Here is a 72089-nt window from a genome sequence, read left to right on the forward strand (position 1 = left end):
TTCCTTTTTGTGGTTGTAGGGGCTTTTGATTGGAGTACACTAAAACAAACCTAACCTCTCTTGGACATTCAGAAGCCAAGTTATAAGCCCACAAATGTGTAACTGGACTACTTCTTTAAAGTGACACCAGGCCCGGTGACCTTTGGGACATGGTTTTACCCCCTATAGGAATGTGCGATCATCTTGAAACGTTCAGATCACTTACAACTCAATAGATTCTACCTTCTTGTAGCGTTTCAGCCTGATTGGACCTTGTTTTCACACAAATGGACCCAGAATGATGTGAAATTGTGCTTCGTGCAACATAATTCTGGGTGCCATTTACAAACCATAAGTGCTAATGACTCCATTCCTTTTTGTGGTTGTAGGGGCCTTTGATTGGAGTACATTAAAACAAACCTGATCTCTCTAGGACATTCAGAAGCCAAGTTATAAGCCCACAAATGTGTAACTGGACTACTTCTTTAAATTGACACCAGATCCGGTGACCTTTGGGACATGGTTTGTCCCCCTTAGGAAAGTGCTATCATCATGAAACGTTCAGATCACTTACAACTCAATAGATTCTACCTTCCTGTAACGTTTCAGCCTGATTGGACCTTGTTTTCACACAAATGAACCCAGAATGATGTGAAATTGTGCTTCGTGCAACATAATTCTGGGTGCCATTTACAAACCATAAGTGCTAATGACTCCATTCCTTTTTGTGGTTGTAGGGGCTGTTGATTGGAGTACACTAAAACAAACCTAACCTCTCTAGGACATTCAGAAGCCAAGTTATAAGCCCACAAAGGTGTAACTGGACTACTTCTTTAAAGTGACACTAGGCCCGGTGACCTTTGGGACATGGCTTTACCCCCTATAGGAATGTGCGATCATCTTGAAACGTTCAGATCACTTACAACTCAATAGATTCTACCTTCTTGTAGCGTTTCAGCCGGATTGGACCTTGTTTTCACACAAATGGACCCAGAATGATGTGAAATTGTGCTTCGTGCAACATAATTCTGGGTGCCATTTACAAACCTTAAGTGCTAATGACTCCATTCCTTTTTGTGGTTGTAGGGGCTGTTGATTGGAGTACATTAAAACAAACCTGATCCCTCTAGGACATTCAGAAGCCAAGTTATAAGCCCACAAATGTGTAACTGGACTACTTCTTTAAATTGACACCAGATCCGGTGACATTTGGGACATGGTTTGACCCCCTTAGGAAAGTGCTATCATCATGAAACGTTCAGATGCCTTACAACTCAATAGATTCTACCTTCCTGTAACGTTTCAGCCTGATTGGACCTTGTTTTCACACAAATGAACCCAGAATTATGTGAAATTGTGCTTCGTGCAACATAATTCTGGGTGCCATTTACAAACCATAAGTGCTAATGACTCCATTCCTTTTTTTGGTTGTAGGGGCTGTTGATTGGAGTACACTAAAACAAACCTAACCTCTCTAGGACATTCAGAAGCCAAGTTATAAGCCCACAAAGGTGTTACTGGACTACTTCTTTAAAGTGACACCAGGCCCGGTGACCTTCGGGACATGGTATTACCCCCTATAGGAATGAGCGATCATCTTGAAATGTTCAGATCACTTACAACTCAATAGATTCTACCTTCTTGTAGCGGTCCAGCCTGATTGGACCTTGTTTTCACACAAATGGACCCAGAATGATGTGAAATTGTGCTTCATGCAACATAATTCTGGGTGCCATTTACAAACCATAAGTGCTAATGACTCCATTACTTTTTGTGGTTGTAGGGGCTGTTGATTGGAGTACACTAAAACAAACCTGACCTCTCTAGGACATTCAGAAGCCAAGTTATAAGCCCACAAATGTGTAACTGGACTACCTCTTTAACGTCACACCAGATCCGGTGACCTTTGGGACATGGTTTGACCCCCTTAGGAAAGCGCTATCATCATGAAACGTTCAGATCACTTACAACTCAATAGATTCTACCTTCCTCTAACGTTTCAGCCTGATTGGACCTTGTTTTCACACAAATGAACCCAGAATGATGTGAAATTGTGCTTCGTGCAACATAATTCTGGGTGCCATTTACAAACCATAAGTGCTAATGACTCCATTCATTTTTGTGGTTTTAGGGGCTGTTGATTGGAGTACACTAAAACAAACATAACCTCTCTAGGACATTCAGAAGCCAAGTTATAAGCCCAAAAAGGTGTAACTGGACTACTACTTTAAAGTGACACCAGGCCCGGTGACCTTTGGGACATGGTTTTACCCCCTATAGGAATGTGCGATCATCTTGAAACGTTCAGATCACTTACAACTCAATAGATTCTACCTTCTTGTAGCGTTTCAGCCTGATTGGACCTTGTTTTCACACAAATGGACCCAGAATGATGTGAAATTGTGCTTCGTGCAACATATTTCTGGGTGCCATTTACAAACCATAAGTGCTAATGACTCCATTCCTTTTTGTGGTTGTAGGGGCTGTTGATTGGAGTACACTAAAACAAACCTGATCTCTCTAGGACATTCAGAAGCCAAGTTATAAGCCCACAAATGTGTAACTGGACTACTTCTTTAAATTGACACCAGATCCGGTGACCTTTGGGACATGGTTTGACCCCCTTAGGAAATGGCTATCATCATGAAACGTTCAGATCACTTACAACTCAATAGATTATACCTTCCTGTAACGTTTCAGCCTGATTGGACCTTGTTTTCACACAAATGAACCCAGAATGATGTGAAATTGTGCTTCGTGCAACATATTTCTGGGTGCCATTTAAAAACCATAAGTGCTAATGACTCCATTCCTTTTTGGGGTAATGGGGGCTGTTAATTGGAGTACGCTAAAACAAACCTGATCTCTCTAGGACATTCAGAAGCCAAGTTATAAGCCCACAAATGTGTAACTGGACTACTTCTTTAAATTGACACCAGATCCGGTGACCTTTGGGACATGGTTTGACCCCCTTAGGAAAATGCTATCATCATGAAACGTTCAGATCTCTTACAACTCAGTAGATTCTACCTTCCTGTAACGTTTCAGCCTGATTGGACCTTGTTTTCACACAAATGAACCCAGAATGATATGAAATTGTGCTTCGTGCAACATAATTCTGGGTGCCATTTACAAACCATAAGTGCTAATGACTCCATTCCTTTTTGTGGTTGTAGGGGCTGTTGATTGGAGTACATTAAAACAAACCTGATCTCTCTAGGACATTCAGAAGCCAAGTTATAAGCCCACAAATGTGTAACTGTACTACTTCTTTAAATTGACACCAGATCCGGTGACCTTTGGGACATGTTTTGACCCCCTTAGGAAAGTGCTATCATCATGAAACGTTCAGATCACTTACAACTCAATAGATTCTACCTTCCTGTAACGTTTCAGCCTGATTTGACCTTGTTTTCACACAAATGGACCCAGAATGATGTGAAATTGTGCTTCGTGCAACATAATTCTGGGTGCCATTTACAAACCATAAGTGCTAATGACTCCATTCCATTTTGTGGTTGTAGGGGCTGTTGATTGGAGTACATTAAAACAAACCTGATCTCTCTAGGACATTCAGAAGCCAAGTTATAAGCCCACAAATGTGTAACTGGACTACTTCTTTATATTGACACCAGATCCGGGACCTTTGGGACATGGTTTGACCCCCTTAGGAAAGTGCTATCATCATGAAACGTTCAGATCACTTACAACTCAATAGATTCTACCTTCCTGTAACGTTTCAGCCTGATTTGACCTTGTTTTCACACAAATGGACCCAGAATGATGTGAAATTGTGCTTCGTGCAACATAATTCTGGGTGCCATTTACAAACCATAAGTGCTAATGACTCCATTCCTTTTTGTGGTTGTAGGGGCTGTTGATTGGAGTACATTAAGACAAACCTGATCTCTCTAGGACATTCAGAAGCCAAGTTATAAGCCCACAAATGTGTAACTGGACTACTTCTTTAAATTGACACCAGATCCGGTGACCTTTGGGACAAGGTTTGACCCCCTTAGGAAAGTGCTATCATCATGAAACATTCAGATCACTTACAACTCAATAGATTCTACCTTCCTGTAAAGTTTCAGCCTGATTGGACCTTGTTTTCACACAAATGGACCCAGAATGATGTGAAATTGTGCTTCATGCAACATAATTCTGGGTGCCATTTACAAACCATAAGTGCTAATGACTCCATTACTTTTTGTGGTTGTAGGGGCTGTTGATTGGAGTACACTAAAACAAACCTGACCTCTCTAGGACATTCAGAAGCCAAGTTATAAGCCCACAAATGTGTAACTGGACTACCTCTTTAACGTCACACCAGATCCGGTGACCTTTGGGACATGGTTTGACCCCCTTAGGAAAGCGCTATCATCATGAAACGTTCAGATCACTTACAACTCAATAGATTCTACCTTCCTCTAACATTTCAGCCTGATTGGACCTTGTTTTCACACAAATGAACCCAGAATGATGTGAAATTGTGCTTCGTGCAACATAATTCTGGGTGCCATTTACAAACCATAAGTGCTAATGACTCCATTCATTTTTGTGGTTTTAGGGGCTGTTGATTGGAGTACACTAAAACAAACGTAACCTCTCTAGGACATTCAGAAGCCAAGTTATAAGCCCAAAAAGGTGTAACTGGACTACTACTTTAAAGTGACACCAGGCCCGGTGACCTTTGGGACATGGTTTTACCCCCTATAGGAATGTGCGATCATCTTGAAACGTTCAGATCACTTACAACTCAATAGATTCTACCTTCTTGTAGCGTTTCAGCCTGATTGGACCTTGTTTTCACACAAATGGACCCAGAATGATGTGAAATTGTGCTTCGTGCAACATATTTCTGGGTGCCATTTACAAACCATAAGTGCTAATGACTCCATTCCTTTCTGTGGTTGTAGGGGCTGTTGATTGGAGTACACTAAAACAAACCTGATCTCTCTAGGACATTCAGAAGCCAAGTTATAAGCCCACAAATGTGTAACTGGACTACTTCTTTAAATTGACACCAGATCCGGTGACCTTTGGGACATGGTTTGACCCCCTTAGGAAATGGCTATCATCATGAAACGTTCAGATCACTTACAACTCAATAGATTATACCTTCCTGTAACGTTTCAGCCTGATTGGACCTTGTTTTCACACAAATGAACCCAGAATGATGTGAAATTGTGCTTCGTGCAACATATTTCTGGGTGCCATTTAAAAACCATAAGTGCTAATGACTCCATTCCTTTTTGGGGTAATGGGGGCTGTTAATTGGAGTACGCTAAAACAAACCTGATCTCTCTAGGACATTCAGAAGCCAAGTTATAAGCCCACAAATGTGTAACTGGACTACTTCTTTAAATTGACACCAGATCCGGTGACCTTTGGGACATGGTTTGACCCCCTTAGGAAAATGCTATCATCATGAAACGTTCAGATCTCTTACAACTCAGTAGATTCTACCTTCCTGTAACGTTTCAGCCTGATTGGACCTTGTTTTCACACAAATGAACCCAGAATGATATGAAATTGTGCTTCGTGCAACATAATTCTGGGTGCCATTTACAAACCATAAGTGCTAATGACTCCATTCCTTTTTGTGGTTGTAGGGGCTGTTGATTGGAGTACATTAAAACAAACCTGATCTCTCTAGGACATTCAGAAGCCAAGTTATAAGCCCACAAATGTGTAACTGTACTACTTCTTTAAATTGACACCAGATCCGGTGACCTTTGGGACATGTTTTGACCCCCTTAGGAAAGTGCTATCATCATGAAACGTTCAGATCACTTACAACTCAATAGATTCTACCTTCCTGTAACGTTTCAGCCTGATTTGACCTTGTTTTCACACAAATGGACCCAGAATGATGTGAAATTGTGCTTCGTGCAACATAATTCTGGGTGCCATTTACAAACCATAAGTGCTAATGACTCCATTCCATTTTGTGGTTGTAGGGGCTGTTGATTGGAGTACATTAAAACAAACCTGATCTCTCTAGGACATTCAGAAGCCAAGTTATAAGCCCACAAATGTGTAACTGGACTACTTCTTTATATTGACACCAGATCCGGGACCTTTGGGACATGGTTTGACCCCCTTAGGAAAGTGCTATCATCATGAAACGTTCAGATCACTTACAACTCAATAGATTCTACCTTCCTGTAACGTTTCAGCCTGATTTGACCTTGTTTTCACACAAATGGACCCAGAATGATGTGAAATTGTGCTTCGTGCAACATAATTCTGGGTGCCATTTACAAACCATAAGTGCTAATGACTCCATTCCTTTTTGTGGTTGTAGGGGCTGTTGATTGGAGTACATTAAGACAAACCTGATCTCTCTAGGACATTCAGAAGCCAAGTTATAAGCCCACAAATGTGTAACTGGACTACTTCTTTAAATTGACACCAGATCCGGTGACCTTTGGGACATGGTTTGACCCCCTTAGGAAAGTGCTATCATCATGAAACATTCAGATCACTTACAACTCAATAGATTCTACCTTCCTGTAACGTTTCAGCCTGATTGGACCTTGTTTTCACACAAGTGAACCCAGAATGATGTGAAATTGTGCTTCGTGCAACATAATTCTGGGTGCCATTTACAAACCATAAGTGCTAATGACTCCATTCCTTTTTGAGTTTGTAGGGGCTTTTGATTGGAGTACACTAAAACAAACCTGATCTCTCTTGGACATTCAGAAGCCAAGTTATAAGCCCACAAAGGTGTAACTGGACTACTACTTTAAAGTGACACCAGGCCCGGTGACCTTTGGGAAATGGTTTTACCCCCTATAGGAATGTGTGATCATCTTGAAACGTTCAGATCACTTACAACTCAATAGATTCTACCTTCTTGTAGCGTTTCAGCCTGATTGGACCTTGTTTTCACACAAATGAACCCACGATGATGTGAAATTGTGCTTCGTGCAACATAATTCTGGGTGCCATTTACAAACCATAAGTGCTAATGGCTCCATTCCTTTTTGTGGTTGTAGGGGCTGTTGATTGGAGTACATTAAAACAAACCTGATCTCTCTAGGACATTCAGAAGCCAAGTTATAAGCCCACAAATGTGTAACTGGACTACTTCTTTAAATTGACACCAGATCCGGTGACCTTTGGGACATGTTTTGACCCCCTTAAGAAAGTGCTATCATCATGAAACGTTCAGATCACTTACAACTCAATAGATTCTACCTTCCTGTAACGTTTCAGCCTGATTTGACCTTGTTTTCACACAAATGGACCCAGAATGATGTGAAATTGTGCTTCGTGCAACATAATTCTGGGTGCCATTTACAAACCATAAGTGCTAATGACTCCATTCCTTTTTGTGGTTGTAGGGGCTGTTGATTGGAGTACATTAAGACAAACCTGATCTCTCTAGGACATTCAGAAGCCAAGTTATAAGCCCACAAATGTGTAACTGGACTACTTTAAATTGACACCAGATCCGGTGACCTTTGGGACATGGTTTGACCCCCTTAGGAAAGTGCTATCATCATGAAACATTCAGATCACTTACAACTCAATAGATTCTACCTTCCTGTAACGTTTCAGCCTGATTGGACCTTGTTTTCACACAAGTGAACCCAGAATGATGTGAAATTGTGCTTCGTGCAACATAATTCTGGGTGCCATTTACAAACCATAAGTGCTAATGACTCCATTCCTTTTTGAGTTTGTAGGGGCTTTTGATTGGAGTACACTAAAACAAACCTGATCTCTCTTGGACATTCAGAAGCCAAGTTATAAGCCCACAAAGGTGTAACTGGACTACTACTTTAAAGTGACACCAGGCCCGGTGACCTTTGGGAAATGGTTTTACCCCCTATAGGAATGTGTGATCATCTTGAAACGTTCAGATCACTTACAACTCAATAGATTCTACCTTCTTGTAGCGTTTCAGCCTGATTGGACCTTGTTTTCACACAAATGAACCCACGATGATGTGAAATTGTGCTTCGTGCAACATAATTCTGGGTGCCATTTACAAACCATAAGTGCTAATGACTCCATTCCTTTTTGTGGTTGTAGGGGCTGTTGATTGGAGTACATTAAAACAAACCTGATCTCTCTAGGACATTCAGAAGCCAAGTTATAAGCCCACAAATCTGTAACTGGACTACTTCTTTAAATTGACACCAAATCCGGTGACCTTTGGGACATGGTTTGACCCCCTTAGGAAAGTGCTATCATCATGAAACGTTCAGATCACTTACAACTCAATAGATTCTACCTTCCTGTAACATTTCAGCCTGATTGGACCTTGTTTTCACACAAATGAACCCAGAATGATGTGAAATTGTGCTTCGTGCAACATAATTCTGGGTGACATTTACAAACCATAAGTGCTAATGACTCCATTCCTTTTTGTGGTTGTAGGGGCTGTTGATTGGAGTACACTAAAACAAACCTAACCTCTCTAGGACATTCAGAAGCCAAGTTATAAGCCCACAAAGTTGTAACTGGACTACTTCTTTAAAGTGACACTAGGCCCAGTGACCTTTGGGACATGGCTTTACCCCCTATAGGAATGTGCGATCATCTTGAAACATTCAGATCACTTACAACTCAATAGATTCTACCTTCTTGTAGCGTTTCAGCCTGATTGGACCTTGTTTTCACACAAAAGGACCCAGAATGATGTGAAATTGTGCTTTGTGCAACATAATTCTGGGTGCCATTTACAAACCTTAAGTGCTAATGACTCCATTCCTTTTTGTGGTTGTAGGGGCTGTTGATTGGAGTACATTAAAACAAACCTGATCTCTCTAGGACATTCAGACGCCAAGTTATAAGCCCACAAATGTGTAACTGGACTACTTCTTTAAATTGACACCAGATCCGGTGACATTGGGACATGGTTTGACCCCCTTAGGAAAGTGCTATCATCATGAAACGTTCAGATACTTTACAACTCAATAGATTCTACCTTCCTGTAACGTTTCAGCCTGATTGGACCTTGTTTTCACACAAATGAACCCAGAATGATGTGAAATTGTGCTTCGTGCAACATAATTCTGGGTGCCATTTACAAACCATAAGTGCTAATGACTCCATTCCTTTTTGTGGTTGTAGGGGCTGTTGATTGGAGTACACTAAAACAAACCTAACCTCTCTAGGACATTCAGAAGCCAAGTTATAAGCCCACAAAGGTGTTACTGGACTACTTCTTTAAAGTGACACCAGGCCCGGTGACCTTTGGGAAATGGTTTTACCCCCTATAGGAATGTGTGATCATCTTGAAACGTTCAGATCACTTACAACTCAATAGATTCTACCTTCTTGTAGCGTTTCAGCCTGATTGGACCTTGTTTTCACACAAATGAACCCAGAATGATGTGAAATTGTGCTTCGTGCAACATAATTCTGGGTGCCATTTACAAACCATAAGTGCTAATGTCTCCATTCCTTTTTGTGGTTGTAGGGGCTGTTGATTGGAGTACATTAAAACAAACCTGATCTCTCTAGGACATTCAGAAGCCAAGTTATAAGCCCACAAATGTGTAACTGGACTACTTCTTTAAATTGACACCAGATCCGGTGACCTTTGGGACATTGTTTGACCCCCTTAGGAAAGTGCTATCATCATGAAACGTTCAGATCACTTACAACTCAATAGATTCTACCTTCCTGTAACGTTTCAGCCTGATTGGACCTTGTTTTCACACAAATGAACCCAGAATGATGTGAAATTGTGCATCGTGCAACATAATTCTGGGTGACATTTAAAAACCATAAGTTTTAATGACTCCATTCCTTTTTGGGGTAATGGGGGCTGTTAATTGGAGTACGCTAAAACAAACCTGATCTCTCTAGGACATTCAGAAGCCAAGTTATAAGCCCACAAATGTGTAACTGGACTACTTCTTTAAATTGACACCAGATCCGGTGACCTTTGGGACATGGTTTGTCCCCCTTAGGAAAGTGCTATCATCATGAAACGTTCAGATCACTTACAACTCAATAGATTCTACCTTCATGTAACGTTTCAGCCTGATTGGACCTTGTTTTCACACAAATGAACCCAGAATGATGTGAAATTGTGCTTCGTGCAACATAATTCTGGGTGCCATTTACAAACCATAAGTGCTAATGACTCCATTCCTTTTTGTGGTTGTAGGGGCTGTTGATTGGAGTACACTAAAACAAACCTAACCTCTCTAGGACATTCAGAAGCCAAGTTATAAGCCCACAAAGGTGTAACTGGACTACTTCTTTAAAGTGACACTAGGCCCAGTGACCTTTGGGACATGGCTTTACCCCCTATAGGAATGTGCGATCATCTTGAAACATTCAGATCACTTACAACTCAATAGATTCTACCTTCTTGTAGCGTTTCAGCCTGATTGGACCTTGTTTTCACACAAAAGGACCCAGAATGATGTGAAATTGTGCTTCGTGCAACATAATTCTGGGTGCCATTTACAAACCATAAGTGCTAATGACTCCATTCCTTTTTGTGGTTGTAGGGGCTGTTGATTGGAGTACATTAAAACAAACCTGATCTCTCTAGGACATTCAGAAGCCAAGTTATAAGCCCACAAATGTGTAACTGGACTACTTCTTAAAATTGACACCAGATCCGGTGACCTTTGGGACATGGTTTGACCCCCTTAGGAAAGTGCTATCATCATGAAACGTTCAGATCACTTACAACTCAATAGATTCTACCTTCCTGTAACGTTTCAGCCTGATTTGACCTTGTTTTCACACAAATGGACCCAGAATGATGTGAAATTGTGCTTCGTGCAACATAATTCTGGGTGCCATTTACAAACCATAAGTGCTAATGACTCCATTCCTTTTTGTGGTTGTAGGGGCTGTTGATTGGAGTACATTAAGACAAACCTGATCTCTCTAGGACATTCAGAAGCCAAGTTATAAGCCCACAAATGTGTAACTGGACTACTTCTTTAAATTGACACCAGATCCGGTGACCTTTGGGACATGGTTTGACCCCCTTAGGAAAGTGCTATCATCATGAAACATTCAGATCACTTACAACTCAATAGATTCTACCTTCCTGTAACGTTTCAGCCTGATTGGACCTTGTTTTCACACAAATGAACCCAGAATGATGTGAAATTGTGCTTCGTGCAACATAATTCTGGGTGCCATTTAAAAACCATAAGTGCTAATGACTCCATTCCTTTTTGTGGTTGTACGGGCTGTTGATTGGAGTACACTAAAACAAACCTGATCTCTCTAGGACATTCAGAAGCCAAGTTATAAGCCCACAAATGTGTAACTGGACTACTTCTTTAAATTGACACCAGATCCGGTGACCTTTGGGACATGGTTTGACCCCCTTAGGAAAGTGCTATCATCATGAAACATTCAGATCACTTACAACTCAATAGATTCTACCTTCCTGTAAAGTTTCAGCCTGATTGGACCTTGTTTTCACACAAATGAACCCAGAATGATGTGAAATTGTGCTTCGTGCAACATAATTCTGGGTGCCATTTACAAACCATAAGTGCTAATGACTCCATTCCTTTTTGTGGTTGTAGGGGCTGTTGATTGGAGTACACTAAAACAAACCTAACCTCTCTAGGACATTCAGAAGCCAAGTTATAAGCCCACAAAGGTGTAACTGGACTACTTCTTTAAAGTGACACTAGGCCCGGTGACCTTTGGGACATGGTTTGACCCCCTTAGGAAAGTGCTATCATCATGAAACGTTCAGATACCTTACAACTCAATAGATTCTACCTTCTTGTAGCGTTTCAGCCTGATTGGACCTTGTTTTCACACAAATGGACCCAGAATGATGTGAAATTATGCTTCGTGCAACATAATTCTGGGTGCCATTTACAAACCTTAAGTGCTAATGACTCCATTCCTTTTTGTGGTTGTAGGGGCTGTTGATTGGAGTACATTAAAACAAACCTGATCTCTCTAGGACATTCAGAAGCCAAGTTATAAGCCCACAAATGTGTAACTGGACTACTTTAAATTGACACCAGATCCGGTGACATTTGGGACATGGTTTGACCCCCTTAGGAAAGTGCTATCATCATGAAACGTTCAGATACCTTACAACTCAATAGATTCTACCTTCCAGTAACGTTTCAGCCTGATTGGACCTTGTTTTCACACAAATGAACCCAGAATGATATGAAATTGTGCTTCGTGCAACATAATTCTGGGTGCCATTTACAAACCATAAGTGCTAATGACTCCATTCCTTTTTGTGGTTGTAGGGGCTGTTGATTGGAGTACATTAAAACAAACCTGATCTCTCTAGGACATTCAGAAGCCAAGTTATAAGCCCAAAAATGTGTAACTGGACTACATCTTTAAATTGACACCAGATCCGGTGACCTTTGGGACATTTTTTGACGCCCTTAGGAAAGTGCTATCATCATGAAACGTTCAGATCACTTACAACTCAATAGATTCTACATTCCTGTAACGTTTCAGCCTGATTTGACCTTGTTTTCACACAAATGGACCCAGAATGATGTGAAATTGTGCTTCGTGCAACATAATTCTGGGTGCCATTTACAAACCATGAGTGCTAATGACTCCATTCCTTTTTGTGGTTGTAGGGGCTGTTGATTGGAGTACATTAAAACAAACCTGATCTCTCTAGGACATTCAGAAGCCAAGTTATAAGCCCACAAATGTGTAACTGGACTACTTCTTTAAATTGACACCAGATCTGGTGACCTTTGGGACATGGTTTGACCCCCTTAGGAAAGTGCTATCATCATGAAACGTTCAGATCACTTACAACTCAATAGATTCTACCTTCCTGTAACGTTTCAGCCTGATTTGACCTTGTTTTCACACAAATGGACCCAGAATGATGTGAAATTGTGCTTCGTGCAACATAATTCTGGGTGCCATTTACAAACCATAAGTGCTAATGACTCCATTCCTTTTTGTGGTTGTAGGGGCTGTTGATTGGAGTACATTAAGACAAACCTGATCTCTCTAGGACATTCAGAAGCCAAGTTATAAGCCCACAAATGTGTAACTGGACTACTTCTTTAAATTGACACCAGATCCGGTGACCTTTGGGACATGGTTTGACCCCCTTAGGAAAGTGCTATCATCATGAAACATTCAGATCACTTACAACTCAATAGATTCTACCTTCCTGTAACGTTTCAGCCTGATTGGACCTTGTTTTCACACAAATGAACCCAGAATGATGTGAAATTGTGCTTCGTGCAACATAATTCTGGGTGCCATTTAAAAACCATAAGTGCTAATGACTCCATTCCTTTTTGAGGTTGTACGGGCTGTTGATTGGAGTACACTAAAACAAACCTGATCTCTCTAGGACATTCAGAAGCCAAGTTATAAGCCCACAAATGTGTAACTGGACTACTTCTTTAAATTGACACCAGATCCAGTGACCTTTGGGACATGGTTTGACCCCCTTAGGAAAGTGCTATCATCATGAAACGTTCAGATCACTTACAACTCAATAGATTCTACCTTCCTGTAACGTTTCAGCCTGATTGGACCTTGTTTTCACACAAATGAACCCAGAATGATGTGAAATTGTGCTTCATGCAACATAATTCTGGGTGCCATTTACAAACCATAAGTGCTAATGACTCCATTCCTTTTTGTGTTTGTAGGGGCTTTTGATTGGAGTACACTAAAACAAACCTGATCTCTCTAGGACATTCAGAAGCCAAGTTATAAGCCCACAAAGGTGTAACTGGACTACTTCTTTAAAGTGACACCAGGCCCGGTGACCTTTGGGAAATGGTTTTACCCCCTATAGGAATGTGTGATCATCTTGAAACGTTCAGATCACTTACAACTCAATAGATTCTACCTTCTTGTAGCGTTTCAGCCTGATTGGACCTTGTTTTCACACAAATGAACCCAGAATGATGTGAAATTGTGCTTCGTGCAACATAATTCTGGGTGCCATTTACAAACCATAAGTGCTAATGACTCCATTCCTTTTTGTGGTTGTAGGGGCTGTTGATTGGAGTAAACTAAAACAAACCTGATCTCTCTAGGACATTCAGAAGCCAAGTTATAAGCCCACAAATGCGTAACTGGACTACTTCTTTAAATTGACACCAGATCCGGTGACCTTTGGGACATTGTTTGACCCCCTTAGGAAAGTGCTATCATCATGAAACGTTCAGATCACTTACAACTCAATAGATTCTACCTTCCTGTAACGTTTCAGCCTGATTGGACCTTGTTTTCACACAAATGAACCCAGAATGATGTGAAATTGTGCATCGTGCAACATAATTCTGGGTGCCATTTAAAAACCATAAGTGCTAATGACTCCATTACTTTTTGGGGTAATGGGGGCTGTTAATTGGAGTACGCTAAAACAAACCTGATCTCTCTAGGACATTCAGAAGCCAAGTTATAAGCCCACAAATGTGTAACTGGACTACTTCTTTAAATTGACACCAGATCCGGTGACCTTTGGGACATGGTTTGACCCCCTTAGGAAAGTGCTATCATCATGAAACGTTCAGATCACTTACAACTCAATAGATTCTACCTTTCTGTAACATTTCAGCCTGATTGGACCTTGTTTTCACACAAATGAACCCAGAATGATGTGAAATTGTGCTTCGTGCAACATAATTCTGGGTGCTATTTACAAACCATAAGTGCTAATGACTCCATTCCTTTTTGTGGTTGTAGGGGCTTTTGATTGGAGTACACTAAAACAAACCTAACCTCTCTAGGACATTCAGAAGCCAAGTTATAAGCCCACAAATGTGTAACTGGACTACTTCTTTAAAGTGACACCAGGCCCGGTGACCTTTGGGACATGGTTTTACCCCCTATAGGAATGTGCGATCATCTTGAAACGTTCAGATCACTTACAACTCAATAGATTCTACCTTCTTGTAGCGTTTCAGCCTGATTGGACCTTGTTTTCACACAAATGGACCCAGAATGATGTGAAATTGTGCTTCGTGCAACATAATTCTGGGTGCCATTTACAAACCATAAGTGCTAATGACTCCATTCCTTTTTGTGGTTGTAGGGGCCTTTGATTGGAGTACATTAAAACAAACCTGATCTCTCTAGGACATTCAGAAGCCAAGTTATAAGCCCACAAATGTGTAACTGGACTACTTCTTTAAATTGACACCAGATCCGGTGACCTTTGGGACATGGTTTGTCCCCCTTAGGAAAGTGCTATCATCATGAAACGTTCAGATCACTTACAACTCAATAGATTCTACCTTCCTGTAACGTTTCAGCCTGATTGGACCTTGTTTTCACACAAATGAACCCAGAATGATGTGAAATTGTGCTTCGTGCAACATAATTCTGGGTGCCATTTACAAACCATAAGTGCTAATGACTCCATTCCTTTTTGTGGTTGTAGGGGCTGTTGATTGGAGTACACTAAAACAAACCTAACCTCTCTAGGACATTCAGAAGCCAAGTTATAAGCCCACAAAGGTGTAACTGGACTACTTCTTTAAAGTGACACTAGGCCCGGTGACCTTTGGGACATGGCTTTACCCCCTATAGGAATGTGCGATCATCTTGAAACGTTCAGATCACTTACAACTCAATAGATTCTACCTTCTTGTAGCGTTTCAGCCGGATTGGACCTTGTTTTCACACAAATGGACCCAGAATGATGTGAAATTGTGCTTCGTGCAACATAATTCTGGGTGCCATTTACAAACCTTAAGTGCTAATGACTCCATTCCTTTTTGTGGTTGTAGGGGCTGTTGATTGGAGTACATTAAAACAAACCTGATCCCTCTAGGACATTCAGAAGCCAAGTTATAAGCCCACAAATGTGTAACTGGACTACTTCTTTAAATTGACACCAGATCCGGTGACATTTGGGACATGGTTTGACCCCCTTAGGAAAGTGCTATCATCATGAAACGTTCAGATGCCTTACAACTCAATAGATTCTACCTTCCTGTAACGTTTCAGCCTGATTGGACCTTGTTTTCACACAAATGAACCCAGAATTATGTGAAATTGTGCTTCGTGCAACATAATTCTGGGTGCCATTTACAAACCATAAGTGCTAATGACTCCATTCCTTTTTTTGGTTGTAGGGGCTGTTGATTGGAGTACACTAAAACAAACCTAACCTCTCTAGGACATTCAGAAGCCAAGTTATAAGCCCACAAAGGTGTTACTGGACTACTTCTTTAAAGTGACACCAGGCCCGGTGACCTTCGGGACATGGTATTACCCCCTATAGGAATGAGCGATCATCTTGAAACCTTCAGATCACTTACAACTCAATAGATTCTACCTTCTTGTAGCGGTCCAGCCTGATTGGACCTTGTTTTCACACAAATGGACCCAGAATGATGTGAAATTGTGCTTCATGCAACATAATTCTGGGTGCCATTTACAAACCATAAGTGCTAATGACTCCATTACTTTTTGTGGTTGTAGGGGCTGTTGATTGGAGTACACTAAAACAAACCTGACCTCTCTAGGACATTCAGAAGCCAAGTTATAAGCCCACAAATGTGTAACTGGACTACCTCTTTAACGTCACACCAGATCCGGTGACCTTTGGGACATGGTTTGACCCCCTTAGGAAAGCGCTATCATCATGAAACGTTCAGATCACTTACAACTCAATAGATTCTACCTTCCTCTAACGTTTCAGCCTGATTGGACCTTGTTTTCACACAAATGAACCCAGAATGATGTGAAATTGTGCTTCGTGCAACATAATTCTGGGTGCCATTTACAAACCATAAGTGCTAATGACTCCATTCATTTTTGTGGTTTTAGGGGCTGTTGATTGGAGTACACTAAAACAAACATAACCTCTCTAGGACATTCAGAAGCCAAGTTATAAGCCCAAAAAGGTGTAACTGGACTACTACTTTAAAGTGACACCAGGCCCGGTGACCTTTGGGACATGGTTTTACCCCCTATAGGAATGTGCGATCATCTTGAAACGTTCAGATCACTTACAACTCAATAGATTCTACCTTCTTGTAGCATTTCAGCCTGATTGGACCTTGTTTTCACACAAATGGACCCAGAATGATGTGAAATTGTGCTTCGTGCAACATATTTCTGGGTGCCATTTACAAACCATAAGTGCTAATGACTCCATTCCTTTTTGTGGTTGTAGGGGCTGTTGATTGGAGTACACTAAAACAAACCTGATCTCTCTAGGACATTCAGAAGCCAAGTTATAAGCCCACAAATGTGTAACTGGACTACTTCTTTAAATTGACACCAGATCCGGTGACCTTTGGGACATGGTTTGACCCCCTTAGGAAATGGCTATCATCATGAAACGTTCAGATCACTTACAACTCAATAGATTATACCTTCCTGTAACGTTTCAGCCTGATTGGACCTTGTTTTCACACAAATGAACCCAGAATGATGTGAAATTGTGCTTCGTGCAACATATTTCTGGGTGCCATTTAAAAACCATAAGTGCTAATGACTCCATTCCTTTTTGGGGTAATGGGGGCTGTTAATTGGAGTACGCTAAAACAAACCTGATCTCTCTAGGACATTCAGAAGCCAAGTTATAAGCCCACAAATGTGTAACTGGACTACTTCTTTAAATTGACACCAGATCCGGTGACCTTTGGGACATGGTTTGACCCCCTTAGGAAAATGCTATCATCATGAAACGTTCAGATCTCTTACAACTCAGTAGATTCTACCTTCCTGTAACGTTTCAGCCTGATTGGACCTTGTTTTCACACAAATGAACCCAGAATGATATGAAATTGTGCTTCGTGCAACATAATTCTGGGTGCCATTTACAAACCATAAGTGCTAATGACTCCATTCCTTTTTGTGGTTGTAGGGGCTGTTGATTGGAGTACATTAAAACAAACCTGATCTCTCTAGGACATTCAGAAGCCAAGTTATAAGCCCACAAATGTGTAACTGTACTACTTCTTTAAATTGACACCAGATCCGGTGACCTTTGGGACATGTTTTGACCCCCTTAGGAAAGTGCTATCATCATGAAACGTTCAGATCACTTACAACTCAATAGATTCTACCTTCCTGTAACGTTTCAGCCTGATTTGACCTTGTTTTCACACAAATGGACCCAGAATGATGTGAAATTGTGCTTCGTGCAACATAATTCTGGGTGCCATTTACAAACCATAAGTGCTAATGACTCCATTCCATTTTGTGGTTGTAGGGGCTGTTGATTGGAGTACATTAAAACAAACCTGATCTCTCTAGGACATTCAGAAGCCAAGTTATAAGCCCACAAATGTGTAACTGGACTACTTCTTTATATTGACACCAGATCCGGGACCTTTGGGACATGGTTTGACCCCCTTAGGAAAGTGCTATCATCATGAAACGTTCAGATCACTTACAACTCAATAGATTCTACCTTCCTGTAACGTTTCAGCCTGATTTGACCTTGTTTTCACACAAATGGACCCAGAATGATGTGAAATTGTGCTTCGTGCAACATAATTCTGGGTGCCATTTACAAACCATAAGTGCCAATGACTCCATTCCTTTTTGTGGTTGTAGGGGCTGTTGATTGGAGTACATTAAGACAAACCTGATCTCTCTAGGACATTCAGAAGCCAAGTTATAAGCCCACAAATGTGTAACTGGACTACTTCTTTAAATTGACACCAGATCCGGTGACCTTTGGGACAAGGTTTGACCCCCTTAGGAAAGTGCTATCATCATGAAACATTCAGATCACTTACAACTCAATAGATTCTACCTTCCTGTAAAGTTTCAGCCTGATTGGACCTTGTTTTCACACAAATGGACCCAGAATGATGTGAAATTGTGCTTCATGCAACATAATTCTGGGTGCCATTTACAAACCATAAGTGCTAATGACTCCATTACTTTTTGTGGTTGTAGGGGCTGTTGATTGGAGTACACTAAAACAAACCTGACCTCTCTAGGACATTCAGAAGCCAAGTTATAAGCCCACAAATGTGTAACTGGACTACCTCTTTAACGTCACACCAGATCCGGTGACCTTTGGGACATGGTTTGACCCCCTTAGGAAAGCGCTATCATCATGAAACGTTCAGATCACTTACAACTCAATAGATTCTACCTTCCTCTAACGTTTCAGCCTGATTGGACCTTGTTTTCACACAAATGAACCCAGAATGATGTGAAATTGTGCTTCGTGCAACATAATTCTGGGTGCCATTTACAAACCATAAGTGCTAATGACTCCATTCATTTTTGTGGTTTTAGGGGCTGTTGATTGGAGTACACTAAAACAAACGTAACCTCTCTAGGACATTCAGAAGCCAAGTTATAAGCCCAAAAAGGTGTAACTGGACTACTACTTTAAAGTGACACCAGGCCCGGTGACCTTTGGGACATGGTTTTACCCCCTATAGGAATGTGCGATCATCTTGAAACGTTCAGATCACTTACAACTCAATAGATTCTACCTTCTTGTAGCGTTTCAGCCTGATTGGACCTTGTTTTCACACAAATGGACCCAGAATGATGTGAAATTGTGCTTCGTGCAACATATTTCTGGGTGCCATTTACAAACCATAAGTGCTAATGACTCCATTCCTTTCTGTGGTTGTAGGGGCTGTTGATTGGAGTACACTAAAACAAACCTGATCTCTCTAGGACATTCAGAAGCCAAGTTATAAGCCCACAAATGTGTAACTGGACTACTTCTTTAAATTGACACCAGATCCGGTGACCTTTGGGACATGGTTTGACCCCCTTAGGAAATGGCTATCATCATGAAACGTTCAGATCACTTACAACTCAATAGATTATACCTTCCTGTAACGTTTCAGCCTGATTGGACCTTGTTTTCACACAAATGAACCCAGAATGATGTGAAATTGTGCTTCGTGCAACATATTTCTGGGTGCCATTTAAAAACCATAAGTGCTAATGACTCCATTCCTTTTTGGGGTAATGGGGGCTGTTAATTGGAGTACGCTAAAACAAACCTGATCTCTCTAGGACATTCAGAAGCCAAGTTATAAGCCCACAAATGTGTAACTGGACTACTTCTTTAAATTGACACCAGATCCGGTGACCTTTGGGACATGGTTTGACCCCCTTAGGAAAATGCTATCATCATGAAACGTTCAGATCTCTTACAACTCAGTAGATTCTACCTTCCTGTAACGTTTCAGCCTGATTGGACCTTGTTTTCACACAAATGAACCCAGAATGATATGAAATTGTGCTTCGTGCAACATAATTCTGGGTGCCATTTACAAACCATAAGTGCTAATGACTCCATTCCTTTTTGTGGTTGTAGGGGCTGTTGAATGGAGTACATTAAAACAAACCTGATCTCTCTAGGACATTCAGAAGCCAAGTTATAAGCCCACAAATGTGTAACTGTACTACTTCTTTAAATTGACACCAGATCCGGTGACCTTTGGGACATGTTTTGACCCCCTTAGGAAAGTGCTATCATCATGAAACGTTCAGATCACTTACAACTCAATAGATTCTACCTTCCTGTAACGTTTCAGCCTGATTTGACCTTGTTTTCACACAAATGGACCCAGAATGATGTGAAATTGTGCTTCGTGCAACATAATTCTGGGTGCCATTTACAAACCATAAGTGCTAATGACTCCATTCCATTTTGTGGTTGTAGGGGCTGTTGATTGGAGTACATTAAAACAAACCTGATCTCTCTAGGACATTCAGAAGCCAAGTTATAAGCCCACAAATGTGTAACTGGACTACTTCTTTATATTGACACCAGATCCGGGACCTTTGGGACATGGTTTGACCCCCTTAGGAAAGTGCTATCATCATGAAACGTTCAGATCACTTACAACTCAATAGATTCTACCTTCCTGTAACGTTTCAGCCTGATTTGACCTTGTTTTCACACAAATGGACCCAGAATGATGTGAAATTGTGCTTCGTGCAACATAATTCTGGGTGCCATTTACAAACCATAAGTGCTAATGACTCCATTCCTTTTTGTGGTTGTAGGGGCTGTTGATTGGAGTACATTAAGACAAACCTGATCTCTCTAGGACATTCAGAAGCCAAGTTATAAGCCCACAAATGTGTAACTGGACTACTTCTTTAAATTGACACCAGATCCGGTGACCTTTGGGACATGGTTTGACCCCCTTAGGAAAGTGCTATCATCATGAAACATTCAGATCACTTACAACTCAATAGATTCTACCTTCCTGTAACGTTTCAGCCTGATTGGACCTTGTTTTCACACAAGTGAACCCAGAATGATGTGAAATTGTGCTTCGTGCAACATAATTCTGGGTGCCATTTACAAACCATAAGTGCTAATGACTCCATTCCTTTTTGAGTTTGTAGGGGCTTTTGATTGGAGTACACTAAAACAAACCTGATCTCTCTTGGACATTCAGAAGCCAAGTTATAAGCCCACAAAGGTGTAACTGGACTACTACTTTAAAGTGACACCAGGCCCGGTGACCTTTGGGAAATGGTTTTACCCCCTATAGGAATGTGTGATCATCTTGAAACGTTCAGATCACTTACAACTCAATAGATTCTACCTTCTTGTAGCGTTTCAGCCTGATTGGACCTTGTTTTCACACAAATGAACCCACGATGATGTGAAATTGTGCTTCGTGCAACATAATTCTGGGTGCCATTTACAAACCATAAGTGCTAATGACTCCATTCCTTTTTGTGGTTGTAGGGGCTGTTGATTGGAGTACATTAAAACAAACCTGATCTCTCTAGGACATTCAGAAGCCAAGTTATAAGCCCACAAATGTGTAACTGGACTACTTCTTTAAATTGACACCAGATCCGGTGACCTTTGGGACATGTTTTGACCCCCTTAGGAAAGTGCTATCATCATGAAACGTTCAGATCACTTACAACTCAATAGATTCTACCTTCCTGTAACGTTTCAGCCTGATTTGACCTTGTTTTCACACAAATGGACCCAGAATGATGTGAAATTGTGCTTCGTGCAACATAATTCTGGGTGCCATTTACAAACCATAAGTGCTAATGACTCCATTCCTTTTTGTGGTTGTAGGGGCTGTTGATTGGAGTACATTAAGACAAACCTGATCTCTCTAGGACATTCAGAAGCCAAGTTATAAGCCCACAAATGTGTAACTGGACTACTTTAAATTGACACCAGATCCGGTGACCTTTGGGACATGGTTTGACCCCCTTAGGAAAGTGCTATCATCATGAAACATTCAGATCACTTACAACTCAATAGATTCTACCTTCCTGTAACGTTTCAGCCTGATTGGACCTTGTTTTCACACAAGTGAACCCAGAATGATGTGAAATTGTGCTTCGTGCAACATAATTCTGGGTGCCATTTACAAACCATAAGTGCTAATGACTCCATTCCTTTTTGAGTTTGTAGGGGCTTTTGATTGGAGTACACTAAAACAAACCTGATCTCTCTTGGACATTCAGAAGCCAAGTTATAAGCCCACAAAGGTGTAACTGGACTACTACTTTAAAGTGACACCAGGCCCGGTGACCTTTGGGAAATGGTTTTACCCCCTATAGGAATGTGTGATCATCTTGAAACGTTCAGATCACTTACAACTCAATAGATTCTACCTTCTTGTAGCGTTTCAGCCTGATTGGACCTTGTTTTCACACAAATGAACCCACGATGATGTGAAATTGTGCTTCGTGCAACATAATTCTGGGTGCCATTTACAAACCATAAGTGCTAATGACTCCATTCCTTTTTGTGGTTGTAGGGGCTGTTGATTGGAGTACATTAAAACAAACCTGATCTCTCTAGGACATTCAGAAGCCAAGTTATAAGCCCACAAATGTGTAACTGGACTACTTCTTTAAATTGACACCAGATCCGGTGACCTTTGGGACATTGTTTGACCCCCTTAGGAAAGTGCTATCATCATGAAACGTTCAGATCACTTACAACTCAATAGATTCTACCTTCCTGTAACGTTTCAGCCTGATTGGACCTTGTTTTCACACAAATGAACCCAGGATGATGTGAAATTGTGCATCGTGCAACATAATTCTGGGTGACATTTAAAAACCATAAGTTTTAATGACTCCATTCCTTTTTGGGGTAATGGGGGCTGTTAATTGGAGTACGCTAAAACAAACCTGATCTCTCTAGGACATTCAGAAGCCAAGTTATAAGCCCACAAATCTGTAACTGGACTACTTCTTTAAATTGACACCAAATCCGGTGACCTTTGGGACATGGTTTGACCCCCTTAGGAAAGTGCTATCATCATGAAACGTTCAGATCACTTACAACTCAATAGATTCTACCTTCCTGTAACATTTCAGCCTGATTGGACCTTGTTTTCACACAAATGAACCCAGAATGATGTGAAATTGTGCTTCGTGCAACATAATTCTGGGTGACATTTACAAACCATAAGTGCTAATGACTCCATTCCTTTTTGTGGTTGTAGGGGCTGTTGATTGGAGTACACTAAAACAAACCTAACCTCTCTAGGACATTCAGAAGCCAAGTTATAAGCCCAGAAAGTTGTAACTGGACTACTTCTTTAAAGTGACACTAGGCCCAGTGACCTTTGGGACATGGCTTTACCCCCTATAGGAATGTGCGATCATCTTGAAACATTCAGATCACTTACAACTCAATAGATTCTACCTTCTTGTAGCGTTTCAGCCTGATTGGACCTTGTTTTCACACAAAAGGACCCAGAATGATGTGAAATTGTGCTTTGTGCAACATAATTCTGGGTGCCATTTACAAACCTTAAGTGCTAATGACTCCATTCCTTTTTGTGGTTGTAGGGGCTGTTGATTGGAGTACATTAAAACAAACCTGATCTCTCTAGGACATTCAGACGCCAAGTTATAAGCCCACAAATGTGTAACTGGACTACTTCTTTAAATTGACACCAGATCCGGTGACATTGGGACATGGTTTGACCCCCTTAGGAAAGTGCTATCATCATGAAACGTTCAGATACTTTACAACTCAATAGATTCTACCTTCCTGTAACGTTTCAGCCTGATTGGACCTTGTTTTCACACAAATGAACCCAGAATGATGTGAAATTGTGCTTCGTGCAACATAATTCTGGGTGCCATTTACAAACCATAAGTGCTAATGACTCCATTCCTTTTTGTGGTTGTAGGGGCTGTTGATTGGAGTACACTAAAACAAACCTAACCTCTCTAGGACATTCAGAAGCCAAGTTATAAGCCCACAAAGGTGTTACTGGACTACTTCTTTAAAGTGACACCAGGCCCGGTGACCTTTGGGAAATGGTTTTACCCCCTATAGGAATGTGTGATCATCTTGAAACGTTCAGATCACTTACAACTCAATAGATTCTACCTTCTTGTAGCGTTTCAGCCTGATTGGACCTTGTTTTCACACAAATGAACCCAGAATGATGTGAAATTGTGCTTCGTGCAACATAATTCTGGGTGCCATTTACAAACCATAAGTGCTAATGTCTCCATTCCTTTTTGTGGTTGTAGGGGCTGTTGATTGGAGTACATTAAAACAAACCTGATCTCTCTAGGACATTCAGAAGCCAAGTTATAAGCCCACAAATGTGTAACTGGACTACTTCTTTAAATTGACACCAGATCCGGTGACCTTTGGGACATTGTTTGACCCCCTTAGGAAAGTGCTATCATCATGAAACGTTCAGATCACTTACAACTCAATAGATTCTACCTTCCTGTAACGTTTCAGCCTGATTGGACCTTGTTTTCACACAAATGAACCCAGAATGATGTGAAATTGTGCATCGTGCAACATAATTCTGGGTGACATTTAAAAACCATAAGTTTTAATGACTCCATTCCTTTTTGGGGTAATGGGGGCTGTTAATTGGAGTACGCTAAAACAAACCTGATCTCTCTAGGACATTCAGAAGCCAAGTTATAAGCCCACAAATGTGTAACTGGACTACTTCTTTAAATTGACACCAGATCCGGTGACCTTTGGGACATGGTTTGTCCCCCTTAGGAAAGTGCTATCATCATGAAACGTTCAGATCACTTACAACTCAATAGATTCTACCTTCCTGTAACGTTTCAGCCTGATTGGACCTTGTTTTCACACAAATGAACCCAGAATGATGTGAAATTGTGCTTCGTGCAACATAATTCTGGGTGCCATTTACAAACCATAAGTGCTAATGACTCCATTCCTTTTTGTGGTTGTAGGGGCTGTTGATTGGAGTACACTAAAACAAACCTAACCTCTCTAGGACATTCAGAAGCCAAGTTATAAGCCCACAAAGGTGTAACTGGACTACTTCTTTAAAGTGACACTAGGCCCAGTGACCTTTGGGACATGGCTTTACCCCCTATAGGAATGTGCGATCATCTTGAAACATTCAGATCACTTACAACTCAATAGATTCTACCTTCTTGTAGCGTTTCAGCCTGATTGGACCTTGTTTTCACACAAAAGGACCCAGAATGATGTGAAATTGTGCTTCGTGCAACATAATTCTGGGTGCCATTTACAAACCTTAAGTGCTAATGACTCCATTCCTTTTTGTGGTTGTAGGGGCTGTTGATTGGAGTACATTAAAACAAACCTGATCTCTCTAGGACATTCAGACGCCAAGTTATAAGCCCACAAATGTGTAACTGGACTACTTCTTTAAATTGACACCAGATCCGGTGACATTTGGGACATGGTTTGACCCCCTTAGGAAAGTGCTATCATCATGAAACGTTCAGATACCTTACAACTCAATAGATTCTACCTTCCTGTAACGTTTCAGCCTGATTGGACCTTGTTTTCACACAAATGAACCCAGAATGATGTGAAATTGTGCTTCGTGCAACATAATTCTGGGTGCCATTTACAAACCATAAGTGCTAATGACTCCATTCCTTTTTGTGGTTGTAGGGGCTGTTGATTGGAGTACACTAAAACAAACCTAACCTCTCTAGGACATTCAGAAGCCAAGTTATAAGCCCACAAAGGTGTTACTGGACTACTTCTTTAAAGTGACACCAGGCCCGGTGACCTTCGGGACAAGGGATTACCTCCTATAGGAATGAGCGATCATCTTGAAACGTTCAGATCACTTACAACTCAATAGATTCTACCTTCTGTTACGACCTCAGCCTGGTCTAGGTTCAGGGAGGCCTAACACAGGAACGTGAGAAAAGAAAAGAAACAATCTGACACCAAGTCACAATAAAAAGAAAGTCCTTTTATTAACTAAAGGTGTCCCTAAGGGAGAAAAAAAACCTGTTTAATGAAAATAGGAGTTTAATTTAGGCTGCAGGAACAAATGCTTGAGGGCTTAAAGTAACTAAAGGAGCAAATAACAATGGGAACGGAAACTCACTGGTTCTGAAAATAAACCAGGAACAACGGAGCTTGCCCGGAGGCCTTACCAAAAGGTCCACTGGTGAACCAACTCACCCACGCAACAGTCAACTCTGTTAAGAGCAAAGAAAACCGGAGCTCAACCGGTTTTCTTATGCGGGTGGAAATTAAACCAGCCAGGGGCAACCATCCACAAGTTCTCCAAAGTAAGCCATCTTTCATTCCAATCCTCTCTCCAGTCCTCTCTCTGTCAGCCTCAATCCTCTCTCTCTCTCTCGCTCTCTCCTCTCCCTCGCCCGCGCTTCCTCCTCTCTGAGCAGCGCTGATCTTTATCTGCTCCAGCTGGGTGATTCCTGATGGGAGTCAGCTGCATAGAGTGAAGCCAGGGAGCTGGGCGCTCTCCATGGTCCTGAAAATGGTGCAGGAATAAGGGTGCAGAGTAGAAGCGGAGTGCTGGAGAACTCAGGGTCCGTAACACCCCCATACCTAAAGTAAAGAAAAATGGTGGAAGTGAAAACAGAATAAAAACACCATTTTTCTCATAATGTGTCTCCCCTTTTTTTTTTCTACCAGAAACACCAAACGCCCACACAGAGACCGAGTCCCCGCCATCTGCCTAACCAAAAACTAACTAAAAATAAGCCTAGCTCTTCATGTGGATTTGGGCGGGCAGATTAAGCACGGTGCAAAAGACACAAAAAAACATAACCAGCAAAGAGAGGTTCTCTTTCTGGAGTGCTCCCGAGAAGGTGAAATGAATCACCAACACTAACCCATGGGCCACAACACTAACAAAATAACAAATAGATTATCCCCTAAAGAGGAAATAATCTCTCCACCCTAGCCAGGGGATCTCAGCCGTCTGAAAACTGATCGTGGGTGCTGAAGGATCGCGATAAACAATCAGCGATGACATTCTCGGTTCCTTTCCGGTGGCGGCTTCATGTGTTTGCAGCCATCACAGGATGCTTGAGCACCAACATCCAATACAAACGGGACCTTTGGAGACAGTAAAAATGTTAGTGTAGCTACCACAGCAGCAACTTTCTTATAAAAACAATGAGTTGCGAGGTTCGTTGTTAAGCTGGTCGGTTCCAGATGAGTAACAGGATTTTCCAAAGCCAACAGGTCATCCCAGGAGGAAGTGTGAGTAACTATGTTATCCAGATAAATGCTGCACAAAGGAAGTTCTGGCGCCACTAGATGGGTTTGGGTAACCTCATCCAGAACTGGAGTGATGGCAGCGGCTGCGCACACCGCGGCCTCACCGGGTGGTTGTGCAGTAGTCTGAGGAGACAGATATCTTTCCAACATGATAACATTACAAACACAATTTTTCCTGCGACGGTCTGTGATGTTTTTAGCTACTGGTTTACCCCAATTTCTCAGCAACACATCATTCTTAACATAACCAGTAGTTCCATTTATTTTCTTTCCCACATGCTCAAAGCAGTCGGTCAGAGATTTATCAGACCGTTGTTCCGCCTCCAAAGAAGCCGGACTTAGCGGAAACATGTTGGACGACACTTCATTTGTGACCAGATGAGTGGAAGAAGTTGTTTCAGCGGGATTAAGAACATCACTCTGCGAATCGTCAAACAAACTGGAGAGATCCAAAATCTCATGCGCTCTCTTAGCTTGAGATCGGGTACACACACAAGTGGGGAGCACTCCTGCGGGAGTCTCCTCACACTCTCCGGGTGCGATGTTCTCTTTCACCACTGGGGGAGGAATGACCGCACCTCCAGCCAAGTCGTTCCCTAAAAGAAGAGCTACTCCTTCCACAGGCAAGGAAGGGCAGACTGCTACTTCACACAACCCAGTAAAAAGTCCACTCCTTAAGTAAATCCTGTGAAGCGGGCGAGAAACAGGCACAGCATTTACTCCAGCCAACAACACGGAAGAGCCGGTAGAGCTCAAGTCATCAAATGGCAACACTTTCTGTGAAATTAACGTCTGAGAAGCCCCAGTGTCTCTTAAAATCTTAACAGGGGTCAGCTTTTCACAGCTTTCTGTAAGAGACACTTGTCCTTCTGACATGAAAGGACCAAAACCACTGTTATTTTCTCCCGACTTGGAGACAAAACCCACGGGCTGCGCAGCAGACCCTCTTTTTTCATTCCTCCGCTTGAGGATTACACAATCTCTCGCGACATGCCCCACCAGGTGGCAATAATAACAGCGAGGTTTCTGAGGACGAGGAGGAGAAGGAGAGTTTCTAAAAGGTGTTACTGACACCGGGCGAGCAGATTCACCCTGATGAACACCACCAACACGGTGCGTCAACACAAACTCATCCGCCAGTAGGGCGGCTGAGGAGAGAGAAGAGACTTGTCTTTCATTTAAATATAATGCCAACCTCTCTGGCAAACACTTCTTAAATTCCTCCAGGAGAATTAGCTCTTTAAGATCCTGTAGAGTTTCAACCTTTGAGGCAAGGATCCATTTCTCAAACATCAGAGCTTTTTCTCTAGAGAACTCAACATAAGTTTGCGTGGAGAGTTTTACATTCTGTGACCGGAACTTCTGACGATAGGCTTCAGGAACCAACTCATAAGCAACAAGAACAGCAGCTTTCACTTTATTATAATCCATGCTGTCAGATAAAGAAAGAGAAGCAATTACCTCTTGAGCCTTTCCGGTTAACTTACACTGCAGCATAGTGGACCACACCTCTTGGGGCCAGTCTAAAGCGGCAGCCAGACGCTCGAATGTAGCGAAGTAGCTGTCAACCTCGCTCTCCCGGAAAGTCGGCACCAGAACAAGGCACTTGCTGATGTCACACTCGTTTCTCTGTTTGTCCATGGACCTCTCGTGCTCATAGTTTGTAGTAGAAGAAACACCTCCTCTTGCTTGGTATTCCAACTCCATACGTTTCAGTTTTAACTTTGTTTCAGCCTCGATCTCACAGCGGCGGATCTCCAGTTCGATTTGCTGCAATCGGGACTTTTCCTCAGCCTCATACTTCATGCGGGCCAGCCTGAGACGAAGACGTGCATTCTCCATACTAGCAGCAGAGGAAGTGGTGGATAAACTCTCTCCTGTGAACGGCGTCTGCCGCGAAAGAGCGTCCTGTTCATCTGGGACAGAAAGGCGCTCGGGTGCAGCACCCACAGGAACGGAAGTAGCAGCTTTCACAGTCTGTCCATCCTCCATGTCCTGTTTCAGGGGCAAATCAGAAGAGTCACTGAAAGGAGGTTGTAACAAACCTTCCTTTTCCAACGCGGCCATCACAGAATCCTTTAAGTCCTTTTTCAGCAGGTTCTGGATGCCTTGGAGACCGAGGTGTACAGCCAACTCTGCCAGTTCGGTCCTTTTGAAGCTTTCGACCTGGTCCCGAGAAGGGGCAGCCAGAAACTCCTTTAAATTAAACATGCTCACGTTAGCACAACAACACGGGTACTCAAATCACACCACCAATCACGTTAACGTGACAAATAAATTAATAACAAAATAATATCCCGGACGAGCCCCCAATATGTTACGACCTCAGCCTGGTCTAGGTTCAGGGAGGCCTAACACAGGAACGTGAGAAAAGAAAAGAAACAACCTGACACCAAGTCACAATAAAAAGAAAGTCCTTTTATTAACTAAAGGTGTCCCTAAGGGAGAAAAAAAACCTGTTTAATGAAAATAGGAGTTTAATTTAGGCTGCAGGAACAAATGCTTGAGGGCTTAAAGTAACTAAAGGAGCAAATAACAATGGGAACGGAAACTAACTGGTTCTGAAAATAAAACAGGAACAAGGGAGCTTGCCCGGAGGCCTTACCAAAAGGTCCACTGGTGAACCAACTCACCCACGCAACAGTCAACTCTGTTAAGAGCAAAGAAAACCGGAGCTCAACCGGTTTTCTTATGCGGGTGGAAATTAAACCAGCCAGGGGCAACCATCCACAAGTTCTCCAAAGTAAGCCATCTTTCATTCCAATCCTCTCTCCAGTCCTCTCTCTGTCAGCCTCAATCCTCTCTCTCTCTCTCGCTCTCTCCTCTCCCTCGCCCGCGCTTCCTCCTCTCTGAGCAGCGCTGATCTTTATCTGCTCCAGCTGGGTGATTCCTGATGGGAGTCAGCTGCATAGAGTGAAGCCAGGGAGCTGGGCGCTCTCCATGGTCCTGAAAATGGTGCAGGAATAAGGGTGCAGAGTAGAAGCGGAGTGCTGGAGAACTCAGGGTCCGTAACACCTTCTTGTAGCGTTTCAGCCTGATTGGACCTTGTTTTCACACAAATGGACCCAGAATGATGTGAAATTGTGCTTCGTGCAACATAATTCTGGGTGCCATTTACAAAACATAAGTGCTAATGACTCCATTCCTTTTTGTGGTTGTAGGGGCTTTTGATTGGAGTACACTAAAACAAACCTAACCTCTCTAGGACATTCAGAAGCCAAGTTATAAGCCCACAAATGTGTAACTGGACTACTTCTTTAAATTGACACCAGATCTGGTGACATTTGGGACATGGTTTGACCCCCTTAGGAAAGTGCTATCATCATGAAACGTTCAGATACCTTACAACTCAATAGATTCTACCTTCCTGTAACGTTTCAGCCTGATTGGACCTTGTTTTCACACAAATGAACCCAGAATGATGTGAAATTGTGCTTCGTGCAACATAATTCTGGGTGCCATTTACAAACCATAAGTGCTAATGACTCCATTCCTTTTTGTGGTTGTAGGGGCTGTTGATTGGAGTACACTAAAACAAACCTAACCTCTCTAGGGCATTCAGAAGCCAAGTTATAAGCCCACAAAGGTGTTACTGGACTACTTCTTTAAAGTGACACCAGGCCCGGTGACCTTCGGGACATGGTATTACCCCCTATAGGAATGAGCGATCATCTTGAAACGTTCAGATCACTTACAACTCAATAGATTCTACCTTCTTGTAGCGTTTCAGCCTGATTGGACCTTGTTTTCACACAAATGGACCCAGAATGATGTGAAATTGTGCTTCGTGCAACATAATTCAGGGTGCCATTTACAAACCATAAGTGCTAATGACTCCATTCCTTTTTGTGGTTGTAGGGGCTGTTGATTGGAGTACACTAAAACAAACCTGACCTCTCTAGGACATTCAGAAGCCAAGTTATAAGCCCACAAATGTGTAACTGGACTACTTCTTTAAATTGACACCAGATCCGGTGACCTTTGGGACATTGTTTGACCCCCTTAGGAAAGTGCTATCATCATGAAACGTTCAGATCACTTACAACTCAATAGATTCTACCTTCCTGTAACGTTTCAGCCTGATTGGACCTTGTTTTCACACAAATGAACCCAGAATGATGTGAAATTGTGCATCGTGCAACATAATTCTGGGTGACATTTAAAAACCATAAGTTTTAATGACTCCATTCCTTTTTGGGGTAATGGGGGCTGTTAATTGGAGTACGCTAAAACAAACCTGATCTCTCTAGGACATTCAGAAGCCAAGTTATAAGCCCACAAATGTGTAACTGGACTACTTCTTTAAATTGACACCAGATCCGGTGACCTTTGGGACATGGTTTGTCCCCCTTAGGAAAGTGCTATCATCATGAAACGTTCAGATCACTTACAACTCAATAGATTCTACCTTCCTGTAACGTTTCAGCCTGATTGGACCTTGTTTTCACACAAATGAACCCAGAATGATGTGAAATTGTGCTTCGTGCAACATAATTCTGGGTGCCATTTACAAACCATAAGTGCTAATGACTCCATTCCTTTTTGTGGTTGTAGGGGCTGTTGATTGGAGTACACTAAAACAAACCTAACCTCTCTAGGACATTCAGAAGCCAAGTTATAAGCCCACAAAGGTGTAACTGGACTACTTCTTTAAAGTGACACTAGGCCCAGTGACCTTTGGGACATGGCTTTACCCCCTATAGGAATGTGCGATCATCTTGAAACATTCAGATCACTTACAACTCAATAGATTCTACCTTCTTGTAGCGTTTCAGCCTGATTGGACCTTGTTTTCACACAAAAGGACCCAGAATGATGTGAAATTGTGCTTCGTGCAACATAATTCTGGGTGCCATTTACAAACCTTAAGTGCTAATGACTCCATTCCTTTTTGTGGTTGTAGGGGCTGTTGATTGGAGTACATTAAAACAAACCTGATCTCTCTAGGACATTCAGACGCCAAGTTATAAGCCCACAAATGTGTAACTGGACTACTTCTTTAAATTGACACCAGATCCGGTGACATTTGGGACATGGTTTGACCCCCTTAGGAAAGTGCTATCATCATGAAACGTTCAGATACCTTACAACTCAATAGATTCTACCTTCCTGTAACGTTTCAGCCTGATTGGACCTTGTTTTCACACAAATGAACCCAGAATGATGTGAAATTGTGCTTCGTGCAACATAATTCTGGGTGCCATTTACAAACCATAAGTGCTAATGACTCCATTCCTTTTTGTGGTTGTAGGGGCTGTTGATTGGAGTACACTAAAACAAACCTAACCTCTCTAGGACATTCAGAAGCCAAGTTATAAGCCCACAAAGGTGTTACTGGACTACTTCTTTAAAGTGACACCAGGCCCGGTGACCTTCGGGACAAGGGATTACCTCCTATAGGAATGAGCGATCATCTTGAAACGTTCAGATCACTTACAACTCAATAGATTCTACCTTCTGTTACGACCTCAGCCTGGTCTAGGTTCAGGGAGGCCTAACACAGGAACGTGAGAAAAGAAAAGAAACAATCTGACACCAAGTCACAATAAAAAGAAAGTCCTTTTATTAACTAAAGGTGTCCCTAAGGGAGAAAAAAAACCTGTTTAATGAAAATAGGAGTTTAATTTAGGCTGCAGGAACAAATGCTTGAGGGCTTAAAGTAACTAAAGGAGCAAATAACAATGGGAACGGAAACTCACTGGTTCTGAAAATAAACCAGGAACAACGGAGCTTGCCCGGAGGCCTTACCAAAAGGTCCACTGGTGAACCAACTCACCCACGCAACAGTCAACTCTGTTAAGAGCAAAGAAAACCGGAGCTCAACCGGTTTTCTTATGCGGGTGGAAATTAAACCAGCCAGGGGCAACCATCCACAAGTTCTCCAAAGTAAGCCATCTTTCATTCCAATCCTCTCTCCAGTCCTCTCTCTGTCAGCCTCAATCCTCTCTCTCTCTCTCGCTCTCTCCTCTCCCTCGCCCGCGCTTCCTCCTCTCTGAGCAGCGCTGATCTTTATCTGCTCCAGCTGGGTGATTCCTGATGGGAGTCAGCTGCATAGAGTGAAGCCAGGGAGCTGGGCGCTCTCCATGGTCCTGAAAATGGTGCAGGAATAAGGGTGCAGAGTAGAAGCGGAGTGCTGGAGAACTCAGGGTCCGTAACACCCCCATACCTAAAGTAAAGAAAAATGGTGGAAGTGAAAACAGAATAAAAACACCATTTTTCTCATAATGTGTCTCCCCTTTTTTTTTTCTACCAGAAACACCAAACGCCCACACAGAGACCGAGTCCCCGCCATCTGCCTAACCAAAAACTAACTAAAAATAAGCCTAGCTCTTCATGTGGATTTGGGCGGGCAGATTAAGCACGGTGCAAAAGACACAAAAAAACATAACCAGCAAAGAGAGGTTCTCTTTCTGGAGTGCTCCCGAGAAGGTGAAATGAATCACCAACACTAACCCATGGGCCACAACACTAACAAAATAACAAATAGATTATCCCCTAAAGAGGAAATAATCTCTCCACCCTAGCCAGGGGATCTCAGCCGTCTGAAAACTGATCGTGGGTGCTGAAGGATCGCGATAAACAATCAGCGATGACATTCTCGGTTCCTTTCCGGTGGCGGCTTCATGTGTTTGCAGCCATCACAGGATGCTTGAGCACCAACATCCAATACAAACGGGACCTTTGGAGACAGTAAAAATGTTAGTGTAGCTACCACAGCAGCAACTTTCTTATAAAAACAATGAGTTGCGAGGTTCGTTGTTAAGCTGGTCGGTTCCAGATGAGTAACAGGATTTTCCAAAGCCAACAGGTCATCCCAGGAGGAAGTGTGAGTAACTATGTTATCCAGATAAATGCTGCACAAAGGAAGTTCTGGCGCCACTAGATGGGTTTGGGTAACCTCATCCAGAACTGGAGTGATGGCAGCGGCTGCGCACACCGCGGCCTCACCGGGTGGTTGTGCAGTAGTCTGAGGAGACAGATATCTTTCCAACATGATAACATTACAAACACAATTTTTCCTGCGACGGTCTGTGATGTTTTTAGCTACTGGTTTACCCCAATTTCTCAGCAACACATCATTCTTAACATAACCAGTAGTTCCATTTATTTTCTTTCCCACATGCTCAAAGCAGTCGGTCAGAGATTTATCAGACCGTTGTTCCGCCTCCAAAGAAGCCGGACTTAGCGGAAACATGTTGGACGACACTTCATTTGTGACCAGATGAGTGGAAGAAGTTGTTTCAGCGGGATTAAGAACATCACTCTGCGAATCGTCAAACAAACTGGAGAGATCCAAAATCTCATGCGCTCTCTTAGCTTGAGATCGGGTACACACACAAGTGGGGAGCACTCCTGCGGGAGTCTCCTCACACTCTCCGGGTGCGATGTTCTCTTTCACCACTGGGGGAGGAATGACCGCACCTCCAGCCAAGTCGTTCCCTAAAAGAAGAGCTACTCCTTCCACAGGCAAGGAAGGGCAGACTGCTACTTCACACAACCCAGTAAAAAGTCCACTCCTTAAGTAAATCCTGTGAAGCGGGCGAGAAACAGGCACAGCATTTACTCCAGCCAACAACACGGAAGAGCCGGTAGAGCTCAAGTCATCAAATGGCAACACTTTCTGTGAAATTAACGTCTGAGAAGCCCCAGTGTCTCTTAAAATCTTAACAGGGGTCAGCTTTTCACAGCTTTCTGTAAGAGACACTTGTCCTTCTGACATGAAAGGACCAAAACCACTGTTATTTTCTCCCGACTTGGAGACAAAACCCACGGGCTGCGCAGCAGACCCTCTTTTTTCATTCCTCCGCTTGAGGATTACACAATCTCTCGCGACATGCCCCACCAGGTGGCAATAATAACAGCGAGGTTTCTGAGGACGAGGAGGAGAAGGAGAGTTTCTAAAAGGTGTTACTGACACCGGGCGAGCAGATTCACCCTGATGAACACCACCAACACGGTGCGTCAACACAAACTCATCCGCCAGTAGGGCGGCTGAGGAGAGAGAAGAGACTTGTCTTTCATTTAAATATAATGCCAACCTCTCTGGCAAACACTTCTTAAATTCCTCCAGGAGAATTAGCTCTTTAAGATCCTGTAGAGTTTCAACCTTTGAGGCAAGGATCCATTTCTCAAACATCAGAGCTTTTTCTCTAGAGAACTCAACATAAGTTTGCGTGGAGAGTTTTACATTCTGTGACCGGAACTTCTGACGATAGGCTTCAGGAACCAACTCATAAGCAACAAGAACAGCAGCTTTCACTTTATTATAATCCATGCTGTCAGATAAAGAAAGAGAAGCAATTACCTCTTGAGCCTTTCCGGTTAACTTACACTGCAGCATAGTGGACCACACCTCTTGGGGCCAGTCTAAAGCGGCAGCCAGACGCTCGAATGTAGCGAAGTAGCTGTCAACCTCGCTCTCCCGGAAAGTCGGCACCAGAACAAGGCACTTGCTGATGTCACACTCGTTTCTCTGTTTGTCCATGGACCTCTCGTGCTCATAGTTTGTAGTAGAAGAAACACCTCCTCTTGCTTGGTATTCCAACTCCATACGTTTCAGTTTTAACTTTGTTTCAGCCTCGATCTCACAGCGGCGGATCTCCAGTTCGATTTGCTGCAATCGGGACTTTTCCTCAGCCTCATACTTCATGCGGGCCAGCCTGAGACGAAGACGTGCATTCTCCATACTAGCAGCAGAGGAAGTGGTGGATAAACTCTCTCCTGTGAACGGCGTCTGCCGCGAAAGAGCGTCCTGTTCATCTGGGACAGAAAGGCGCTCGGGTGCAGCACCCACAGGAACGGAAGTAGCAGCTTTCACAGTCTGTCCATCCTCCATGTCCTGTTTCAGGGGCAAATCAGAAGAGTCACTGAAAGGAGGTTGTAACAAACCTTCCTTTTCCAACGCGGCCATCACAGAATCCTTTAAGTCCTTTTTCAGCAGGTTCTGGATGCCTTGGAGACCGAGGTGTACAGCCAACTCTGCCAGTTCGGTCCTTTTGAAGCTTTCGACCTGGTCCCGAGAAGGGGCAGCCAGAAACTCCTTTAAATTAAACATGCTCACGTTAGCACAACAACACGGGTACTCAAATCACACCACCAATCACGTTAACGTGACAAATAAATTAATAACAAAATAATATCCCGGACGAGCCCCCAATATGTTACGACCTCAGCCTGGTCTAGGTTCAGGGAGGCCTAACACAGGAACGTGAGAAAAGAAAAGAAACAACCTGACACCAAGTCACAATAAAAAGAAAGTCCTTTTATTAACTAAAGGTGTCCCTAAGGGAGAAAAAAAACCTGTTTAATGAAAATAGGAGTTTAATTTAGGCTGCAGGAACAAATGCTTGAGGGCTTAAAGTAACTAAAGGAGCAAATAACAATGGGAACGGAAACTCACTGGTTCTGAAAATAAACCAGGAACAACGGAGCTTGCCCGGAGGCCTTACCAAAAGGTCCACTGGTGAACCAACTCACCCACGCAACAGTCAACTCTGTTAAGAGCAAAGAAAACCGGAGCTCAACCGGTTTTCTTATGCGGGTGGAAATTAAACCAGCCAGGGGCAACCATCCACAAGTTCTCCAAAGTAAGCCATCTTTCATTCCAATCCTCTCTCCAGTCCTCTCTCTGTCAGCCTCAATCCTCTCTCTCTCTCTCGCTCTCTCCTCTCCCTCGCCCGCGCTTCCTCCTCTCTGAGCAGCGCTGATCTTTATCTGCTCCAGCTGGGTGATTCCTGATGGGAGTCAGCTGCATAGAGTGAAGCCAGGGAGCTGGGCGCTCTCCATGGTCCTGAAAATGGTGCAGGAATAAGGGTGCAGAGTAGAAGCGGAGTGCTGGAGAACTCAGGGTCCGTAACACCTTCTTGTAGCGTTTCAGCCTGATTGGACCTTGTTTTCACACAAATGGACCCAGAATGATGTGAAATTGTGCTTCGTGCAACATAATTCTGGGTGCCATTTACAAAACATAAGTGCTAATGACTCCATTCCTTTTTGTGGTTGTAGGGGCTTTTGATTGGAGTACACTAAAACAAACCTAACCTCTCTAGGACATTCAGAAGCCAAGTTATAAGCCCACAAATGTGTAACTGGACTACTTCTTTAAATTGACACCAGATCTGGTGACATTTGGGACATGGTTTGACCCCCTTAGGAAAGTGCTATCATCATGAAACGTTCAGATACCTTACAACTCAATAGATTCTACCTTCCTGTAACGTTTCAGCCTGATTGGACCTTGTTTTCACACAAATGAACCCAGAATGATGTGAAATTGTGCTTCGTGCAACATAATTCTGGGTGCCATTTACAAACCATAAGTGCTAATGACTCCATTCCTTTTTGTGGTTGTAGGGGCTGTTGATTGGAGTACACTAAAACAAACCTAACCTCTCTAGGACATTCAGAAGCCAAGTTATAAGCCCACAAAGGTGTTACTGGACTACTTCTTTAAAGTGACACCAGGCCCGGTGACCTTCGGGACATGGTATTACCCCCTATAGGAATGAGCGATCATCTTGAAACGTTCAGATCACTTACAACTCAATAGATTCTACCTTCTTGTAGCGTTTCAGCCTGATTGGACCTTGTTTTCACACAAATGGCCCCAGAATGATGTGAAATTGTGCTTCGTGCAACATAATTCAGGGTGCCATTTACAAACCATAAGTGCTAATGACTCCATTCCTTTTTGTGGTTGTAGGGGCTGTTGATTGGAGTACACTAAAACAAACCTGACCTCTCTAGGACATTCAGAAGCCAAGTTATAAGCCCACAAATGTGTAACTGGACTACCTCTTTAACGTCACACCAGATCCGGTGACCTTTGGGACATGGTTTGACCCCCTTAGGAAAGTGCTATCATCATGAAACGTTCAGATCACTTACAACTCAATAGATTATACCTTCCTGTAACGTTTCAGCCTGATTGGACCTTGTTTTCACACAAATGAACCCAGAATGATGTGAAATTGTGCTTCGTGCAACATAATTCTGGGTGCCATTGACAAACCATAAGTGCTAATGACTCCATTCATTTGTGTGGTTTTAGGGGCTGTTGATTGGAGTACACTAAAACAAACCTAACCTCTCTAGGACATTCAGAAGCCAAGTTATAAGCCCACAAATGTGTAACTGGACTACTTCTTTAAATTGACACCAGATCCGGTGACCTTTGGGACATGGTTTGACCCCCTTAGGAAATGGCTATCATCATGAAACGTTCAGATCACTTACAACTCAATAGATTATACCTTACTGTAATGTTTCAGCCTGATTGGACCTTGTTTTCACACAAATGAACCCAGGATGATGTGAAATTGTGCTTCGTGCAACATATTTCTGGGTGCCATTTAAAAACCATAAGTGCTAATGACTCCATTCCTTTTTGGGGTAATGGGGGCTGTTAATTGGAGTACGCTAAAACAAACCTGATCTCTCTAGGACATTCAGAAGCCAAGTTATAAGCCCACAAATGTGTAACTGGACTACTTCTTTAAATTCACACCAGATCCGGTGACCTTTGGGACATGGTTTGACCCCCTTAGGAAAATGTTATCATCATGAAACGTTCAGATCTCTTACAACTCAGTAGATTCTACCTTCCTGTAACGTTTCAGCCTGATTGGACCTTGTTTTCACTTAAATGAACCCAGAATGATGTGAAATTGTGCTTCGTGCAACATAATTCTGGGTGCCATTTACCAACCATAAGTGCTAATGACTCCATTCCTTTTTGTGTTTGTAGGGGCTCTTGATTGGAGTACATTAAAACAAACCTGATCTCTCTAGGACATTCAGAAGCCAAGTTATAAGCCCACAAATGTGAAACTGGACTACTTCTTTAAATTGACACCAGATCCGGTGACCTTTGGGACATGGTTTGACCCCCTTAGGAAATCATCTGAATCATGTCCACACTCGGTCTGACAGAGGGCATTCAGGAGAGTGGCCCAAGCAATACGCGCCCCGAGGAGCGTCTTGCCACATGTCACCACTGGGTCTGAATGAGCGCCTCCAGGAGAGAGGCCCAACCAAGACGCGCCCCGAGGAGTGTCTTGCCACATGCCAACAATGGGTCTGACTGAGGGCCTCCAGGAGAGAAGCCCAAGCAAGACGCGCCCCGAGGAGCGTCTTGACACATGTCAACACTGGGTCTGACAGAGGGCCTCCAGGAGAGAGGCCCAAGCAAGACGCGCCCCGAGGAGTGTCTAGCCACATGTCACCACTGGGTCTGACTGAGCGCCTCCAGGAGAGAGGCCCAAGCAAGACACGCCCCGAGGAGCGTCAGGCCACATGTCACTACTCAGTCTGACTGAGCGCCTCCAGGAGAGAGGCCCAAGCAAGACGCGCCCCGAGGAGCGTCTTGCCACATGTCAGCACTGGGTCTGACTGAGCGCCTCCAGGAGAAAGGCCCCAGCAAGACGCGCCCCGAGGAGCGTCTTGCCTTATGTCAGCACTCGGTCTGACTGAGCGCCTCCAGGAGAGAGGCCCAAGCAAGACGAGCCCCGAGGAGCGTCTTGCCACATGTCAACAATGGGTCTGACTGAGGGCCTCCAGGAGAGAGGCCCAAGCAAGATGCGCCCGGAGGAGCGTCTTGCCACATGTCAACACTGGGTCTGACAGAGGGCCTCCAGGAGAGAGGCCCAAGCAAGACGCGCCCCGAGGAGCGTCTTGCCACATGTCACCACTGGGTCTGACTGAGCGCCTCCAGGAGAGAGGCCCAAGCAAGACGCACCCCGAGGAGCGTCAGGCCACATGTCACTACTCAGTCTGACTGAGCGCCTCCAGGAGAGAGGCCCCAGCAAGACGCGCCCCAAGGAGCGTCTTGCCTTATGTCAGCACTCGGTCTGACTGAGCGCCTCCAGGAGAGAGGCCCAAGCAAGACGAGCCCCGAGGAGCGTCTTGCCACATGTCAACAATGGGTCTGACTGAGGGCCTCCAGGAGAGAGGCCCAAGCAAGATGCGCCCGGAGGAGCGTCTTGCCACATGTCAACACTGGGTCTGACAGAGGGCCGCCAGGAGAGAGGCCCAAGCAAGACGCGCCCCGAGGAGCGTCTTGCCACATGTCACCTCTGGTTCTGACTGAGCGCCTCCAGGAGAGAGGCCCAAGCAAGACGTGCCCCGAGGAGCGTCTTGTCACATGTCAACACTGGGTCTTTCTGAGCGCCTCCAGGAGAGAAGCCCAAGCAAGACGCGCCCCGAGGAGCGTGTTGCCACATGTCAGCACTCGGTCTGACTGAGCGCCTCCAGGAGAGAAGCCCAAGCAACACGCGGCCCGAGGAGCGTCTTGCCACATGTCAGCACTCGGTCTGACTGAGCGCCTCCAGGAGAGAGGCCCAAGCAAGACGCGCCCCGAGGAGCGTCTTGCCACATGTCACCTCTGGTTCTGACTGAGCGCCTCCAGGAGAGAGGCCCAAGCAACACGCGCCCCGAGGAGCGTCAGGCCACATGTCACTACTCAGTCTGACTGAGCGCCTCCAGGAGAGAGGCCCAAGCAAGACGCGCCCCGAGGAGCGTCTTGCCACATGTCACCACTTGGTCTGACTGAGCGCATCCAGGAGAGAGGCCCAAGCAACACGCGCCCCGAGGAGCGTCAGGCCACATGTCACTACTCAGTCTGACTGAGCGCCTCCAGGAGAGAGGCCCAAGCAAGACGCGCCCCGAGGAGCGTCTTGCCACATGTCAACAATGGGTCTTACTGAGGGCCTCCAGGAGAGAAGCCCAAGCAAGAAGCGCCCCGAGGAGCTTCTTGCCACATGTCAGCACTCGGTCTGACTGAGCGCCTCCAGGACAGAGGCCAAAGCAAGACGCGCCCCGAGGAGCGTCTTGACACATGTCAACACTGGGTCTGACAGAGGGCCTCCATGAGAGAGGCCCAAGCAAGACGCGCCCCGAGGAGTGTCTTGCCACATGTCAACACTGGGTCTGACAGAGGGCCTCCAGGAGAGAGGCCCAAGCAAGACGCGCCCCGAGGAGTGTCTTGCCACATGTCACCACTTGGTCTGACTGAGCGCCTCCAGGAGAGAGGCCCAAGCAACACGCGCCCCGAGGAGCGTCAGGCCACATGTCACTACTCAGTCTGACTGAGCACCTCCAGGAGAGAGGCCCAAGCAAGACGCGCCCCGAGGAGTGTCTTGCCACGTCTCAACACTGGGTCTGATTGAGGGCCTTCTGGAGAGAGGCCCAAGCAAGACGCGCCCCGAGGAGCGTCTTGCCACATGTCAACAATGGTTCTTACTGAGGGCCTCCAGGAGAGAAGCCCAAGCAAGACGCGCCCCGAGGAGCTTCTTGCCACATGTCGGCACTCGGTCTGACTGAGCGCCTCCAGGAGAGAGGCCAAAGCAAGACGCCCCCCGAGGAGCGTCTTGACACATTCCTATAGGGGGTAAAACCATGTCCCAAAGGTCACCGGGCCTGGTGTCACTTTAAAGAAGTAGTCCAGTTACACCTTTGTGGGCTTATAACTTGGCTTCTGAATATCCTAGAGAGGTCAGGTTTGTTTTAGAGTACTCCAATTAACAGCCCCCGTTACCACTAAAAGGAATGGAGTCATTAGCACTTATGGTTTTTAAATGGCACCCAGAATTATGTTGCACGAAGCACAATTTCACATCATTCTGGGTTCATTTGTGTGAAAACAAGGTCCAATCAGGCTGAAAAGTTACAGGAAGGTAGAATCTATTGAGTTGTAAGTGATCTGAACGTTTCATGATGATAGCACTTTCCTAAGGGGGTCAAACCATGTCCCAAAGGTCACCGGATCTGGTGTCAATTTAAAGAAGTAGTCCAGTTACAAATTTGTGGGCTTATAACTTGGCTTCTGAATGTCCTAGAGAGATCAGGTTTGTTTTAGTGTACTCCAATCAACAGCCCCTACAACCACAAAAAGGAATGGAGTCATTAGCACTTATGGTTTGTAAATGGCACCCAGAATTATGTTGCACGAAGCACAATTTCACATCATTCTGGGTCCATTTGTGTGAAAACAAGGTCCAATCAGGCTGAAACGTTACAAGAAGGTAGTATCTATTGAGTTGTAATTGATCTGAACGTTTCATGATGATCGCACATTCCTATAGGGGGTCAAACCATGTCCCAAAGGTCACCGGGCCTGGTGTCACTTTAAAGAAGTAGTCCAGTTACACCTTTGTGGGCTTATAACTTGGCTTCTGAATGTCCTAGAGAGGTTAGGTTTGTTTTAGTGTACTCCAATCAACAGCCCCTACAACCACAAAAAGGAATGGAGTCATTAGCACTTATGGTTTGTAAATGGCACCCCGAATTATGTTGCACGAAGCACAATTTCACATCATTCTGGGTCCATTTGTGTGAAAACAAGGTCCAATCAGGCTGAAACGTTACAGGAAGGTAGAATCTATTGAGTTGTAAGTGATCTGAACATTTCAAGATGATCGCACATTCCTATAGGGGGTCAAACCATGCCCCAAAGGTCACCGGATCTGGTGTCACTTTAAAGAAGTAGTCCAGTTACACCTTTGTGGGCTTATAACTTGGCTTCTGAATATCCTAGATAGGTCAGGTTTATTTTAGAGTACTCCAATTAACAGCCCCCATTACCCCAAAAAGGAATGGAGTCATTAGCACTTATGGTTTTTAAATGGAACCCAGAATTATGTTGCACAAAGCACAATTTCACATCATTCTGGGTCCATTTGTGTGAAAACAAGGTCCAATCAGGCTGAAAAGTTGCAGGAAGGTAGAATCTATTGAGTTGTAAGTGATCTGAACGTTTCATGATGATAGCACTTTCCTAAGGGGGTCAAACCATGTCCCAAAGGTCACCGGATCTGGTGTCATTTTTTAAAGAAGTAGTCCAATCACACATTTGTGGGCTTATAACTTGGCATCTGAATGTTCTAGAGAGATCAGGTTTGTTTTAGTGTACTCCAATCAACAGCCCCTACAACCACAAAAAGGAATGGAGTCATTAGCACTTATGGTTTTCAAATGGCACCCAGAATTATGTTGCACGAAGCACAATTTCACATCATTCTAGGTTCATTTGTGTGAAAAAAAGGTCCAATCAGGCTGAAACGTTACAAGACGGTAGAATCTATTGAGTTGTAAGTGATCTGAACGTTTCATGATGATAGCACTTTCCTAAGGGGGTCAAACCATGTCCCAAAGGTCACCGGATCTGGTGTCACTTTAAAGAAGTAGTCCAGTTACACATTTGTGGGCTTATAACTTGGCTTCTGAATATCCTAGAGAGGTCAGGTTTGTTTTAGGGTACTCCAATCAACAGCCCCTATTACCCCAAAAAGGAATGGAGTCATAAGCACTTATGGTTTTTAGATGGCACCCAGAATTATGTTGCACGAAGCACAATTTCACATCATTCTGGGTCCATTTGTGTGAAAACAAGGTCCAATCAGGCTTAAACGTTACAGGATGGTAGAATCTATTGAGTTGTAAGTGATCTGAACGTTTCATGATGATCGCACATTCCTATAGGGGGTCAAACCATGTCCCAAAGGTCACCGGGCCTGGTGTCACTTTAAAGAAGTAGTCCAGTTACACCTTTGTGGGCTTATAACGTTTCTTCTTAATGTCCTAGAGAGGTCAGGTTTGTTTTAGAGTACTACAATTAACATCCCCTACAACCCCAAAAAGGAATGGAGTCTTTAGCACTTATGGTTTGTAAATGGCACCCAGAATTATGTTGCACGAAGCACAATTTCACATCATTCTGGGACCCTTTGTGTGAAAACAAGGTCCAATCAGGCTGAAACGTTACAGCAAGGTAGAATCTATTGAGTTGTAAGTGATCTGAACGTTTCATGATGATAGCACTTTCCTAAGGGGGTCAAACCATGTCCCAAAGGTCACCGGATCTGGTGTCACTTTAAAGAAGTAGTCCAGTTACACCTTTGTGGGCTTATAACTTGGCTTCTGAATATCCTAACGAGGTCAGGTTTGTTTTAGAGTACTCCAGTCAACAGCCCCCATTACCCCAAAAAGGAATGGAGTCATTAGCACTTATGGTTTTTAAATGGAACCCAGAATTATGTTGCACGAAGCACAATTTCACATAATTCTGGGTTCATTTGTGTGAAAAGAAGGTCCAATCAGGCTGAAACGTTACAAGACGGTAGAATCTAGTGAGTTATAAGTGATCTGAACGTTTCAGGATGATAGCACTTTCCTAAGGGGGTCAAATCATGTCCCAAAGGTCACCGGATCTGGTATCAATTTAAAGAAGTAGTCCAGTTACACATTTGTGGGCTTATAACTTAGCTTCTGAATGTCCTAGAGAGATCAGGTTTGTTTTAGTGTACTCCAATCAACAGCCCCTACAACCACAAAAAGGAATGGAGTCATTAGCACTTATGGTTTTTAAATGGCACCCAGAATTATGTTGCACGAAGCACAATTTCACATCATTCTGGGTTCATTTGTGTGAAAACAAGGTCCAATCAGGCTGAAATGTTACAGGAAGGTAGAATCTATTGAGTTGTAAGTGATCTGAACGTTTCATGATGATAGCTCTTTGCTAAGGGGGTCAAACCATGTCCCAAAGGTCACCGGATCTGGTGTCAATTTAAAGAAGTAGTCCAGTTACACCTTTGTGGGCTTATAACTTGGCTTCTGAATTTCCTAGAGAGATCAGGTTTGTTTTAGTGTACTCCAATCAACAGCCCCTACAACCACAAAAAGGAAGGGAGTCATTAGCACTTATGGTTTATAAATGGCACCCAGAATTATGTTGCACGAAGCACAATTTCACATCATTCTGGGTCCATTTGTGTGAAAACAAGGTCCAATCAGGCTGAAACGTTACAAGAAGGTAGAATCTATTGAGTTGTAAGTGATCTGAACGTTTCATGATGATCGCACATTCCTATTGGGGGTCAAACCATGTCCCAAAGGTCACCGGATCTGGTGTTACTTTAAAGAAGTAGTCCAGTTACACATTTGTGGGCTTATAACTTGGCTTCTGAATATCCTAGAGAGGTCAGGTTTGTTTTAGAGTACTCCAATTAACAGCCCCTACAACCACAAAAAGGAATGGAGTCATTAGCACTTATGGTTTTTAAATGGCACCCAGAATTATGTTGCACGAAGCACAATTTCACATCATTCTGGGTTCATTTTTGTGAAAACAAGGTCCAATCAGGCTGAAACGTTACAGGAAGGTAGAATCTATTGAGTTGTAAGTGATCTGAACATTTCATGATGATAGCACTTTCCTAAGGGGGTCAAACCATGTCCCAAAATGTCACCGGATCTGGTGTCAATTTAAAGAAGTAGTCCAGTTACACATTTGTGGGCTTATACCTTGGCTTCTGAATGTCCTAGAGAGATCAGGTTTGGTTTAGTGTACTCCAATCAACAGCCCCTACAACCACAAAAAGAAATGGAGTCATTAGCACTCATGGTTTGTAAATGGCACCCAGAATTATGTTGCACGAAGCACAATTTCACATCATTCTGGGTCCATTTGTGTGAAAACAAGGTCCAATCAGGCTGAAAAGTTACAAGAAGGTAGAATCTATTGAGTTGTAAGTGATCTGAATGTTTCATGATGATCGCCCATTCCTATAGGGGGTCAAACCATGTCCCAAAATGTCACCGGATCTGGTGTCAATTTTTAAAGAAGTAGTCCAATTACACATTTGTGGTCTTATAACTTGGCTTCTGAATGTTCTAGAGAGATCAGGTTTGTTTTAGTGTACTCCAATCAACAGCCCCTACAACCACAAAAAGGAATAGAGTCATTAGCACTTATGGTTTGTAAATGGCACCCAGAATTATGTTGCACGAAGCACAATTTCACTTCATTCTGGGTCCATTTGTGTGAAAACAAGGTCCAATCATGCTGAAACGTTACAGGAAGGTAGAATCTATTGAGTTGTAAGTGATCTGAACGTTTCATGATGATAGCACTTTCCTAAGGGGGTCAAACCATGTCCCAAAGGTCACCGGGCCTGGTGTCACTTTAAAGAAGTAGTCCAATTACACATTTGTGGGCTTATAACTTGGCTTCTGAATGTTCTAGAGAGATCAGGTTTGTTTTAGTGTACTCCAATCAACAGCCCCTACAACCACAAAAAGGAATAGAGTCATTAGCACTTATGGTTTGTAAATGGCACCCAGAATTATGTTGCACGAAGCACAATTTCACTTCATTCTGGGTCCATTTGTGTGAAAACAAGGTCCAATCATGCTGAAACGTTACGGGAAGGTAGAATCTATTGAGTTGTAAGTGATCTGAACGTTTCATGATGATAGCACTTTCCTAAGGGGGTCAAACCATGTCCCAAAAGTCACCGGGCCTGGTGTCACTTTAAAGAAGTAGTCCAGTTACACCTTTGTGGGCTTATAACTTGCCTTCTGAATGGCCTAGAGAGGTTAGGTTTGTTTTAGTGTACTCCAATCAGCAGCCCCTACAAACACAAAAAGGAATGGAGTCATTAGCACTTATGGTTTTTAAATGGCACCCAGAATTATGTTGCACAAAGCACAATTTCACATCATTCCGGGTCCATTTCACAGAAAAAAGCTTCAGTCAGGCTGAAATGTCACAGAAAAGTAGAATCTATTGAGTTGTAAATGAGTCCTGTGTTTCATGATGATAGCAGATTCCTAGGGGTGTCAAATCAGGTCATAAAGGTCACCGGATCACTTGTTCCTTGAAGGCGGGGTTCCAAAAACACATTTGGGGGCTTATAACTTAGCTTCTGAATGTCTCAGAGAGGTCAGGTTTGTCTTAGTGTACTCCAATCAACAGCCCTTATTACCCCAAAAAGGAATGGAGTCATTAGCACTTATGGTTTTTAAATGGCACCCAGAATTATGTTGCACGAAGCACAATTTCACATCATTCTGTGTGAAAACAAGGTCCAATCAGGCTAAAACATTACAGGACGGTAGAATCTATGGAGTTGTAAGTGATCTGAACGTTTCATGATGATAGCACTTTCCTAAGGGGGTCAAACCATGTCCCAAAGGTCACCGGATCTGGTGTCAATTTAAAGAAGTAGTCCAGTTACACATTTGTGGGCTTATAACTTGGCTTCTGAATGTCCTAGAGAGATCAGGTTTGTTTTAGTGTACTCCAACCAACAGCCCCTACAACCACAAAAAGGAATGGAGTCATTAGCACTTATGGTTTGTAAATGGCACCCAGAATTATGTTGCACGAAGCACAATTTCACATCATTCTGGGTCCATTTGTGTGAAAACAAGGTCCAATCAGGCTGAAATGTTACAAGAAGGTAGAATCTATTGAGTTGTAAGTGATCTGAACGTTTCATGATGATCGCACTTTCCTATAGGGGTTCAAACCATGTCCCAAAGGTCACCGGGCCTTGTGTCACTTTAATGAAGTAGTCCAGTTACACCTTTGTGGGCTTATAACTTGGCTTCTGAATATCCTAAAGAGGTCAGGTTTGTTTTAGTGTACTCCAATCAACAGCCTCTACAACCACAAAAAGGAATGGAGTCATTAGCACTTATGGTTTGTAAATGGCACCCAGAATTATGTTGCACGAAGTACAATTTCACATCATTCTGGGTCCATTTGTGTTAAAACAAGGTCCAATCAGGCTGAAACGTTACAGAAAGGTAGAATCTATTGAGTTGTAAGTGATCTGAACGTTTCAAGATGATTGCACATTACTATAGGGGGTCAAACCATGTCCCAAAGGTCACCGGGCCTGGTGTCACTTTAAAGAAGTAGTCCAGTTACACCTTTGTCGGCTTATAACTTTTCTTCTGAATGTCCTAGAGAGGTCAGGTTTGTTTTAGAGTACTTCAATTAATAGCTCCTACAACCACAAAAAGGAATGGAGTCATTAGCACTTATGGTTTTTAAATGGCACCCAGAATTATGTTGCACGAAGCACAATTTCACATCATTCTGCGTTCATTTGTGTGAAAACAAGGTCCAATCAGGCTGAAACGTTACAGAAAGGTAGAATCTATTGAGTTGTAAGTGATCTGAACGTTTCATGATGATAGCACTTTCCTAAGGGGGTCAAACCATGTCCCAAAGGTCACCGGATCTGGTGTCAATTTAAAGAAGTAGTCCAGTTACACATTTGTGAGCTTATAACTTGGCTTCTGAATTTCCTAGAGAGATCAGGTTTGTTTTAGTGTACTCCAATCAACAGCCCCTACAACCACAAAAAGGAAGGGAGTCATTAGCACTTATGGTTTGTAAATGGCAGCCAGAATTATGTTGCACGGAGCACAATTTCACATCATTCTGGGTCCATTTGTGTGAAAACAAGGTCCAATCAGGCTGAAATGTTACAAGAAGGTAGAATCTATTGAGTTGTAAGTGATCTGAACGTTTCATGATGATCGCACTTTCCTATAGGGGGTCAAACCATGTCCCAAAGGTCACCGGGCCTTGTGTGACTTTAATGAAGTAGTCCAGTTACACCTTTGTGGGCTTATAACTTGGCTTCTGAATATCCTAAAGAGGTCAGGTTTGTTTTAGTGTACTCCAATCAACAGCCTCTACAACCACAAAAAGGAATGGAGTCATTAGCACTTATGGTTTGTAAATGGCACCCAGAATTATGTTGCACGAAGTACAATTTCACATCATTCTGGGTCCATTTGTGTTAAAACAAGGTCCAATCAGGCTGAAACGTTACAGAAAGGTAGAATCTATTGAGTTGTAAGTGATCTGAACGTTTCAAGATGATTGCACATTACTATAGGGGGTCAAACCATGTCCCAAAGGTCACCGGGCCTGGTGTCACTTTAAAGAAGTAGTCCAGTTACACCTTTGTCGGCTTATAACTTTTCTTCTGAATGTCCTAGAGAGGTCAGGTTTGTTTTAGAGTACTTCAATTAATAGCTCCTACAACCACAAAAAGGAATGGAGTCATTAGCACTTATGGTTTTTAAATGGCACCCAGAATTATGTTGCACGAAGCACAATTTCACATCATTCTGCGTTCATTTGTGTGAAAACAAGGTCCAATCAGGCTGAAACGTTACAGAAAGGTAGAATCTATTGAGTTGTAAGTGATCTGAACGTTTCATGATGATAGCACTTTCCTAAGGGGGTCAAACCATGTCCCAAAGGTCACCGGATCTGGTGTCAATTTAAAGAAGTAGTCCAGTTACACATTTGTGAGCTTATAACTTGGCTTCTGAATTTCCTAGAGAGATCAGGTTTGTTTTAGTGTACTCCAATCAACAGCCCCTACAACCACAAAAAGGAAGGGAGTCATTAGCACTTATGGTTTGTAAATGGCAGCCAGAATTATGTTGCACGGAGCACAATTTCACATCATTCTGGGTCCATTTGTGTGAAAACAAGGTCCAATCAGGCTGAAACGTTACAAGAAGGTAGAATCTATTGAGTTGTAAGTGATCTGAACGTTTCATGATGATAGCACTTTCCTAAGGGGGTCAAACCATGTCCCAAAGGTCACCGGGCCTGGTGTCACTTTAAAGAAGTAGTCCAGTTACAACTTTGTGGGCTTATAACTTGGCTTCTGAATATCCTTAAGAGGTCAGGTTTGTTGTAGTGTACTCCAATCAACAGCCCCTACAACCACAAAAAGGACTGGAGTAATTAGCACTTATGGTTTTTAAATGGCACCCAGAATTATGTTGCACGAAGCACAATTTCACATCATTCTTGGTTCATTTGTGTGAAAACAAGGTCAAATCAGGCTGAAACGTAACAGGAAGGTAGAATCTATTGAGTTGTAAGTGATCTGAACGTTTCATGATGATAGAACTTTCCTAAGGGGGTCAAACCATGTCCCAAATGTCACCGGATCTGGTGTCAATTTAAAGAAGTAGTCCAGTTACACATTTGTGGGCTTATAACTTGGCTTCTGAATGTCCTAGAGAGATCAGGTTTGTTTTAGTGTACTCCAACAAACAGCCCCTACAACCACAAAAAGGAATGGAGTCATTAGCACTTATGGTTTGTAAATGGCACCCAGAATTATGCTGCACGAAGCACAATTTCACATCATTCTGGGTCCATTTGTGTGAAAACAAGGTCCAATCAGGCTGAAACGTTACAAGAAGGTAGAATCTATTGAGTTGTAAGTGATCTGAAGGTTTCATGATGATCTCACTTTCCTATAGGGGGTCAAACCATGTCCCAAAGGTCACCGGGCCTGGTGTCACTTTAAAGAAGTAGTCCAGTTACACATTTGTGGGCTTATAACTTGGCTTCTGAATATCCTAAAGAGGTCAGGTTTGTTTTAGTGTACTCCAGTCAACAGCCCCTACAACCACAAAAAGGAATGGAGTCATTAGCACTTATGGTTTTTAAATGGCACCCAGAATTATGTTGCATGAAGCACAATTTCACATCATTCTGGGTTCATTTGTGTGAAAACAAGGTCCAATCAGGCTGCAACGTTACAGGAAGGTAGAATCTATTGAGTTGTAAGTGATCTGAACGTTTCATGATGATCGCACTTTCCTAAGGGGGTCAAACCATGTCCCAAAGGTCACCGGATCTGGTGTCAATTTAAAGAAGTAGTCCAGTTACACATTTGTGAGCTTATAACTTGGCTTCTGAATGTCCTAGAGAGATCAGGTTTGTTTTAGTGTACTCCAATCAACAGCCCCTACAACCACAAAAAGGAATGGAGTAATTAGCACTTATGGTTTGTAAATGGCACCCAGAATTATGCTGCACGAAGCACAATTTCACAACATTCTGGGTCCATTTGTGTGAAAACAAGGTCCAATCAGGCTGAAACGTTACAAGAAGGTAGAATCTATTGAGTTGTAAGTGATCTGAACGTTTCATGAAGATCGCACTATCCTAAGGGGGTCAAACCATGTCCCAAAGGTCACCGGATCTGGTGTCAATTTAAAGATGTAGTCCAGTTACACCTTTGTGGGCTTATAACTTTTAGAGTACTCCAATTAACAGCCCCCCTTACCCCAAAAAGGAATGGACTCATTAGCACTTATGGTTTGTAAATGTCACCCAGAATTATGTTGCACGAAGCACAATTTCACATCATTCTGGGTTCATTTGTGTGAAAACAAGGTCCAATCAGGCTGAAACGTTACAGGAAGGTAGATTCTATTGAGTTGTAAGTGATCTGAACGTTTCATGATGATAGCACATTCCTATAGGGGGTCAAACCATTCCCCAAAGGTCACCGGATCTGGTGTCAATTTAAAGAAGTAGTCCAGTTACACATTTGTGGGCTTATAACTTGGCTTCTGAATATCCTAAAGAGGTCAGGTTTGTTTTAGTATAGTCCAATCAACAGCCCCTACAACCACAAAAAGGAATGGAGTCATTAGCACTTATGGTTTGTAAATGGCACCCAGAATTATGTTGCACGAAGCAAAATTTCACATCATTCTGGGTTCATTTGTGTGAAAACAAGGTCCAATCAGGCTGAAACGTTACAGGAAGGTAGAATCTATTGAGTTGTAAGTGATCTGAACGTTTCATGATGATAGCACTTTCCTAAGGGGGTCAAACCATGTCCCAAAGGTCACCGGATCTGGTGTCAATTTAAAGAAGTAGTCCAGTTACACATTTGTGGGCTTATAACTTGGCTTCTGAATGTCCAAGAGAGATCAGGTTTGTTTTAATGTACTCCAATCAACAGCCCCTACAACCACAAAAAGGAATGGAGTAATTAGCACTTATGGTTTGTAAATGGCACCCAGAATTATGATGCACGAAGCACAATTTCACATCATTCTGGGTTCATTTGTGTGAAAACAAGGTCCAATCAGGCTGAAACGCTACAAGAAGGCATAATCTATCGAGTTGTAAGTGATCTGAACGTTTCAAGATGATCGCACATTCCTATAGGGGGTAAAACCATGTCCCAAACGTCACCTGGCCTGGTGTCACTTTAAAGAAGTAGTCCAGTTACACCTTTGTGGGCTTCTAACTTGGCTTCTGAAAGTCCTAGAGAGATCAGGTTTGTTTTAATGTACTCCAATAAACAGCCCCTTCAACCACAAAAAGGAATGGAGTCATTAGCACTTATGGTTTTTAAATGGCACCCAGAATTATGTTGCATGAAGCACAATTTCACATCATTCTGGGTTCATTTGTGTGAAAACAAGGTCCAATCAGGCTGAAACGTTACAGGAAGGTAGAATCTATTGAGTTGTAAGTGATCTGAACGTTTCATGATGATAGCACTTTCCTAAGGGGGTCAAACCATGTCCCAAAGGTCACCGGATCTGGTGTCAATTTAAAGAAGTAGTCCAGTTACACATTTGTGGGCTTATAACTTGGCTTCTGAATGTCCTAGAGAGATCAGGTTTGTTTTAGTGTACTCCAATCAACAGCCCCTGCAACCACAAAAAGGAATGGAGTCATTAGCACTTATGGTTTGTAAATGGCACCCAGAATTATGCTGCACGAAACACAATTTCACAACATTCTGGGTCCATTTGTGTGAAAACAAGGTCCAATCAGGCTGAAACGTTACAAGAAGGTAGAATCTATTGAGTTGTAAGTGATCTGAGCGTTTCATGATGATCGCACATTCCTACAGGGGGTCAAACCATGTCCCAAAGGTCACCGGGCCTGGTGTCACTTTAAAGAAGTAGTCCAGTTACACATTTGTGGGCTTATAACTTGGCTTCTGAATATCCTAGAGAGGTCAGGTTTGTTTTAGAGTACTCCAATTAACAGCCCCTACAACCACAAAAAGGAATGGAGTCATTAGCACTTATGGTTTTTAAATGGCACCCAGAATTATGTTGCACGAAGCACAATTTCACATCATTCTGGGTTCATTTGTGTGAAAACAAGGTCCAATCAGGCTGAAACGTTACAGGAAGGTAGAATCTATTGAGTTGTAAGTGATCTGAACGTTTCATGATGATAGCACTTTCCTAAGGGGGTCAAACCATGTCCCAAAGGTCACCGGATCTGGTGTCAATTTAAAGAAGTAGTCCAGTTACACATTAGTGGGCTTATAACTTGGCTTCTGAATGTCTTAGAGAGATCAGGTTTGTTTTAGGGTACTCCAATCACCCATAAATGTGTAAATGGACTACTTCTTTAAATTGACACCAGATCCGGTGACCTTTGGGACATGTTTTGACTCCCTATAGGAATGTGCGATCATCTTGAAACCTTCAGATCACTTACAACTCAATAGATTCTACCTTCTTGTAGCGTTTCAGCCTGATTGGACCTTGTTTTCACACAAATGGACCCAGAATGATGTGAAATTGTCCTTCGTGCACCATAATTCTGGGTGCCATTTACAAACCATAAGTGCTAATGACTCCATTCCTTTTTGTGGTTGTAGGGGCTGTTGGTTGGAGTACATTAAAACAAACCTGATCTCTCTAGGACATTCAGAAGCCAAGTTATAAGCCCACAAATGTGTAACTGGACTACTTCTTTAAATTGACACCAGATCCGGTGACCTTTGGGACATGGTTTGACCCCCTTAGGAAAGTGCTATCATCATGAAACGTTCAGATCACTTACAACTCAATAGATTCTACCTTCCTGTAACGTTTCAGCCTGATTGGACCTTGTTTTCACACAAATGAACCCAGAATGATGTGAAATTGTGCTTCGTGCAACATAATTCTGGGTGCCATTTACAAACCATAAGTGCTAATGACTCCATTCCTTTTTGTGGTTGTAGGGGCTGTTGATTTGACTATACTAAAACAAACCTGACCTCTTTAGGATATTCAGAAGCCAAGTTATAAGCCCACAAATGTGTAACTGGACTACTTCTTTAAATTGACACCAGATCCGGTGACCTTTGGGACATGGTTTGACCCCCTATAGGAATGTGCTATCATCATGAAACGTTCAGATCACTTACAACTCAATAGAATCTACCTTCCTGTAAGGTTTCAGCCTGATTGGACCTTGTTTTCACACAAATGGACCCAGAATGATGTGAAATTGTGCTTCGTGCAACATAATTCTGGGTGCCATTTACAAACCATAAGTGCTAATGACTCCATTCCTTTTTGTGGTTGTAGAGGCTGTTGATTGGAGTACACTAAAACAAACCTGACCTCTTTAGGATATTCAGAAGCCAAGTTATTTGCTCACAAAGGTGTAACTGGACTACTTCTTTAAAGTGACACCAGGCCCGGTGACCTTTGGGACATGGTTTGACCCCCTATAGGAATATGAGATCATCATGAAACATTCAGATCACTTACAACTCAATAGATTCTACCTTCTTGTAACGTTTCAGCCTGATTGGACCTTGTTTTCACACAAATGGACCCAGAATGTTGTGAAATTGTGCTTCGTGCAGCATAATTCTGAGTGCCATTTACAAACCATAAGTGCTAATGACTCCATTCCTTTTTGTGGTTGTAGGGGCTGTTGATTGGAGTACACTAAAACAAACCTGATCTCTCTAGGACATTCAGAAGCCAAGTTATAAGCCCACAAATGTGTAACTGGACTACTTCTTTAAATTGACACCAGATCCGGTGACCTTTGGGACATGGTTTGACCCCCGTAGGAAAGTGCTATCATCATGAAACGTTCAGATCACTTACAACTCAATAGATTCTACCTTCCTGTAACGTTTCAGCCTGATTGGACCTTGTTTTCAAACAAATGAACCCAGAATGTTGTGAAATTGTGCTTCGTGCAACATAATTCTGGGTGCCATTTAAAAACCATAAGTGCTAATGACTCCATTACTTTTTGGGGTAATGGGGGCTGTTACCTGGAGTACTCTAAAACAAACCTGACCTCTTTAGGATATTCAGAAGCCAAGTTATAAGCCCACAAATGTGTAACTGGACTACTTCTTTAAATTGACACCAGATCCGGTGACCTTTGGGACATGGTTTGACCCCCTTAGGAAAGTGCGATCATCATGAAACGTTCAGATCACTTACAACTCAATAGATTCTACCTTCTTGTAACGTTTCAGCCTGGTTGGACCTTGTTTTCACACAAATGGACCCAGAATGTTGTGAAATTGTGCTTCGTGCAGCATAATTCTGGGTGCCATTTACAAACCATAAGTGCTAATGACTCCATTCCTTTTTGTGGTTGTAGGGGCTGTTGATTGGAGTACACTAAAACAAACCTGATCTCTCTAGGACATTCAGAAGCCAAGTTATAAGCCCACAAATGTGCAACTGGACTACTTCTTTAAATTGACACCAGATCCGGTGACCTTTGGGACATGGTTTGACCCCCTTAGGAAAGTGCGATCATCATGAAACGTTCAGATCACTTACAACTCAATAGATTCTACCTTCCTGTAACGTTTCAGCCTGATTGGACCTTGTTTTCACACAAATGAACCCAGAATGATGTGAAATTGTGCTTCGTGCAACATAATTCTGGGTGCCATTTAAAAACCATAAGTGCTAATGACTCCATTCCTTTTTGTGGTTGTAGGGGCTGTTGATTGGAGTACACTAAAACAAACCTGACCTCGTTAGGATATTCAGAAGCCAAGTTATAAGCCCACAAAAATGTAACTGGACTACTTCTTTAAAGTGACACCAGGCCCGGTGACCTTTGGGACATGGTTTGACCCCCTATAGGAATGTGCGATCATCATGAAACCTTCAGATCACTTACAACTCAATATATTCTACCTTCTTGTAACGTTTCAGCCTGATTGGACCTTGTTTTCACACAAATGGACCCAGAATGTTGTGAAATTGTGCTTCGTGCAGCATAATTCTGGGTGCCATTTACAAACCATAAGTGCTAATGACTCCATTTCTTTTTGTGGTTGTAGGGGCTGTTGATTGGAGTACTCTAAAACAAACCTGACCTCTCTAGGACATTCAGAAGCCAAGTTATAAGCTCACAAATGTGTAACTGGACTACTTCTTTAAAGTGACACCAGGCCCGGTGACCTTTGGGACATGGTTTGACCCCCTATAGTAATGTGCGATCATCATGAAACGTTCAGATCACTTACAACTCAATAGATTCTACCTTCCTGTAACGTTTCAGCCTGATTGGACCTTGTTTTCACACAAATGGACCCAGAATGATGTGAAATTGGTCCTAGAGAGATCAGGTTTGTTTTAGTGTACTCCAATCAACAGCCCCTACAACCACAAAGGGAATGGAGTCATTAACACTTATGGTTTGTAAATGGCACCCAGAATTATGTTGCACGAAGCACAATTTCACATCATTCTGGGTCCATTTGTGTGAAAACAAGGTCCAATCAGGCTGAAACCCTACAAGAAGGTAGAATCTATTGAGTTGTAAGTGATCTGAACGTTTCAAGATGATCGCTCATTCCTATAGGGGGTAAAACCATGTCCCAAAGGTCACCGGGCCTGGTGTCACTTTAAATAACTAGTCCAGTTACACCTTTGTGGGCTTATAACTTGGCTTCTGAATGTCCTAGAGAGGTTAGGTTTGTTTTAGTGCACTCCAATCAACAGCCCCTACAACCACAAAAAGGAATGGAGTCATTAGCACTTATGATTTGTAAATGGCACCCAGAATTATGTTGCACGAAGCACAATTTCACATCATTCTGGGTTCATTTGTGTGAAAACAAGGTCCAATCAGGCTGAAACGTTACAGGAAGGTAGAATCTATTGAGTTGTAAGTGATCTGACCGTTTCATGATGATAGCACTTTCCTAAGGGGGTCAAACCATGTCCCAAAGGTCACCGGATCTGGTGTCAATTTAAAGAAGTAGTCCAGTTACACATTTGTGGGCTTATAACTTGGCTTCTGAATGTCCAAGAGAGATCAGGTTTGTTTTAATGTACTCCAATCAACAGCCCCTACAACCACAAAAAGGAATGGAGTCATTAGCACTTATGGTTTGTAAATGGCACCCAGAATTATGATGCACGAAGCACAATTTCACATCATTCTGGGTCCATTTGTGTGAAAACAAGGTCCAATCAGGCTGAAACGCTACAAGAAGGTATAATCTATCGAGTTGTAAGTGATCTGAACGTTTCAAGATGATCGCACATTCCTATAGGGGGTAAAACCATGTCCCAAACGTCACCTGGCCTGTGTCACTTTAAAGAAGTAGTCCAGTTACACCTTTGTGGGCTTCTAACTTGGCTTCTGAAAGTCCTAGAGAGATCAGGTTTGTTTTAATGTACTCCAATCAACAGCCCCTACAACCACAAAAAGGAATGGAGTCATTAGCACTTATGGTTTTTAAATGGCACCCAGAATAATGTTGCATGTAGCACAATTTCACATCATTCTGGGTTCATTTGTGTGAAAACAAGGTCCAATCAGGCTTAAACGTTACAGGAAGGTAGAATCTATTGAGTTGTAAGTGATCTGAACGTTTCATGATGATAGCACTTTCCTAAGGGGGTCAAACCATGTCCCAAAGGTCACCGGATCTGGTGTCAATTTAAAGAAGTAGTCCAGTTACACATTTGTGGGCTTATAACTTGGCTTCTGAATGTCCTAGAGAGATCAGGTTTGTTTTAGTGTACTCCAATCAACAGCCCCTACAACCACAAAAAGGAATGGAGTCATTAGCACTTAAGGTTTGTAAATGGCACCCAGAATTATGTTGCACGAAGCACAATTTCACGTCATTCTGTGTCCATTTGTGTGAAAACAAGGTCCAATCAGGCTGAAACGCTACAAGAAGGTAGAATCTATTGAGTTGTAAGTGATCTGAACGTTTCAAGATGATCGCACATTCCTATAGGGGGTAAAACCATGTCCCAAAGGTCACCGGGCCTGGTGTCACTTTAAAGAAGTAGTCCAGTTACACATTTGAGGGCTTATAACTTGGCTTCTGAATGTCCTAGAGAGATCAGGTTTGTTTTAATGTACTCCAACCAACAGCCCCTACAACCACAAAAAGGAATGGAGTCATTAGCACTTATGGTTTCTAAATGGGACTCAGAATTATGTTGCACGAAGCACAATTTCACATCATTCTGGGTCCATTTGTGTGAAAACAAGGTCCAATCAGGCTGAAATGTTACAAGAAGTTAGAATCTATTGAGTTGTAAGTGATCTGAAGGTTTCATGATGATAGCACTTTCCTAAGGGGGTCAAACCATGTCCCAAAGGTTACCGGATCTGGTGTCAATTTAAAGAAGTAGTCCAGTTACACATTTGTGGGCTTATAACTTGGCTTCTGAATGTCCTAGAGAGATCAGGTTTGTTTTAATGTACTCCAACCAACAGCCCCTACAACCACAAAAAGGAATGGAGTCATTAGCACTTATGGTTTGTAAATGGCACCCAGAATTATGTTGCATGAAGCACAATTTCACATCATTCTGGGTCCATTTGTGTGAAAACAAGGTCCAATCAGGCTGAAACGTTACAAGAAGTTAGAATCTATTGAGTTGTAAGTGATCTGAATGTTTCATGATGATCGCACATTCCTATAGGGGGTCAAACCATGTCCCAAAGGTCACCGGGCCTGGTGTCACTTTAAAGAAGTAGTCCAATTACACATTTGAGGGCTTATAACTTGGCTTCTGAATGTCCTAGAGAGATCAGGTTTGTTTTAGTGTACTCCAATCAACAGCCCCTACAACCTCAAAAAGGAATGAAGTCATTAGCACTTATGGTTTTTAAATGGCACCCAGAATTATGTTGCACAAAGCACAATTTCACATCATTCTGGGTCCATTTGTGTGAAAACAAGGTCCAATTAGGCTGAAACGTTACAAGAAGGTAGAATCTATTGAGTTGTAAGTGATCTGAACGTTTCATGATGATCGCACATTCCTATAGGGGGTCAAACCATGTCCCAAAGGTCACCGGGCCTGGTGTCACTTTAAAGAAGTAGTCCAGTTATACCTTTGTGGGCTTATAACTTGGCTTCTGAATATCCTAGAGAGGTCAGGTTTGTTTTACAGTACTCCAATTAGCAGCCCCCATTACAGGAAAAAGGAATGGAGTCATTAGCACTTATGGTTTTTAAATGGCACCCAGAATTATGTTGCACAAAGCACAATTTCACATCATTCTGGGTTCATTTGTGTGAAAACAAGGTCCAATCAGGCTGAAACGTTACAGGAAGGTAGAATCTATTGAGTTGTAAGTGATCTGAACGTTTCATGATGATAGCACTTTCCTAAGGGGGACAAACCATGTCCCAAAGGTCACCGGATCTGGTGTCAATTTAAAGAAGTAGTCCAGTTACACATTTGTGGGCTTATAACTTGGCTTCTGAATGTCCTAGAGAGATCAGGTTTGTTTTAATGTACTCCAACCAACAGCCCCTACAACCACAAAAAGGAATGGAGTCATTAGCACTTATGGTTTGTAAATGGCACCCAGAATTATGTTGCACGAAGCACAATTTCACATCATTCTGGGTTCATTTTTGTGAAAACAAGGTCCAATCAGGCTGAAACGTTACAAGAAGGTAGAATCTATTGAGTTGTAAGTGATCTGAACGTTTCAAGATGATCGCACATTCCTATAGGGGGTCAAACCATGTCCCAAAGGTCACCGGGCCTGGTGTCATTTTAAAGAAGTAGTCCAGTTACACCTTTGTGGGCTTATAACTTGGCTTCTGAATATCCTAGAGAGGTCAGGTTTGTTTTAGAGTACTCCAATTAACAGCCCCCATTACCACTAAAAGGAATGGAGTCATTAGCACTTATGGTTTTTAAATGGCACCCAGAATTATGTTGCACGAAGCACAATTTCACATCATTCTGGGTTCATTTGAGTGAAAACAAGGTCCAATCAGGCTGAAACGTTACAAGAAGGTAGAATCTATTGAGTTGTAATTGATCTGAACGTTTCATGATGATCACACATTCCTATAGGGGGTAAAACCATGTCCCAAAGGTCACCGGGCCTGGTGTCACTTTAAAGAAGTAGTCCAGTTACACATTTGTGGGCTTATAACTTGGCCTCTGAATGTCCTAGAGAGATCAGGTTTGTTTTAGTGTACTCCAATCAACAGGCCCTACAACCACAAAAAGGAATGGAGTCATTAGCACTTATGGTTTGTAAATGGCACCCAGAATTATGTTGCACGAAGCACAATTTCACAGCATTCTGGGTCCATTTGTGTGAAAACAAGGTCCAATCAGGCTGAAACGTTACAGGAAGGTAGAATCTATTGAGTTGTAAGTGATCTGAACGTTTCATGATGATCGCACATTCCTATAGGGGGTAAAACCATGTCCCAAAGGTCACCGGGCCTGGTGTCACTTTAAAGAAGTAGTCCAATTACACCTTTGAGGGCTTATAACTTGGCTTCTGAATGTCCTAGAGAGATCAGGTTTGTTTTAGTGTACTCCAATCAACAGCCCCTACAACCTCAAAAAGGAATGGAGTCATTAGCACTTATGGTTTTTAAATGGCACCCAGAATTATGTTGCACGAAGCACAATTTCACATCATTCTGGGTTCATTTGAGTGAAAACAAGGTCCAATCAGGCTGAAACGTTACAAGAAGGTAGAATCTATTGAGTTGTAATTGATCTGAACGTTTCATGATGATCGCACATTCCTATAGGGGGTAAAACCATGTCCCAAAGGTCACCGGATCTGGTGTCTAAAGAAGTAATCCAGTTAAACATTTGTGGGCTTATAACTTGGCTTCTGAATGTCCTAGAGAGATCAGGTTTGTTTTAGTATACTCCAATCAACAGCCCCTACAACCTCAAAAAGGAATGGAGTCATTAGCACTTATGTTTTTTAAATGGCACCCAGAATTATGTTGCACGAAGCACAATTTCACATCATTCTGGGTCCATTTGTGTGAAAACAAGGTCCAATCAGGCTGAAACGTTACAAGAAGGTAGAATCTATTGAGTTGTAAGTGATCTGAACGTTTCATGATGATAGCACTTTCCTAAGGGGGTCAAACCATGTCCCAAAGGTCACCGGATCTGGTGTCACTTTAAAGAAGTAGTCCATTTACACATTTGTGGGCATATAACTTGGCTTCTGAATGTCCTAGAGAGATCATGTTTGTTTTAGGGTACTCCAATCAACAGCCCCTACAACCACAAAAAGGAATGGAGTCATTAGCACTTATGGTTTGTAAATGGCACCCAGAATTATGTTGCACGAAGCACAATTTCACATCAATCTGGGTCCATTTGTGTGAAAACAAGGTCCAATCAGTCAATAGATTCTACCTTCCTGTAACGTTTGAGCGTGATTGGACCTTGTTTTCACACAAATGAACCCAGAATGATGTGAAATTGTGCTTAGTGCAGCATAATTCTGGGTGCCATTTAAAAACAATAAGTGCTAATGACTCCATTCCTTTTTGTGGTTGTAGGGGCTGTTGATTGGAGTACACTTAAACAAACCTGATCTCTCTAGGACATTCAGAAGCCAAGTTATAAGCCCACAAATGTGTAACTGGACTACTTCTTTAAATTGACACCAGATCCGGTGACCTTTGGGACATGGTTTGACCCCCTTAGGAAAGTGCTATCATCATGAAACGTTCAGATCACTTACAACTCAATAGATTCTACCTTCCTGTAACGTTTCAGCCTGATTGGACCTTGTTTTCACACAAATGAACCCAGAATGATGTGAAATTGTGATTCGTGCAACATAATTCTGGGTGCCATTTAAAAACCATAAGTGCTAATGACTCCATTCCTTTTTGGGGTAATGGGGGCTGTTAACTGGAGTACTCTAAAACAAACCTGACCTCTTTAGGATATTCAGAAGCCAAGTTATAAGCCCACAAATGTGTAACTGGACTACTTTAAATTGACACCAGATCCGGTGACCTTTGGGACATAATTTGACCCCCTTAGGAAAGTGCTATCATCATGAAACGTTCAGATCACTTACAACTCAATAGATTCTACCTTCTTGTAACGTTTCAGCCTGATTGGACCTTGTTTTCACACAAATGAACCCAGAATTATGTGAAATTGTGCTTCGTGCAACATAATTCTGGGTGCCATATAAAAACCATAAGTGCTAATGACTCCATTCCTTTTTGGGGTAATGGGGGCTGTTAACTGGAGTACTCTAAAACAAACCTGACCTCTTTAGGATATTCAGAAGCCAAGTTAAAAGCCCACAAAGGTGTAACTGGACTACTTCTTTAAAGTGACACCAGGCCCGGTGACCTTTGGGACATGGTTTGACCCCCTATAGGAATGTGCGATCATCATGAAACGTTCAGATCACTTACAACTCAAGAGATTCTACCTTCTTGTAACGTTTCAGCCTGATTGGACCTTGTTTTCACACAAATGGACCCAGAATGATGTGAAATTGTGCTTCGTGCAACATATTTCTGGGTGCCATTTAAAAACCATAAGTGCTAATCACTCCATTCCTTTTTGTGGTTGTAGGGGCTGTTGATTGGAGTACACTTAAACAAGCCTGACCTCTCTAGGACATTCAGAAGCCAAGTTATAAGCCCACAAATGTGTAACTGGACTACTTCTTTAAATTGACACCAGATCTGGTGACCTTTGGGACATAGTTTGACCTCCTTAGGAAAGTGCTATAAGCATGAAACGTTCAGATCACTTACAACTCAATAGATTCTACCTTCCTGTAACGTTTCAGCCTGATTGGACCTTGTTTTCACACAAATGGACCCAGAATGATTTGAAATTTTGCTTCGTACAACTTAATTCTGGATGCCATTTACAAACCATAAGTGCTAATGACTCCATTCCTTTTTGTGGTTGTAGGGGCTGTTGATTGGAGTACACTAAAACAAGCCTGACCTCTCTAGGACATTCAGAAGCCAAGTTATAAGCCCACAAATGTTGGTACTGGACTACTTCTTTAAATTGACACCAGATCCGGTGACCTTTGGGACATGGTTTGACCCCCTTAGGAAAGTGCTATCATCATGAAACGTTCATATCACTTACAACTCAATAGATTCTACCTTCCTGTAACGTTTCAGCCTGATTGGACCTTGTTTTCACACAAATTAACCCAGAATGATGTGAAATTGTGCTTCGTGCAACATAATTCTGGGTGCCATTTACAAACCATAAGTGCTAATGACTCCATTCCTTTTTGTGGTTGTAGGGGCTGTTGATTGGAGTACACTAAAACAAACCTGATCGCTCTAGGACATTCAGAAGCCAAGTTATAAGCCCACAAATGTGTAACTGGACTACTTCTTTAAATTGACACCAGATCCGGTGACCTTTGGGACATGGTTTGACCCCCTCTAGGAATGTGCTATCATCATGAAATGTTCAGATCACTTACAACTCAATAGAATCTACCTTCCTGTAACGTTTCAGCCTGATTGGACCTTGTTTTCACACAAATGAACCCAGAATGATGTGAAATTGTGCTTCGTGCAACATAATTCTGGGTGCCATTTAAAAACCATAAGTGCTAATGACTCCATTCCTTTTTGTGGTTGTAGGGGCTGTTAATTGGAGTACTCTAAAACAAACCTGACCTCTCTAGGATATTCAGAAGCCAAGTTATAAGCCCACAAATGTGCAACTGGACTACTTCTTTAAAGTGACACCAGGCCCGGTGACCTTTGGGACATGGTTTGACCCCCTATCGGAATGTGCGATCATCATGAAACGTTCAGATCACTTACAACTCAATAGATTCTACCTTCTTGTAACGTTTCAGCCTGATTGGACCTTGTTTTCACACAAATGGACCCAGAATGTTGTGAAATTGTGCTTCGTGCAGCATAATTCTGGGTGCCATTTACAAACCATAAGTGCTAATGACTCCATTCCTTTTTTGTGGTTGTAGGGGCTGTTGATTGGAGTACACTAAAACAAGCCTGACCTCTCTAGGACATTCAGAAGCCAAGTTATAAGCCCACAAATGTGTAACTGGACTACTTCTTTAAATTGACACCAGATCCGGTGACCTTTGGGACATGGTTTGACCCCCTTAGGAAAGTGCTATCATCATGAAACGTTCAGATCACTTACAACTCAATAGATTCTACCTTCCTGTAACGTTTCAGCCTGATTGGACCTTGTTTTCACACAAATGAACCCAGAATGATGTGAAATTGTGCTTCGTGCAACATAATTCTGGGTGCCATTTAAAAACCATAAGTGCTAATGACTCCATTACTTTTTGGGGTAATGGGGGCTGTTAACTGGAGTACTCTAAAACAAACCTGACCTCTTTAGGATATTCAGAAGCCAAGTTATAAGCCCACAAAGGTGTAACTGGACTACTTCTTTAAAGTGACACCAGGCCCGGTGACCTTTGGGACATGGTTTGACCCCCTATAGGAATGTGCGATCATCATGACACGTTCAGATCACTTACAACTCAATAGATTCTACCTTCTTGTAACGTTTCAGCCTGATTGGACCTTGTTTTCACACAAATGGACCCAGAATGATGTGAAATTGTGCTTCGTGCAACATAATTCTGGGTGCCATTTACAAACCATAACTGCTAATGACTCCATTCCGTTTTGTGGTTGTAGGGGCTGTTGATTGGAGTACACTAAAACAAGCCTGACCTCTCTAGGACATTCAGAAGCCAAGTTATAAGCCCACAAATGTGTAACTGGACTACTTCTTTAAATTGACACCAGATCCGGTGACCTTTGGGACATGGTTTGACCCCCTTAGGAAAGTGCTATCATCATGAAACGTTCAGATCACTTACAACTCAATAGATTCTACCTTCCTGTAACGTTTCAGCCTGATTGGACCTTGTTTTCACACAAATGAACCCAGAATGATGTGAAATTGTGCTTCGTGCAACATAATTCTGGGTGCCATTTACAAACCATAAGTGCTAATGACTCCATTCCTTTTTGTGGTTGTAGGGGCTGTTTATTGGAGTACACTAAATTAAACCTGATCTCTCTACGACATTCAGAAGCCAAGTTATAAGCCCACAAATGTGTAACTGGACTACTTCTTTAAATTGACACCAGATCCGGTGACCTTTGGGACATAGTTTGACCTCCTTGGGAAAGTGCTATCAGCATGAAACGTTCAGATCACTTACAACTCAATAGATTCTACCTTCCTGTAACGTTTCAGCCTGATTGGACCTTGTTTTCACACAAATGGACCCCGAATGATTTGAAATTGTGCTTCGTACAACATAATTCTGGATGCCATTTACAAACCATAAGTGCTAATGACTCCATTCCTTTGTGTGGTTGTAGGGGCTGTTGATTGGAGTACACTAAAACAAACCTGATCTCTCCAGGACATTCAGAAGCCAGGTTATAAGCCCACAAATGTGTAACTGGACTACTTCTTTAAATTGACTCCAGATCCGGTGACCTTTGGGACATGGTTTGACCCCCTTAGGAAAGTGCGATCATCATGAAACGTTCAGATCACTTACAACTCAATAGATTCTACCTTCCTGTAACGTTTCAGCCTGATTGGACCTTGTTTTCACACAAATGAACCCAGAATGATGTGAAATTGTGCTTCGTGCAACATAATTCTGGGTGCCATTTAAAAACCATAAGTGCTAATGACTCCATTCCTTTTTGAGGTTGTAGGGGCGGTTGATTGGAGTACTCTAAAACAAACCTGATCTCTCTAGGACATTCAGAAGCCAAGTTATAAGCCCACAAATGTGTAACTGGACTACTTCTTTAAATTGACACCAGATCCGGTGACCTTTGGGACATGGTTTGACCCCCTTAGGAAAGTGCTATCATCATGAAACGTTCAGATCACTTACAACTCAATAGATTCTACCTTCCTGTAACGTTTCAGCCTGATTGGACCTTGTTTTCACACAAATGAACCCAGAATGATGTGAAATTGTGCTTCGTGCAACATAATTCTGGGTGCCATTTAAAAACCATAAGTGCTAATGACTCCATTCCTTTTTGTGGTTGTAGGGGCTGTTGATTGGAGTACACTAAAACAAACCTGATTGCTCTAGGACATTCAGAAGCCAAGTTATAAGTCCACAAATGTGTAACTGGACTACTTCTTTAAATTGACACCAGATCCGGTGACCTTTGGGACATGATTTGACCCCCTTAGGAAAGTGCTATCATCATGAAACGTTCAGATCACTTACAACTCAATAGATTCTACCTTCCTGTAACGTTTCAGCCTGATTGGACCTTGTTTTCACACAAATGAACCCAGAATGATGTGAAATTGTGCTTCGTGCAACATAATTCTGGGTGCCATTTACAAACCATAAGTGCTAATGACTCCATTCCTTTTAGTGGTAACGGGGGCTGTTAATTGGAGTACTCTAAAACAAACCTGACCTCTCTAGGATATTCAGAAGCCAAGTTATAAGCCCACAAAGGTGTAACTGGACTACTTCTTTAAAGTGACACCAGGCCCAGTGACCTTTGGGACATGGTTTTACCCCCTATAGGAAAGTGCGATCATCTTGAAACGTTCAGATCACTTACAACTCAATAGATTCTACCTTCTTGTAATGTTTCAGCCTGATTGGACCTTGTTTTCACAAAAATGGAACCAGAATGATGTGAAATTGTGCTTCGTGCAACATAATTCTGGGTGCCATTTAAAAACCATAAGTGCTAATGACTCCATTCCTTTTTGTGGTTGTAGGGGCTGTTGATTGGAGTATACTAAAACAAACCTGATCTCTCTAGGACATTCAGAAGCCAAGTTATAAGCCCACAAATGTGTAACTGGACTACTTCTTTAAATTGACACCAGATTCGGTGACCTTCGGGACATTGTTTGACCCCCTTAGGAAAGTGCGATCATCTTGAAACGTTCAGATCACTTACAACTCAATAGATTCTACCTTCTTGTAGCGTTTCAGCCTGATTGGACCTTGTTTACACACAAATGGACCCAGAATGATGTGAAATTGTTCTTCGTGCAACATAATTCTGGGTTCCATTTACAAACCATAAGTGCTAATGACTCCATTCCTTTTTGTGGTTGTAGGGGCTGTTGATTGGAGTACATTAAAACAAACCTGATCTCTCTAGGACATTCAGAAGCCAAGTTATAAGCCCACAAATGTGTAACTGTACCACTTCTTTAAATTGACACCAGATCCGGTGACCTTTGGGACATGTTTTGACCCCCTATAGGAATGTGCGATCATCTTGAAACATTCAGATCACTTACAACTCAATAGATTCCACCTTCTTGTAGCGTTTCAGCCTGATTGGACCTTGTTTTCACACAAATGGACCCAGAATGATGTGAAATTGTGCTTCGTGCAACATAATTCTGGGTGCCATTTACAAACCTTAAGTGCTAATGACTCCATTCCTTTTTGTGGTTGTAGGGGCTGTTGATTGGAGTACACTAAAACAAACCTGATCTCTCTAGGACATTCAGAAGCCAAGTTATAAGCCCACAAATGTGTAACTGGACTACTTTAAATTGACACCAGATCCGGTGACCTTTGGGACATGGTTTGACCCCCTTAGGAAAGTGCTATCATCATGAAACGTTCAGATCATTTACAACTCAATAGATTCTACGTTCCTGTAACGTTTCAGCCTGATTGGACCTTGTTTTCACGCAAATGAACCCAGAATGATGTGAAATTGTGCTTCGTGCAACATAATTCTGGGTGCCATTTAAAAACCATAAGTGCTAATGACTCCATTCCTTTTTGTGGTTGTGGGGGCTGTTGATTGGAGTATACTAAAACAAACCTGATCTCTCTAGGACATTCAGAAGCCAAGTTATAAGCCCACAAAGGTGTAACTGGACTACTTCTTTAAATTGACACCAGATCCGGTGACCTTTGGGACATGGTTTGACCCCCTTAGGAAAGTGCTATCATCATGAAACGTTCAGATCACTTACAACGCAATAGATTCTACCTTCCTGTAACGTTTCAGCCTGATTGGACCTTGTTTTCACACAAATGAACCCAGAATGATGTGAAATTGTGCTTCGTGCAACATAATTCTGGGTGCCATTTAAAAACCATAAGTGCTAATGACTCCATTCCTTTTTGAGGTTGTAGGGGCGGTTGATTGGAGTACACTAAAATAAACCTGATCTCTCTAGGACATTCAGAAGCCAAGTTATAAGCCCACAAATGTGTAACTGGACTACTTCTTTAAATTGACACCAGATCCGGTGACCTTTGGGACATGGTTTGACCCCCTTAGGAAAGTGCTATCATCATGAAACGTTCAGATCACTTACAACTCAATAGATTCTACCTTCCTGTAACGTTTCAGCCTGATTGGACCTTGTTTTCACACAAATGAACCCAGAATGATGTGAAATTGTGCTTCGTGCTACATAATTCTGGGTGCCATTTAAAAACCATAAGTGCTAATGACTCCATTCCTTTTTGTGGTTGTAGGGGCTGTTGATTGGAGTACACTAAAACAAACCTGATCGCTCTAGGACATTCAGAAGCCAAGTTATAAGCCCACAAATGTGTAACTGGACTACTTCTTTAAATTGACACCAGATCCGGTGACCTTTGGGACATGGTTTGACCCCCTTAGGAAAGTGCTATCATCATGAAACGTTCAGATCATTTTCAACTCAATAGATTCTATGTTCCTGTAACGTTTCAGCCTGATTGGACCTTGTTTTCACGCAAATGAACCCAGAATGATGTGAAATTGTGCTTCGTGCAACATAATTCTGGGTGCCATTTAAAAACCATAAGTGCTAATGACTCCATTCCTTTTTGTGGTTGTGGGGGCTGTTGATTGGAGTATACTAGAACAAACCTGATCTCTCTAGGACATTCAGAAGCCAAGTTATAAGCCCACAAAGGTGTAACTGGACTACTTCTTTAAATTGACACCAGATCCGGTGACCTTTGGGACATGGTTTGACCCCCTTAGGAAAGTGCTATCATCATGAAACGTTCAGATCACTTACAACGCAATAGATTCTACCTTCCTGTAACGTTTCAGCCTGATTGGACCTTGTTTTCACACAAATGAACCCAGAATGATGTGAAATTGTGCTTCGTGCAACATAATTCTGGGTGCCATTTAAAAACCATAAGTGCTAATGACTACATTCCTTTTTGGGGTAATGGGGGCTGTTAATTGGAGTACACTAAAACAAACCTAACCTCTCTAGGACATTCAGAAGCCAAGTTATAAGCCCACAAAGGTGTAACTGGACTACTTCTTTAAAGTGACACCAGATCCGGTGACCTTTGGGACATGGTTTGACCCCCTATAGGAATGTGCGATCATCATGAAACGTTCAGATCAATTACAACTCAATAGATACTACCTTCTTGTAACGTTTCAGCCTGATTGGACCTTGTTTTCACACAAATGGACCCAGAATGATGTGAAATTGTGCTTCGTGCAACATAATTCTGGGTGCCATTTACAAACCATAAGTGCTAATGACTTCATTCCTTTTGTGGTTGTAGGGGCTGTTGATTGGAGTACACTAAAACAAACCTGATCTCTCTAGGACATTCAGAAGCCAAGTTATAAGCCCACAAATGTGTAACTGGACTACTTCTTTAAATTGACACAGGATCCGGTGACCTTTGGGACATGGTTTGACCCCCTTAGGAAAGTGCTATCATCATGAAACGTTCAGATCACTTACAACTCAATAGATTCTACCTTCATGTAACGTTTCAGCCTGATTGGACCTTGTTTTCACACAAATGAACCCAGAATGATGTGAAATTGTGCTTCGTGCAACATAATTCTGGGTGCCATTTACAAACCATAAGTGCTAATGACTCCATTCCTTTTAGTGGTAACGGGGGCTGTTAATTGGAGTACTCTAAAACAAACCTGACCTCTCTAGGATATTCAGAAGCCAAGTTATAAGCCCACAAAGGTGTAACTGGACTACTTCTTTAAATTGACACCAGGCCCGGTGACCTTTGGGACATGGTTTTACCCCCTATAGAAATGTGCGATCATCTTGAAACGTTCAGATCACTTACAACTCAATAGATTCTACCTTCTTGTAATGTTTCAGCCTGATTGGACCTTTTTTTCACACAAATGGACCCAGAATGATGTGAAATTGTGCTTCGTGCAACATAATTCTGGGTGCCATTTACAAACCATAAGTGCTAATGACTCCATTCCTTTTTGTGGTTGTAGGGGCTGTTGATTGGAGTATACTAAAACAAACCTGATCTCTCTAGGACATTCAGAAGCCAAGTTATAAACCCTCAGAGTTGTAACTGGACTACTTCTTTAAAGTGACACCAGGCCCGGTGACCTTTGGGACATGGTTTTACCCCCTATAGGAATGTGCGATCATCATGAAACGTTCAGATCACTTACAACTCAATAGATTCTACCTTCTTGTAACGTTTCAGCCTGATTGGACCTTGTTTTCACACAAATGAACCCAGAATGATGTGAAATTGTGCTTCGTGCAACATAATTCTGGGTGCCATTTAAAAACCATAAGTGCTAATGACTCCAATCCTTTTAGTGGTAATGGGGGCTGTTAATTGGAGTACTCTAAAAAAAACCTGATCTCTCTAGGACATTCAGAAGCCAAGTTATAAGCCCACAAATGTGTAACTGGACTACTTCTTTAAAGTGACACCAGGCCCGGTGACCTTTGGGACATGGTTTTACCCCCTATAGGAATGTGCGATCATCATGAAATGTTGAGATCACTTACAACTCAATAGATTCTACCTTCTTGTAACGTTTCAGCCTGATTGGACCTTGTTTTCACACAAATGAACCCAGAATGATGTGAAATTGTGCTTCGTGCAACATAATTCTGGGTGCCATTTAAAAACCATAAGTGCTAATGACTCCATTCCTTTTAGTGGTAACGGGGGCTGTTAATTGGAGTACTCTAAAACAAACCTGACCTCTCTAGGATATTCAGAAGCCAAGTTATAAGCCCACAAAGGTGTAACTGGACTACTTCTTTAAATTGACACCAGGCCCGGTGACCTTTGGGACATGGTTTTACCCCCTATAGGAATATGCGATCATCTTGAAACGTTCAGATCACTTACAACTCAATAGATTCTACCTTCTTGTAATGTTTCAGCCTGATTGGACCTTTTTTTCACACAAATGGACCCAGAATGATGTGAAATTGTGCTTCGTGCAACATAATTCTGGGTGCCATTTACAAACCATAAGTGCTAATGACTCCATTCCTTTTTGTGGTTGTAGGGGCTGTTGATTGGAGTATACTAAAACAAACCTGATCTCTCTAGGACATTCAGAAGCCAAGTTATAAACCCTCAGAGTTGTAACTGGACTACTTCTTTAAAGTGACACCAGGCCCGGTGACCTTTGGGACATGGTTTTACCCCCTATAGGAATGTGCGATCATCATGAAACGTTCAGATCACTTACAACTCAATAGATTCTACCTTCTTGTAACGTTTCAGCCTGATTGGACCTTGTTTTCACACAAATGAACCCAGAATGATGTGAAATTGTGCTTCGTGCAACATAATTCTGGGTGCCATTTAAAAACCATAAGTGCTAATGACTCCAATCCTTTTAGTGGTAATGGGGGCTGTTAATTGGAGTACTCTAAAAAAAACCTGATCTCTCTAGGACATTCAGAAGCCAAGTTATAAGCCCACAAATGTGTAACTGGACTACTTCTTTAAAGTGACACCAGGCCCGGTGACCTTTGGGACATGGTTTTACCCCCTATGGGAATGTGCGATCATCATGAAATGTTGAGATCACTTACAACTCAATAGATTCTACCTTCTTGTAACGTTTCAGCCTGATTGGACCTTGTTTTCACACAAATGAACCCAGAATGATGTGAAATTGTGCTTCGTGCAACATAATTCTGGGTGCCATTTAAAAACCATAAGTGCTAATGACTCCATTCCTTTTAGTGGTAACGGGGGCTGTTAATTGGAGTACTCTAAAACAAACCTGATCTCTCTAGGATATTCAGAAGCCAAGTTATAAGCCCACAAATGTGTAACTGGACTACT

General features: G+C 42.6%; 2 protein-coding genes across 2 annotated transcripts; both read right to left on the bottom strand.

Moving 5' to 3' along the window:
- Positions 1-26462: 26462 nt before the first annotated feature.
- LOC139061971 (uncharacterized) lies at positions 26463-30402 on the bottom strand. The gene is made up of 3 exons (XM_070541967.1): positions 30004-30402; positions 27121-29566; positions 26463-26692 (listed from the first exon to the last, which is right to left on the bottom strand). The coding sequence occupies exons 1-3, from the start codon at positions 30127-30129 to the stop codon at positions 26463-26465; spliced, it is 2802 nt and encodes a 933-aa protein (XP_070398068.1). The 5' UTR covers positions 30130-30402.
- On the bottom strand, positions 30164-37248 carry LOC139061973 (uncharacterized). The gene is made up of 4 exons (XM_070541970.1): positions 36848-37248; positions 33965-36410; positions 33347-33536; positions 30164-30260 (listed from the first exon to the last, which is right to left on the bottom strand). The coding sequence occupies exons 1-4, from the start codon at positions 36971-36973 to the stop codon at positions 30164-30166; spliced, it is 2859 nt and encodes a 952-aa protein (XP_070398071.1). The 5' UTR covers positions 36974-37248.
- Between the last annotated feature and the right edge of the window lie 34841 nt (positions 37249-72089).

The sequence above is a fragment of the Nothobranchius furzeri genome, chromosome 2 (assembly GCF_043380555.1).
Source record: "Nothobranchius furzeri strain GRZ-AD chromosome 2, NfurGRZ-RIMD1, whole genome shotgun sequence".
NCBI lineage: Eukaryota > Metazoa > Chordata > Actinopteri > Cyprinodontiformes > Nothobranchiidae > Nothobranchius > Nothobranchius furzeri.

Bases quoted from the DNA above. Each gene is read 5' to 3' on its own strand.
- LOC139061971 (XM_070541967.1), bottom strand. From the start codon at position 30,129: ATGAAAGATGGCTTACTTTGGAGAACTTGTGGATGGTTGCCCCTGGCT. The intron at 29,567-30,003 runs GTGAGTTGGTTC...TTTAATTTAAAG, and splicing joins CAGAGTTGACTGTTGCGTGG to GAGTTTCTGGCTGCCCCTTC. The intron at 26,693-27,120 runs GTCATCGCTGAT...TCTTTACTTTAG, and splicing joins ACCGGAAAGGAACCGAGAAT to GTATGGGGGTGTTACGGACC.
- LOC139061973 (XM_070541970.1), bottom strand. From the start codon at position 36,973: ATGAAAGATGGCTTACTTTGGAGAACTTGTGGATGGTTGCCCCTGGCT. The intron at 36,411-36,847 runs GTGAGTTGGTTC...TTTAATTTAAAG, and splicing joins CAGAGTTGACTGTTGCGTGG to GAGTTTCTGGCTGCCCCTTC. The intron at 33,537-33,964 runs GTCATCGCTGAT...TCTTTACTTTAG, and splicing joins ACCGGAAAGGAACCGAGAAT to GTATGGGGGTGTTACGGACC.